Below are 72089 nucleotides of genomic sequence, written 5' to 3'. Positions count from 1 at the left end.
TTTTGTTCACCTTGGCATGAGTTGTTGAGTGTAGACCTTGAAGGTGCCTAGTACTCAATGCGATAACTCTCAGTTATGCCTTAAAATTATCATTTATCAGCATTTCATCAGCTTTTGCCAGATGTTCAGCAAGAATCTTTTCAGAAGGAACAAAACTAACTGTGTTCCATTCCTTAGTCCACTCATTTCCTCTAGAAGTTTCACTCCAAGGTACCGGTGCTTCCTTAACAAACTTCTTGATTAGATCAGTTTTATTAACTGTTTATTGAGGTGCATGTCCTGATGGACCAGCTGCATCATCATTTAGATTGGTAGCAGCTTCACCAGTAGTTTCCTTATTGGCAATATCAGAACTTGTAGATCCTGCAGTATCAGCATCCTCTGATAAAATAGCAGTATGCGAGGCTATAGAGACTTCAACATCATCCTCTAAATTCTGATCTGCAGCCAGGTTCTGATCAACATCCAAAATTGGTGTTGTTGGTGTAGTGAGTTGAATTGGTGGAGCTTCCAAGTACAGAACCTCAGGCACAATCAAGTTATGAATATCAATTTCAGCACTTGTACCTGGTTCTTCAGTATGTACTGGATCAACTATAGGTGACATAGGAGGTGTAGGTATTTTGTCTTGAGCAGTTTTTGGTTGTGCAGAAGGAAGTGATTCAATAACAATTGGTTCTGTTGAGATAAGAGATTCCTGACCCCCTTCCTTAGCTGCTTCCATTACATCCTCTGAATCTGACTCAACTATGTCCCTATGAGCTCTCTGTTTCTTCAATTTCTTCAAAGGTGGAGACACTGTAGGAGCTTTATCATCAGAATTTAACTTTCTAAGCCTTTTGAGGGGTCTAGAACTCCCAGTTACAGTATCTTTCTGAGAAGAGATCTTCTCAGCTTCTACAACAACAGGTTCTGATATGGGAACCTGTTCCTCAGTTGTTTCCTCAAATTAACAGAATTTAATCAAAACATTCATCATAAAATAAAATTAAAAATTAATGAAGTAAAGATTAATAAATTGCAATTAAACATGCACAGTCACATAATTTGGGAAATAAAGAACAAATCTTGCAATTAAAGAAAATTTCATTGATATATCAGATGAGTACATTTCATGAAATTTATCAATTACATGCAAAAATTACAAGATAGTCCTATTCTACGATTCTTAACATCAACAGCTTTAGTCCTAGTCTAAGAAGACCTAACGACTAGCTCCTTCTGCTGCTGACGAAGAGCACTGCAAGACGGATGATCCGTTCTTGCTGACGGAGAGCTTCTCTCCTCTCCTCTTCCAGCCTATCAAGATGGAGATGGTACTCCAGTGAAAAGAACAAGAGTTATGTGTGAACCTCTTGTGGAACTGAGTTCCAAAGCTCTTCAGGAATGGCGGTGACATGCCACTCCTATTGCCATTCATCACAACTCAACTCGATGTTAAAGGTTTCATAGTTCAGGAACAAGTTGAAACAAACCATTTTTGTTGATGAGAATAAAAAGAGAGTGAGTTTGTGAGAAAATGAAAGATGTTTTGGCCGGAATGAATAGTCGGTTTAAATAGCCAATAGAATACCAAGGGATGCGAGGACTGGTTAAAAATTACAAGTAAAAATAATGACCCCTCGACTCCCTAGACTGATGTGTAATAATAACAGTCAGTAAAAGATCTAAAGCCAGAGTTAATGTGCACGGGATATAATAACAATTATTGTGCGCATGCAGTTTTTCAAGACATACACGCTAACCACTAACCCATAATGATTATGACTATTTTATCTCACATAAACCAATATTCTGTAAAAATATAATTGTTCAAGTACTGACCAAAAATAAACCAAGTAAATAAATATTGCCACGTCGGCATCAAAACTTGATTATTATCAGGATTTAAAAGTCATCAGAATATGGCTCCTTAACTCGAAAAGTGAATGGTTATTCCTGTAATTCTTCACACAAATACTGATATGGTTACATCAGAACTTAATTATCAGAACTTCCATCAGAACTTGTCCTCAGAATTTATGCAACTGACACTTAAACTGTTCATCTAAAATAACATTTATCACCACAGTAATTTTCATCATTCATATGGAGTGTATGTGTGTGCATTAAGCTAAATATCAGACAAAGAGTAAAGTCTGATTCACTTCAGTACATCTTAGAAATAAGGCATAACTAAGAACTTTGCTTAAAATCTGTCATTATTCTGAAGTCTACTGTAGAATGAGTTCATGCATGAGTCCACCTCAACTGTTTTGTGCTCATTTTATGCATCTTTTGAAATTCCATTTTACATTGGCTTCTCAGTGTAAGTGAGTCACGACTGCTTATTAGAATTTATGTTGTTATCAGAGTATTTCTCCAGTAATCATAGAGTGTGAAAAGTCACCAAGAATTTTTTTTGCTTTTCTAATGCATATTACTTAATACCAGCAATGCACTTGGGTCTTCCCTTCCATATTTTTACTTTAGATCTCAAAGGAGTACCTGATATTTATTTCTTTTCTTTTTCTTTTTCTTTTTCTTTTTCTTTTGATAAGTGAGGCTTATCATCATTTAGTACATCCATCAGATTTACTAACACCAGAACTTAACAGATAAGAAGCACTATTCTAGTTTTTGACTTAGTAATAAGATACGCAAAGTAAACTTAACTAAGCTCAATATCAGAATTTGCTTGTGTTAAAAGATTTTCACATAAACAATTAATTCATACACGGGATCTTTAATATATTGAAGACTACTAGGTCAGCATCTAGCACAGTTATCCTCATTGGATTGAATAGTCACAGAAACATTCATATCACTATCTGAGTTTAGAATTCACATCAGACAACAATCAGCACTTAAGCAAATTTCAATTTAAGCACAGAATACACAAAGATAGTAATATCTGTAAATACTGATCATAAAGTCTGATGTATCAGAACATAAACTAGGCAGATTTAGAAAAAGAACCTGAAACCATTCCAAGTTCATTTACCAATTTTGTAAAAGTAGCTTCACACAGTGGTTTTATGAAGATATCTGCTAGTTGTTGATCTGTTGGAACAAAATACAATTCCACTGTACCTTCATCCACATGTTCCCTTTTGAAGTGGTACCTAATGCTGATGTGCTTTGTCATTGAGTGTTGAACTAGATTACCTATCATAGCAATAACACTTTGATTATCACAGTAAATAGGGATTTTAGAAAATTCTAACCCATAATCTAGTAACTGATTCTTCATCCAAAGAATCTGTGCACAACAGCTTCCTGCAGCAATGTATTCTGCTTCTGCAGTTGATGTGGAAATTGACTTATGTTTTTTGCTAAACCAAGAAACCAATCTGCCTCCAAGAAATTGGCAGCTTCCACTTGTGCTTTTCCTGTCAATTTTGCATCCTGCAAAATCTGCATCTGAGTAACCTATTAGCTTAAAGTTTGATTCTCTAGGATACCACAATCCCAGATCAGTTGTACCCTTAAGGTACTTGAAAATTCTTTTCACAGCTGTTAAGTGAGGTTCTCTTGGATCTGCTTGAAATCTTGCACAAAGACAGGTAGCATATATGATATCAGGTCTACTTGCAGTTAGATAGAGTAATGAGCCAATCATACCTCTGTAATCAGTAATATCTACTGATTTACCAGTATCCTTATCCAACTTTGTTGCAGTGGTCATATGAGTGGACGCACTTGAACAATCTTGCATTCCAAACTTCTTCAACAAATTTCTGGTGTACTGAGATTGACAAATAAAAGTTCCTTCTTCATTCTACTTGACTTGAAGGCCCAGAAAATAGTTAAGTTCTCCCATCATACTCATTTGATATCTTGACTGCATCATCTTGGCAAACTTCTTACAAAGTCTGTCATTTGTAGAACCAAAAATGACATCATCAACATATATCTGCACCAAAAGTAAGTCCTTTCCATGGTTGAGGTAGAATAAAGTTTTGTCAATGGTCCATCTGCTAAATCCACTTTCCATAAAAAACTGAGCTAAAGTCTCATACCATGCTCTTGGAGCTTGCTTAAGGCCATAAAGTGCTTTATTAAGCCTGTAGACATGATTGGGAAATATGAGATCTACAAAGCCTGGAGGTTGTTCAACATATACTTCCGCTTCCAATTCTCCATTAGGAAAAGCACTTTTTACATCCATTTGAAAGACTTTAAACTTCTTGTGAGCAACATAAGCCAAAAATATTCTTATGGCTTCCAATCTAGCAACTGGTGCAAATGTTTCATCATAATCAATTCCCTCCTGTTGAGAGTATTCTTTTGCAACCAGCCTTGTTTTATTCCTTGTAATTATGCCATTACTGTCAGTTTTGTTTCTGAACACCCACTTTGTACCAACAACAGATCTGTTCTTTGGTCTTGGCACTAGGGTCCAGACTTTATTTCTTTCAAATTCATTTAACTTTTCCTGCATTGCTTGCACCCAATCAGCATCTTGAAGAGCTTCTTCCACTTTCTTTGGTTCAGTCTGAGAAAGAAAGGAATGATAGAGACATTCATTTGATGTAGTTGTTCTAGTTCTGACACCTGCATCAGGATTTCCAATAATTAAGTCAGGTGTATGTGCGTTAGTCCACTTCCTTGCAGATGGAAGGTTATCTCTAGAACTGGATGCTCCCCCATGATCCATGCTGTCTCCATCAACATTTTCTGATGCTCCCCCTGAAATTATGCACTCTGAGTTGGATCCTTCAGAATTTGAGTTTCCAGAACTTGGCTCATCGAGACTTGATGAATCGGAACTTAAAGAGCCTGTTGTAGGTTCTGATGCTTGTTGAAATGTGGTTGGATCTTCAGTATGCTCCCCTGCACAGGTGCATCTTGCTTAGGCGTAGTCACCACAGTTTCAATAACATCAGAGTTTAATCCATCAGAGTTTGCATTATCAGGATTTAGACTGTCAGGATTTACAGAATCAGAATTTAAAACTTCATTTTCGAATCTCAGCTGATCATGATCATTGAAATCTACAAGTCCAGTAATCTTCTTATCATCAAAAGAGACATTGATAGATTCCATGACAACCCTTGTTCTTAAATTGTAGACTTTGAAGGCTTTTGTGGAAAGTGGATATCCAACAAAAATTCCTTCATCAGCTTTTAGATCAAATTTGGATAGTTGTTCGGGATGAGTCTTAAGAACAAAACACTTGCATCCAAATACATGAAAATACTTCAGATTTGGCTTCTTTTTCTTCACTATCTCATATGGTATTTTTCCATGCTTGTTGATAAGTGTTGCATTCTGAGTAAAATAAGCAGTCTGCACAGCTTCAGCCCAAAAATAGGTTGGTAACTTTGCTTCATCAAGTATAGTTCGTGCAGCTTCAATAAGAGTTATATTCTTTCTTTCAACAACTCCATTTTACTGTGGAGTTCCAGGAGCAGAAAATTCCTGCTTTATTCCATGGTCTTTGCAGAACTCTTCCATGATCAAATTCTTGAACTTAGTTCCATTATCACTTCTTATGATCTTCATAGAATTTTTGACCAATTTATCCAGTTGCTTGACATGATCAATCAAGATAGATGCAGTTTCACTTTTTGTGTGCAAGAAATACACCCATGTGTATTTGGTGAACTCATCCACTATGACCATAGCATATTTTTTCTTTGCAATAGACATGACATTCACTGGACCAAATAGATCAACATGTAGTAGGTGATAAGGCTCAAGAATTGATGATTCAGTCTTGCTCTTGAATGAAGATTTTCTTTGTTTTGCCTTCTGACATGAATCACAAAGGCCATCAGGAGCAAATACTGATTTTGGCAGTCCTCTCACAAGATCTTTCTTGACTAGTTCATTTATATTGTTAAAATTTAAATGAGAGAGTTTCTAGTGCCAATTCCAGCTTTCTTCAATTTATGCTCTACTCAACAGACAGATTGCAGAACCATCAGTACTTGTTGAAAGCTTGGCTTCATAAATGTTACCATGCTTGTATCCCTTCAGAACAACTTTGCCTGTAAATTTGCTTACAACTTCACAGCGTTCTTCAAAAAAATCCACATGATAACTTTTATCACAGATTTGACTAACACTCAGCAGATTGTGTTTAAGTCCCGAGACCAGAGCTACTTTTTCAATGATGACATTCCCAAGATTGATATTGCCATATCCCGGAGTTTTTCCCATATTTCCATCTCCATAAGAAACACCTGGGCCAGCTTTCTCCATAAAGTCTGATAGCAGGGCTTTATTTTAAGTCATATGTCCTGAACATCCACTGTCCAGAACTAGGATGTTCTTCCTGTTGCCCTGCAATCACAAAGACCACTAATGATTAGTTTTAAGGACCCGGACTTGCTTGGATCTTTTGGCCTTATTAAGTTTGTTAACATTTGCAGCGGATTTAGCATCAGAGTTTATGTTAACAGTTTTCTTATCAGAATTTGCAATATCAGACTTTGCTCAGAACTTACACTAGAAGGAATAATGCTAACTTTCTTTACAGAAGGTTTTATTTGATAATAATCATAGTACAAACTATGATATTCCTTACAAGTATAAATGGAATGCCATAAACTACCACAATGAAAACAAGGATTTTGTGGCCTATATCTAACAGACTGACTCTTAACTCCTGATTTTAAAGGTAAGGAGTTTATGTTCTTATTCTTCCTACAAAAAGAAGCCAGATTGTTAGAATTTCCAAAGTTATGATATATTTTTCTAGGAGCATTAGGAACAGGCTTATAATTGTTACTTTTGTTCACACCTTCCATTCCATTCCTATTTTTCCTAAGTGGCTTTACCTTGTTTACATTTTTAACCTCTTTCAGCTTATACTTAAGCTGCTTCTTAGTCATTAAGCCTATGTTAACTTCAGTTGGCTTATCCTGTTTAGGTTTGTCAGAAGTTAATTTCTCCTTAACTTCTAATTTCTCAATATCAGTCTTTGCAGTTACAAACTTAACAGGATTTACCTTTAGTTTTTGTTTAACAACTATAAGCTCAGTTTCTACAGTTCCCTCACTGTTCTTATCATCTCCATAACCTAAGCCCTCTTTCCAGTTTCCACTACTAAGAATATCCTGAGTTGCTCTACCAGAGTTAGTCCAAGTCCTGATAATCTCTCTTTCCTTTTGGGTTAAATATCAAAGTGGTCACTCAACTGAATACCATATATCAGTTTCATCATCAAACTTAACGGGGTATCATTTGAATCACTAAAGTCATAATAAATATCAAATGAATACCTCAAAATAGGTGCTCGAGAATTAAAAATTATTTTATGGAGTTTTTATACATGTTTCTTGAATCCTATTACAACCAAATGAAAAGTTATGAATTCCTATTATTTTAGATGATCTAGTGAGATTTTTAAAAATTTATCTACTAATTATTTTTATTTAAATCAAAAAATATAATTATAAAATTAAAAATAAATAGTAGATCAATTTTTAAAAATCTCACTATATTATCAAAAATACTAGAATTCATACATTTTCATTTGGTTATAATAGAATTCAAGAAAAATATATAGAACTCTATAAAAATAATTTTTAATTCCCGAGCACCTATATTGAGGTATCCGTTCAATATTTATTATGACTTTAGTGATTCAAATGATATCCCGATAAATTTAATGATCAAACTGATATATGACCTTCAATTAAGTGACCACTTTGATATTTAACCCATTTCCTTTTCTAACTCAGTTTTTAGAGATTCATTCATTGTTAGCACTTCATCCCTAACATAAAAGGCATCATCTCTATCTTTCTAAGTTTGATGAAACATGACTAACTCTTTTTCTAAATAATCATTCCTCTTTTTATAAGCAAGATTTTCAGAAGTTAATCTTTCACATGTTAAAGTTTGATCTTTATAATTAATGAACATGGTTTTAAGATATCTTCTCAACTCAGTAATATCATCAGTATGAAAGGCATAAGTAGTTTGAGGTATCTTTAAGTCAGCAGTATCAGAAATGCTATCAGCATTTGCCATCAAGGCATAGTTTTCCTCATCCTCAGAATCTGAAGCATCTGACCAGCTTTTCTTCTTTGTGAAAAGAGCCTTGCCTTTGTCACTCTTCCCTTTTCTGCAATCAGGAGATATGTGGCCTTTCTCACCACAGTTGTAGCATTTAACATTTGAGTAATCTCCTCTGTCAGACTTTCCTCCTTTGCCTTCAGATTTTCTGAAACCTTTCTTATCAGAACTTGCACCTATCCTGGAAAACTTCTTTCCTCTCCTGAATTTCCTGTATGCAATCTTTGTGATTTCTTTCACCATAAGAGCACACAGCTTCATCATCTCTTCATCAGGGTCCATCTCAGGTATACTCTCAGTTTCTGAGTCATCATCACTATCAGAACTTGATGACTCAGTATCAGACTTTGTGATGAGAGCTTTTCCCTTACCTTTCTTTGAGGCAACAACTTTGGGACTTTCCTCCTCAGCCACAAAGGCAAATGTCCTTGACTTTCTTCCATTCTTCTTGCTTCTTTGTTCCATCTCAAGTTCATGAGTCTTGAGCATCCCATAAATTTCATCAAGAATTGTTTCATCAAGATTATAGTTGTCTCTTATTATTGTGGCCTTCAAATCCCATCTTTCAGGAAGAGCTAACAGGAATTTAAGATTTGAATCTTCAATATCATACTCTTTGTCAACTAGTGACAAATCATTCAAGAGTTTGACAAATCTGTCATATAAATCAGTTAATGACTCATCAGGCTTTGAGTCAAAGTGCTCATACTCTTGAGTGAGTATTGTCTTCATGTTCTTCCTGATTGAATCAGTTCCCTGACACCTTATTTCCAAAGCATCCCATATCTCTTTTGCAGTCTTGCATTGAATTACCCTGTTTGACATGACATTATCAATGACACTATACAACAAGTGTCTTACCTTTGCATCCTTTGCAATTGATGAGATATCTTCAGCAGTGTAATCACTTTTCTCCTTTGGTACAGACTTTGCTGGCTGATCTGCAACTTCCACAGAGAGTTTGGTTGGCATATGTGGTCCTTCATTAATCCTGTCGAGATATTCTGGATCTGTAGCTTCCAGAAACGTAGCCATCTTCACTTTTCATATGGAATACTCAGACGGTCTCAATATGGGAACTCTAATAGTCTCATATCGACTATGGGTTATGGTTTTTGGAGTTTCTTCAGTTTTGGTGGGTTTGGGTAGAGTTTCTTCTTCAGACATGATTGTTTTTGGATCTTAAAATGTATGTGTGTTAACAGATAGCTCTGATACCACTTGTTAGGTCACACACACTGTAGAAGGGGGTTGAATACAGTGTTTACTACAATCAAATCGAATATAAGAACTCAAGTAACAGAACACAGATTTTATTCAACACAATAAACTCTGTTACAAAGAACTGTTCTCTCTCAGTGATGAACAAATTATCACGAGAGCTGCTAAGGTTACAAAGAATAATGACTTCAATTAAGATAACACATATAGTGTAAACCCCATGTCTGTGTTTATATACTACACAGTTACATGATAGTGTTCTAATTGATATAAAATATAATTCTGATTCCTAAAATATATCAACTAGTTATCTTTTCTTTCAAGTATTCCATTCTTCATAGAATTCCTTCTTAATGCATATTTCTTCTTGCGTTTGTCTTGATCTTCTTTTCTTTCAATCAGCCGTCTGCCTTATCTGAAAGTCTCCTTAAGTCCTGATATTATCTCCTGATAAATATCTTCTGATATCTTAAGTCCTGACTTCAGTATAAGTACTGATTTCCAGTTAAGTACTGATTTGTCCTGTTAAGTAAGATCTGAAAACTTAAAAACAAATCATATTAATCATGACATTATCAAATATATCTAACATATTACTTCGGTTAACCTTTTGTCAAGTCGATATATTAATCAACCGATTAAGTTTGGTTGTTGACTTTAATATCCATATGCTTTGTTCTATTATAAACTACAACAATAAGATGGTAATGTTGTCATGTGCAACTTAAGATACTATTATTATTAAAATATGAATTTATGAATATAACTTATAGGCTGTAGTTTGTAGTTACGGCCAAATCATTTTAATAAATGTAATTATTGGTTTATCGTGTCAATTTTGAAAAATAAAAATCAAATTGGTTAACAATAAAAAATGACATTTTATTATTGTTGAAATCATCATACATGATTTAAGATGTTTAGTTTATAACGAAGATAAAATTCACCCATAAAATATGTATTGATGGATGAGATTAGAATATCAACTAATCGATTGGAAAAGTTTACTACTGAAAGCATTAAATGTGTTATTCTAAAGCTGTATTGTCATTTCAAATAAAAAATAAAATATTTTTATGTCGAACTTGAAAATAATATAATATAATCAAATAATTTTTATGAAACTAAAATAACAACTTGAAAAATCGATAAGAACCCTATTAAACTCGGTAAACTCGTCAATTCATTTAAAAACTCGACAAACTCGAACGTGTTAAAACTCGAGAAGTTCGAAAACTCATTAAAAACTCGAGAAACTCGAAATCTCATTAAAAACTAGATAAAATCGAAAACCGGATTTGCTCAAAAACTCGTGAACAGCTCGACCTCGTCTCGTTTATTTTACTAGTCGAGTTCTAACATAATTTTCATACTCTATTATTTTTAGGTTCAATTCGATTCAATAAAAATAGTCTGAACTCGAATTTGATAAGTAAAAAATGACTCACCCAGACTCGAATTTCCAAAGTTTGACCGAGGCTGATTCTGATTTTTGTGATTTAAATTAAAGCTTCTATGTTTTACTGCAAATGTTGCTCCTATCCCTAAATAAAATATTTAGCAACTCTTATTATTATACTATTCTAGTTTAAATTCCATGCAATGCACGGTTCCCGTTAATATTTAAAAAAAATATTAATCGTGTCATGTTATAATTTTTAAAATATTTTTGTAAATATATAATAATTATAAATTTATAATAAAAATAATAGAATAATTTTAGTAGAATAAGTAGACTATGTCTAGTGATTTAACAATTTAGTAGTTTAGTGGATATATAACACTATTTATTTATTTTTTAATAATAGGTTACGTTGTGGTCGTTGTTTAGTAGGATAAGTAGACTATATCTAGTAGTTTAACAATTTAGTAGTTTAGCGGATATATAACAATATTTATTTATTTTCTTTAATAACCAAAATTAGGTAATAACCGTTTAACCAAATTATACCCCATTACGGTTATTATAGTATAGTATAGATAATTATAAATTTATAATATTTTTGTAAATATATAATAATTATAAATTTATAATAAAAATAATAGAATAACTTTAGTAGAATAAGTAGACTATGTCTAGTGGTTTAACAATTTAGTAGTTTAGAGGATTTATAACACTTTTTATTTATTTTTTTAATAATAGGTTACGTTGTGGTCGTAGTTTAGTAGGATAAGTAGACTATATCTAGTACTTTAACAATATAGTAGTTTAACGGATATATAACACTATTTATTTATTTTCTTCAATAACCAAAATTAGAGAATAACAGTTGAACCAAATTATATCTCATTCTGATTATTATAGTATAGTATAGATAGTATAGATATATATAAATTATCTAATGGTATCTCTTGAACATAGAAGTCGCATCTTGCATACTACTGGTTTTTTAAAAAAACTATCATGATATCAAAAATACTCAAATTGTTATGCCCAAAATTTGGTACACGCAATAGTCGGGTCAAAAGTGGGTCAAATAGATAAAGTTAAGACATTCACACCTATAATGGAGGAAGATTGGGGCGAGCCTTCCAGTCTTAGAAAAATAGAGGTGCGCCCTGGCATAGTACAAGTCAGGAATACCTTAAAGGATGGAGGCACGCCCTGAAACTATATGGAATCAAGGATATACTGAATCAGAGGACGCGCTCTGTATCTACATGAGGCGTGCCCTCTAGTTACCTGAAAGAGGGATTTGACTGATTTCTGAAGGTGGTACCCATCCACAAGTATTAGGGCGCGCCCCGAGTAGAGAAAATAGCTTGATGAGGCTTCAACATAGTTACCTGGACGGATTCTTTGGATGATTCAAGAAGGAAGAAGTTTTATATTACAAACCTATTTTGTGCATATATTCTATTGAAGAACTCCATCCTATAATGCAAACACGGAAGGCGGTGTCCGTGGTCAGAGACCTCCAGGGGTATGCCTGGACAGAAGGCCTCCTCCTTTAGTCAGTGAGTGTCCTCGTTGGGGGTGTGGGGTGGATTATAGTGTGTGCTTTGGGAGCTATATCTCTGTAGTCAACAGGTGTCCTTGTTGGGAGACTTTTGGAGTATCATGTACTTTGCACCCAAAAGTTTGGGATCACTTGTCCTGCAATGTGGTAGGGGCTCCTTATCCACGAGACAAGGATGTGTCCAACATTTAGGGGAGACCACGGCTATACCTGCGTCCACAGACTAGAGAAACAGCTGGTAGTGGAGGGTTATCCTCGGCCGGGGAGATGCCTTATCCGTGAAGTCTTGAAACTGTGGACGAACCTTGAGCCTTTGTGGTTGGGCCTCATCGGCGGACATTCCTTAAGTTAGTATAAGACGGTTTCCAGTAGGTTTCCTACTGGGCATCCCGGCCTCGGGATGAGAAGTCTAAACCTATTAAGTTTATTGTTCCCCAAGAACTACGTTAGCTTAATTCCCTATGAATAGAGTTACGTAGGCAAATTGTAAAGGGTCGGAAGCGAGAGCTTTGAGGAGTCACCACCAACCCTAAGTAATCTCAGCCCCCAATTCATCACAATAACCACACTCCGCTCACTTTTCTGGCAAAGAACTACTATCGTAGATCTTGATTTCGGCGACAAACCTCAAACTTTGTTGATACCAAATTCCTCCGTCAACATAAATATATAAGGGAGGCAAGACTGAAAATCAAGATGATATGTAGAACGGACTGATGCACAGTCTCTGCAAATATAAAACAGTAAGCAACAAAATTATCAGGTCTCATTTCTATGAGCCCCAAGGATATACGAAACATTTTAAACAGGATCAGGCCAAAACAGATTTTAACAAGTCTGGCTTCTTTGCTTGACAATTATGCAGAAACCTATTCATACTCCGAACACGCTTGACATTGGTACAAAATTAAAAGCAAATACAAATCTCGTTTAATTCTAGCTGAAGTCAAGTATTAAAATAACACAGAGCTTATTTAGGGCCAAACAAATAATGAAAGACGAAACATTGACAGAGATCATTTGTCTTGGAAGCAAAAGCAATTTAAATGTATATTAAAAACTACGGACTGATCTGCTTCCTAACAATAATCTACTACTGCCAAGAAGAAACTCCTTATATGATTCTAGAAAACGCAATAAACATCATAGATATGTTGTTCTATAGAACTTAATTTGCTGACTTGTGAGTAAACAATAAGTTTAACAAGAATTATAATTATGATAGTATCAAATATACCACACTGGAGGAGAGATGGGATGTATAAATTTCCCGTTGTAAAAAGGTTCGATAGTGCTACTCTCCATGTTAAATATTCCCATATCATGGCCTCCTCCCATGCAGTTGGATAGTTCCCATGTATCATCTGTGAAGTAGATGCAGTTAGGCTTTATATATTCAGAAGATGGTAGCGACAGACATGTAGCTTTGCCAATGAATAACGCCTCATCTCCCAAGTTATTTGTCTGAGTGCAAGTACATGAAGGAGGTCTACTGCAATCATCAGAATATTCCAGTTCCAACTTCCATACTGAAAAATCGGCTGTACGATATTTTACTATGGAGTGATGAGGTGGTTTAAAGTATTTAAGTTTACAGAAGCGCACAACTAACCAAAGACCAGATCCTGATTCAACCAAATACCTTTGGCCAAATCTAGTACTACGTTCGAGTGCACACGAGGCAATTTTTGTTCCCCTAGCCCGTCCTCCATTATTATAATCATCATCGATATCACAAACAAACACATCCCCCTGACTATTGACAGCATAAAATTTTCCGTTATAGTAAGCAATATCTTGAATGGAGAAGAGAATTTCTATGTTAGTCCACACTTTATCTCCCAATCTAGCAAATCCCAAATAATCACCCTCTCCGTAAATGGTCATTACTAATGGATTAGGCGAATACGTGCCACTGCCAGTCACTAGATTTTTATTTGATTGTATTTTAGAAGACATTGCAACTTTGCGAATAAACATGTCAAAGTCTTTCTCAGGTAAGCTGAAATTATGGCGAGGGAAGGCACCTATAGGCGGAAGTTGAATTTGCTTCCTTGATAAGGGATGCAACAAATTAATTTCCAAATCAATCCCTAGAGTTAACAACCATCCTTTATTTGTTCCTAGAATTAGTTTTCCCGAAGCTTCGGGTAACTCTATATTGCATGTTTTCCCAGTAGCAAGACGATATAGACCACGAGTAGTACCTACTGAATTTTTTCGATAATCATACCAATTAAGTTATGGATCAAAGTCACCCAAACCATCACCACCGTCTTCCTCCAAGCCCTCTTCATATTCGTCGTTAAAATCACAACTAAGTGCACCACCTTCGGCGACTTGTTCAGCAAGAAAGAGAATTGGAGACTCGGGAGGCAGCACTGGCTTTTCATCTTCACTCAGCCCTGATAGAACTGATTTCCATGATTTTGATACAGCTGAAAATCTAACTATATCCTCGCAAGAACTTAACTTATTGGCTATAAGTTCCAGTAACTCACTAGGTAGCTCGTCCCAATTTACATGATCATCCATGGTATAATGCACACAACGTAAACCTCAACTTATAGGCTAGCAATGTTTATAACTTACTTGGAAGAATATGGGAATATATAGCTGATGTGATTTATATACATAAAGAATACATGCAAGTTATTAAACCATCCGATTCCGATTAGATGATAGTTTAGGATTTAAGTTTACATCATCCGCTTCGGGTTAGGTTAAAAATTTATCAACCCTTCAAATATTCAGTTTCTTATCCGCTAACTAACAGGGTCGTATAACTTTGAATTAGACGAGACCGGGTTTATAGGTCAAAGACGAACGAATAAAAAGTGGTCCAGCCACTTTTGAATTAATTAACATATAAATTATATCAAAAAAAATAAATTAGCATATCCATTGGCGTAGTTGGGACAGGCTGATTAAACATAAGTATAATGGTGGTATGGGTTTCAAGAATATAAGAGACTTCAACCTCGCCATGTTGGGTAGACAAGGTTGGAGGCTGTTGCAGTTCGAGAACTCTCTAGTGGGGCGTGTTTTTAAAGCAAAATATTTTCCTCATTGCAGTTTTTTGGAAGCTGAGCTGGGTCATAATCCCAGTTATGTCTGGAGAAGCATTTTAGAGGCTCAGACATTGCTAAAGAGAGGAGCAAGATGGAGGATAGGGGATGGTCATAGTATCTCGGTTATGGGTCAACCTTGGCTCTCAGAGGTGCAAAATCCGTTTATCACTACACAGCACATAGCGTTGCAGGGAGCGAAAGTGCACAGTCTATTCAAAACAGATACTAAAGTATGGGACGAGGAAATTATTGAGGACTTATTTGAGGCTCGCGACAGAAAGGCTATATACGACATAGTGTTGTGCAGGAATCAAGAGGTGGATACTCTGTACTGGTTTCCTGAGCATAATGGGCATTATTCAGTTAAGAGTGCGTATAAATTGCTGCAGACTATTCAGGGCAGGTGGGATGTCAATATGGATGCTAATATATGGAGGAGTCTCTGGAGAGCACAAGTACCTGGGAAAGTGAAAGTCTTTTTATGGAGAACTCTGAATGGTTGTTTACCAACGAAATGCAACTTACAAACCCGTAGGGTTCAGACAGATGATGTATGCCCACTTTGTGGAATAGGAAAGGAGACCACAGACCACTGTTTTATTCACTGTATGTTTGCAAAAAATTGTTGGCATATAGTATGCCCTGAAGCCAACTTTGACAGCTCGATGAACATACACACTTGGTTTCTGTACGTAGTGAAACATCTGACTGGAAAAATGGCAATGATCAGTATGGTTTGTTGGAGTATTTGGAAAGCACGGAATGATGAGATTTGGAATAACAGGAAATCGAGAGCAGGCAATGTAGTGTCTAATGCAATTGCATACCTTTCACAGTGGAAAGACGTTCAAAAGATGGGAAATAATAATCTCCCCAGACCAGGTAACTCAACTGGTAGTTTGGAACGTTGGTCTAAACCGGATATTGGATGTGTTAAGGTCAACTGCGACGCCACTATATTCAACAATTCTAATCAGTTTGGTGTGGGTTGGATAGTGAGGGATGAGAGAGGAAAGCTAGTTCATGCAGCTTGTTTGTCATTTCAAGGTAAGCCAGAGGTCCATTTTGCCGAAGCAGTTGGTATGAGGGAGGCGCTAAGCTGGGTCAAATCTGAGTTGGACAACAACAGGGGTAGTAGTGTGCTCAATCTTCAGCATCAAGTTATAGTGGAAACTGATTGCCAAATTGTTGTGAATGCTATGCTTAAGAAGGAGAAAATCTACTCACCCTATGGTGGCATAGTAGATGAGTGTAAGTGCATTCTGGAGTCTTATAACAATATCGACATTGTATTCGTCAAACGATCTGGGAACAAGGCAGCAGATTGGCTAGCTAGATTGTCGAGTTCAAATCCAGGTTGTATTTTTAGAGGGGAGCATGTTCCTCCGGATCTTTTGTGTATTTTGGAAGATGATTTGAAGTAATGGAAATTTAAATTTGCCTCAAAAAAAAAAAATTAACAAAAATATTATAAATTTTTAACATTAACAAAATTATTAACATATTGATCTATTTTTTTTGGTGTAAAATATTCAAATTAATTTAAATGAGAAAACAAAACCGGGAAGGAGAAATCAAATAACAAAAATCGTGCCTGAGATTTCACGTGTCTTGTGCAAAATTTAAAAAAATGTGCTCCAACTCCTAATAATAAAAACAATAACAAATACGTACAATAATAAAATTAATCAAAAATTATATTTTTAACATAAATATATTTAATTTAAATTAAAAAAATATTACAAGTAATAAAATAATTATAAACAAGAAGATAATCACATAAAACCTAATTTATATGCAAACTTATTTACATCTATATATAAATATTAAATAATTAATTAAAATTTTATATTAAAATTTATATTAATATGTAAATATTACTGTAAATTAAAATACACTAATTACCTGAAACCTGTATTATTTAAAAAATAATATAATGTACAAATTGTTTAAGAAAAACTACTATTCCCCTTCTATTTTATTATCAAAACTAATAGTTTCAAGTACTTATCAAAAAAGTTGATATTTTTTATTCTCCTAGTAATTTTTTCCTAAATGTTTTGTAACTTATTTAATATTTAAGATTAAAATATATTTTTTAGAATTTTGCTCATGATAATAATTTATAATTATTTAATATTCACTATTTTCTAACCTTTCTTCTATTTGTTTATTTATTTTATTAGAAAAGAAAGATATACATTATTTTTATTTTTTCAAACAAAGAAAATATATATATATACACTTGCATCTAAATTATTGTGCCCTCAAAAATTTTAGTGTCATCTAACCCTTGGAATACCATTAGGAACCCTTGGAATACCATTAGGCACTGCTATACAAATAACTAGTCTGAGGTGAGGAATGGGGTTGAGACATATTGGGTAAATCTAAAACTAAAACAAGTGAAAGAGAATGAAAGTTTTTACTAATCAAACATCAACAAAGGGATGAGTTCAATTGTTTCCATTTTCTATTTAATTCCTTTATATTATTAACACAAGCGGATTGGATGTCATGTAATCCTCCATCTGTCTCCACATGAGTTCACCTGTCTCTTTGATGCATGAGGATTTTTGTTAAATATGTATGATGAATGAAAGAAGAACAAAGTATGATTACGCTAAGTAATGTGCTTATATGATGACATAGTCACGAACTTATATGATGGCATGTTCCTGCCTCTGAATTGCATAAACACCCGAAACACAATAATACAATAGTAGGTGACAAGATGGAAAACATTGCATGCTCAATCTCAAAGCTGTACAATCACGCAACTTTTAATTATTATCTTATTATAATTAGAATTTACTTTTATTTGTTTTTACGGTTTATTATCATGTATAAACAATTATAAATGTAACTATAAAAATCGCTTATTGAAATTAAAATCATAAAAGTTTTTATTTTATTTTTCTTTTGAATTCCGGAAACTCTTGTCTAGTCAAGGTTTGCCTTGTGAATTAAAGGATAACTCATGTAAAATTACTTGCGAGAATTAGCGATTATTTCTCTTACGCCTTCGTGCTGCATTTGTAGAGACTGTGTTTGTAGAGATTATATATATAGACTGAAGTTGAAACGAAATCAAAAAAATGGCTTAGCCGTTGTTGCTATATATGTAGGTTAAAAAACCGGCACCAATATTAGGTTAGGCTGTGTGATGATTTAAAAGTCTGAGATTCTATGTTTAGGGTCTCAAATATGTGAGTAAAAGATGGGGTTGTTAGAGTATAACACTTGTAATTTCAGCATATGCCTGGGTGTAGCCTGTGAACATCACATGAACAAAAGAATCCATAATTGTGATGCCACCGTTCATATGGCATACTTCAGTTCGACGCTTCTCGGTTCTTCTAGCAATTTGATAGGATCTACTCAGTCATGAAACTTTTATACTCCTACCCAGGGACGGGGCAAAAGAATCCGCAAATTGGGCCTTAATTTTTTATTATAAACTAGTTTATAGCTGGTGCTTTATACACGGGTATTTCAAAAATTATTTAATAAAATATATAAATAAATTTATAACTAAAATTGAATAATATAATTCTAAAAAATTAAGTTATTTATATAATACTTTCGTTACATAAGTTATTTTTATGTTATATATTTTATGAGATTATTTCTATAAATAGATTTGTCAAAATTTAAAATTACTTCAAATTTGTATTAAAAACTTATCATAAATAATACAATTCATATTTATAATTGTATTGCAAAGTTTCTATAATTAAAATGGGTCATAATAAATATATGAATCTTTTATAAACCTAAGATGGATACCAAACTAAAAAATGGATAGTCCACTGGGTCAAATTAAAATTAAAAACTATATTCGAGCCAAAATATGGATACCAAACCTTAGGAAAGGGTTATCCAGCAATTTATAATATATAGATTTAAAAAGAGATATATTCCGATAATTAAACTAAACTATCAAAATAAATTGTGAACAAGAAGTATATTCTGACAAAAAGATGTTTTTCTCACATATTTTGTAAAAATGTCATTTAAAACATTTTTGATGTCCACTTCATCCAAAAAATTTACCTTCGATTGTTACCAAATCAAGTCCATTTAACTTTGTTGCGATATCCTTCGTAAATATATCAAAATCAATATTAATATATTCATAATCTTTACTAGCACTAGATTTTCAAAATTACACAAAAGACCCTCATTTCTATCTTTTCCATACTTCCAGGTCATGTCCTTTTTGGTCCGATAAAATTTAATTGGACCATCCATATTCACTCACGGGTTAACCCAAATAAAAGTTTACACTACAATTATACAATTACAACTCGGACTATCCATAGCATCCTCTAAACCCGTTTTAAAAACCAGAAAATATGCTAGGAAATACTACGTGATTTTAGCCCATCTGGTAACTACCGAGATCATGTCCTTAATTACACGATCCATCACTTAATTCAAAATTTTGAATTGCCATATCCTCCGGACGAACATAGAAACACAACATTCAACCAACTTTCTTACTTAACTTAATATGTTTCATCTTCTCTTTTATCTACAACAGTTCGGTGTAGTGATTCTTCCCTATTTACAAGAATTCCTAAAAGTTGTTAGATGGACAAATCAGTCATGTCACCATTCATCATATGTGGTTTCTTTTGTAAACAATAGGTTTGTATTAATAATTTTGCCGTATGCGTGTAAGCGGCCATCTCTTGGACCATTATCTCCATCATCAGTACATAATGGTTTGTCTAAACATGTTTTTCATGTGTTTTTAAATTAACCTTCCTAAACGAGTGATGTACCACTTCAATATTAAATTAATAAATTACTTGGGATAGAGGCTATATATCCATGCGGATATATGAATCGGTGCACAATCCAGATCAAAGTTACTTATGTGCTTTGTAGATTGAAAGCACAATTTTTAATGAAAAGTCGTGTTTAAGGTTATAATGGTTCACAGGGGAATTTGTAACCCAAAATGAGAAATTGCTCAGTAGAGTCATAAAACTGTAAGAGAATCGAACGTGCTTTTTGATAAATCAAAAATGAACGACGCTTACAAGTACACAATGTGCAAGTAAACTCTGAGTATTTTTTTTTTTTAAATGTATCCTAGCTACTACGTACGTGCTTGAAAAAACAAGTACGTGTTTACTGTTTAGTAACATGGAATTAATCCTAGAGTAATTAAGAGAATTATTCATGAGTAGAGAATATAAAAATTATACTACCTCCCTCCCACACATTTCTTTAAAGTTTTTTCAAATATTTGACACGTATTTCAAGACAACTATAAAATATACTTCTGTAATTTATTTTTAAAATTTTCTTTTTTTATAAAAGTTTGAATATTATATTTTTATTTAGAAGAAAAAAATATTAAAAAAAATATGCAATTACATTTAATAAGAGTATTAAAGTGCGTGCTGAGCCCCGTCCCCGTAAAAAATTGAGGGGGACAGAGGGATTAAATCATATGACAATCTTTAGCCAAAGAACAAAAACCCTCGAATTATAACTAACTACCATAATGAGTTAATAATAATGTTAACTTATTTACCTTCAAAAGCACAATATAAATAAGTATGCACCGAAGAAAATCAAAACATGAGAAATTAGTTGACATTAGAGCCGGTCAAACAGACGGTTTGGCTCGGCACGAACGTAATTCGGCTCGTCAATTATTCACCTGACTCGCCTCGTGACGGGCCGATTCGATATTCGACACTATTCGAATATCCCCACGAGTCGAGCACGAGCTACATTTTATGTAACCGGAACCGACCCGAAACCGCTCACCAACACTGTCAGACGAATAAACCACAGGCACACGAATAAACCGGCCCGCCTACTACAGAATCTGGCAGATGATATAACATTAAAAACAAAGCACGTGTGTTTGTGGGTTATGAACACTTAAATAAAGATCCTTACACATGTCATAATCTTTGTAAAACTGTCAAGAAAAAAAAAGATACACAGTTGTCCTTTTGAGTTAATGTTTATTCCTTTATTTTAATACATATTAACTAGTCAGAACTGCATCAACATTCAAAGTTTTGTTACACAGAGCTGCATTCATTCCTATATTAAGAAATTACAAAACTACAACTCTCACACGCCACGCTGTCTATTCAAAGTTACACTTCTGCTGCATTTCTGTGTGTGCATGTCTCTTGTTCTTGTAGTTTTGTGCTGCTTTTTATTTAAGTTTATTGCTTATCTAAGTAAATCCAACAGAACTCCTCATGAGTTCAACAAGTAGCTGTTCTTTTCCGGATTGAACTCCTTCTACCGTTATAGCCACTGTTTTATTCCTTTACTCCGTACATTGTAATGTTAATCAGGACCGGCCCCACGGGCAAGCAACTGCAAGTCTGCAACACAATCTATGGCATGGGGCATGCATGGGGCATGCATGGGACATTCATTGTGAAGGGGCAAATTTTTTGAGAAAAACAATATTAAAAAATGAATTGTGATGACCAAAAATTCTCTACGACCTACGGCCTCTCCTTTCGAGGTACTACAGCATGCGGCTTATGAGGCTCATGTTGGCTGCGAAATCCACGTTCCCTCCTCGTCACCTGTTTTTCCTTAGTTACACCTGAAATTCCGGAAAACAACACACGTGTCTGCTAGTTTATCCTCGTCATCTATCCTAATTCTAGCCAAAGATATGAAATCACCGAAGATGATTCATTAGAGACAGAACAAAACAATACATACACATAGCAAACAAAAAGAATCTTCTGATAATAGCTATGATCGGTCCGATTTTATAAGCGGCATTTCTCTGACCATCAACTTGGATATTAAAAAAAATTGTGCTTCTTAATGTGAAGTGTATTAAGTCGAATCTCTATTCTACTATGTTAAAAGAATAACTAAATAAGATGGTTATGTAATATATCGGAAGGAAATACTAATAAATTTTAATCTTAAAGGTCTAATTAAAGATTTTGCTAGTAAAATGCTAGGAAAATGATTTCTTAAGTCGTGAGTAATTATTTATTTTTTTAGGAACCTTCGAACTTGAATTGTTTCCAAACTATTTTGTTTTTCCACTGTAATGCTAACACATGACCTTGTGACTTGAATTTACTTCTTTTATCGTTTGATTAGATATCATGAGTTGAACTTATTTCGATTGGCTGTTGCTTTCTGGTAACAGTGGACACTCTCAATTATTTAAAATTAATATATATTAATATTAAAAAATATTTATAATATTTTAAAATTAAAATAATAAATATTTAATTAGGATAGCAAAGCATACAAGCCGCATAATTTATAGACCGGGATGGATTCAATAAGTACTTGAATAATTTATATTTGAGCTTAAGTTAAATATTATTGAGCCTGAGTTAAAATATTTTACAAATCAAATTCGAGTAATTTATCGTTGATTTTGACTGGTGCACACCCCAGAAGCAAAGAGAGTGAAGACAAAATGTAAAACAAGGTATGTCTCAAAGATACTCCCTCAATTTTTTAATATATGACGTTTGACTTTCTGACACACATGTTTAGGAGGTTTGACCGTATAATTAAAATAATTTTTTTTGAAATTTTTTTTTTGTGAATAAAAGTTTTGATCTCATATTTTTATTCAAAAAAGGAATTTCTTAATAATAATAATTCTAGCTATGTAGTCAACCCTCCTAAATATATATATATATATATATGTGTCAATAAGTCAAACATCATATATTAAAAAACAGAGGAGTAACAGACAAAATGTGGTATAATTCCCGAGAACACAAGAGACTCAACTACGTTTATTTTTTTGTCTGGGAGACTCGTGACTCATCGCAGTCGTGGCTCTTTTCGTGATACGTGGCAAACAACACAATGCTAAGCTGTCACTTTAATAATCAACCAACCAGACTCTGGTTTATTATTCGGTCACGACAATATTTCATGTATTTTACTAAATGAAATGTTAATCAGTTATCCAATACTAATACTGATCCTGTAATAAGTAATAATTAAGTTTAAATTTTTAAAATTGTCTAAACTATGGCTTCTATCATTACATTAGATTAAGAAAACACAATAATTAAGTAAATATTGACAATGAGAAATATTTTGTACTTGAAACTGGATCTCAAAATGTTACATACATATTTTTGTTGATTAGGATATAATTAAATAAACGGGTTATCTAGTATGTGCTCACGAGCACATACTAAATATTAAAATATATAAATTTGAATTGTTTTGAATGTTATAATTATTATAAATGTAGGTGATTACTATTAAAAAATATTACCCATTCAAAATAAGCTAAAATTTAAAAAATTATATTTATTATATGATCATGAACACACCAGAAAAAATAATAAATACTCCATCCGTCCCTAAAAACGTTTTTTATTTGTGTTGTACACGTTTGTCAATATACACTTTTGATTGTTAATATTTTTAAATTCGTATTAGTATTAAATATAAAAATTTCACTGTATTAAAGTACTGATAAATACGAATCCAACGAGATCACTCATGACTATGTTTGATATTATAGATTAGACGTAAATTAGTAATCAATCACTTACCGTGAACAGTACCAAAAGTCAAATTAGACAACGTTTAACGGGACGGAAGGAGTAAGATAGTAACAATCACATCAATTGTAATAGCCTAAATTGATATAGTCCAAATTGAAAGATTATTCATGTGACCCTTAACATCACTCAACAGTCAACAGTAATAAGAAAAACTATTTTAACACCAAGTTGAAACTATTTCAACAGTAATAAGAAAAACTATTCACCTGTAAAAACATTGATACAGATGCGGGGGTGCTAGTAGTAATGACTGAGGTGAAGTAAATGCCCCGTGGAAAACAATTAGGGGTGTAGTAATTAATACTTTCGGTTTTCAAGTTAATTATTAACGGATAAATTGCAGCACGTAGCTAGCTTCTTCTGATCTGTTTTACCGTTAAGGCCAGCACCCCATTACTTTTTAGTCCAAAACTCACATAAGTCACTTGAACAGAAAAGTCGAACTAAAAAATTAATTTGATGCTATAAAGTTTTAGCTCCTATAAATATAAAAAAGAGATAATTTTAACTACACGGTTAAAATAATTTATAATTTTTGTACAAATTATAGAGGCAATATATTAGCTAAAAGTTTGATATTAATTATTATATAGTTGTAAAGTTGATATTATGTGTTACGTAATATTTTTCTTAGAGACTTACACTTATTCTGTACATTTTGATGGAATGGAATGAGGGGAGAATTGAATGAAATTTGAACTATTATTTGGGTAAAGTTAAGGAAAATGTTTAAAACTTTCATTTCTTCTTCCATTCTATTCCAAACTATTTGAACTAGAATTTTAATCCACATGTTTTGAATGAAATTCCCATTTCATTTATGCATCAATTTTCATACAATACTCGTCATAGAAAATTTAGATTACCTTATATTCATTCATAATTTAACTTATATATACTTTTTTTTCATAAAATTTGTATATAATTTTTAATTTTATTCATTGCTCATTCCATTTTTTCCTCATTCCATTCCCACCAAGTGAACACAACCTAAAAGTACTCCAAAGTACTCCAAAGTAATATAATTTGAAATAAAAAAAAATATTAACACCTTGAAAATGTTATCAGAGGGTTTATATAATACCAAAAATGACTATGGACTAAAGATGCACAGAAGGTCCATCGAGCTGGGTTTTGATCGGATCTTAAAAAGCTCGGGTTTTGACCGGGTCGAGTTTTTCAGGCTTTGACTTTGACCTTCACCGGACCAGATCGGGTCGGGCTTTCCGAAAATGTCAGAGCCCGTTTGGGCCCTCGAGGCGGACCTAACCGGGCTTTTTCTCGGACTAGATCGAATCGGGCCGGGTTTTTTTTCTAATTTAAATCGGATCGAGTATTATTAGAGATTACGAATAATACATATGTTAACAATTAGATCATCGTAAAAATGTATTAGTTTACATGAAATATTTTATGAAAACATTACTTCGTTGAAAATATTTAAATTCGGCAAAAAATAAACATGTTTATAGAATAATATGTTTTATCATAAATTATGATAACAATGATATCCAAATATATATAGTGTACTTATTATATCTTTTTTCATTATTTATGCAACGAAGTATATAAATAATATTATTAATCACAAATATGTAAATATATATGTGTTTTAAGTATTATTTATATTTATAATAAATGTGAATTTATAAATATATAAGAAAATATATTAGAATAATCAGATTATAACTGAGTTTTTTCGGATTTTTAATCGGGACAGGCCAAAACCCGGACTTTTAACCGGGCCGGGCTGAGTTTTGCCTAAAAATATAGGGTCCGTCAAGGCCCAAAACCCGGGCCGGGACCAGGCCGGACTTTGAGCGGGCCGGGTTTTGAGCGGATCGGGTCGAGTCATATTTTCGGGCCCGGAATTTTTGTGCACACCTGGGCTTTTATCAATATTGAGAGGATATAATTTTAGAAAGTATTAATTTAAAGGGATTTGATACCATAATTTTTATCATTATAAAGAAAATACCAATTTAGATAATATTAATTTAAAAGAGTTGTATCGTACATTTTTCCAAAAATATCACATTGTTAATAATTTTATTAGAAATTCTAACAAATTTATATAAAAAAATCACTCATGCTTTCTACATTGATATGATCCGACCATGTATATTCCCTGTCGAGTATGAAATGAAATGAGAGGTGAATGGAGAAGATTCTTCATTAGTGTTTGAAAACATTGATTTCATTTCAAATCCGAGATTTCAATTCTAGAATTTGAAATCCAGGATTTCAATTCCAAATCTTTTGTTTGGATATTCAAGAAATTGTAATTCAAGAAATTGTAATTCAAGAAATTGAATTTCAAAATTTTGTTTTAAATTTTTTCTTAAAACTTAAATTTTTTTTAATTTTCTCGGAAAATTGAAATATTTATTTTATTTTATTTATTTCAAGATAAATTTCCGAAATATAATCCCCAAAAGAAAATTTCGAAAAAACTTCTTGATGAAAAGGTTCCCCGTTAAACATTTCCTAGAAATTTTTTCATTCTAGAAAATTTTCCGAATAAACATTTTCATCCAGAAAAATTTCTCGGAAAAAATTTCCGAAGTTTTCGGGAAAAAATTTACTAAAAAAAATTCCGAAAAAAAATCATGAGAATTGATTTCCGGCAAAAATATTTCCGAGATGTTTCTCGGGAAAAAGTTCTCGAGAAAATTTCGCAAAACAAGTTGCTCGGGAAAAAATTGACGAGAAATATTCTCAAGAAAATTTTTCGAGAAAAATTTTTCGAAAAAATTTTCCGGCATAAAATTCTCGGGAAAATTTTCCGGGAAAATCTTCTCGAAAAAAATTTCCGCGTAAAAAATTATCGGGAAAAAGTTCCTGAGAAAAAATTATAGGGAAACAATTCCCGAAAAAGCAATACCGAGAAATATTCTCGGGAAAATTTTCCGAGAAAAATATCTCGAAAAGAATTCCCGGGAGAAAGATTCCCGATAAAATGTTCTCCGGAAAAACTTCTCGAGAAAAAATTGTCGGGAATATTTTTTGAGAAAAGTTTCTCGAAAAAAAAAATCCGGGAAAAATATTCCCGAAAAAATGTTCTTCGGAAAAAACTCCCGTGAATTTTCTCGGGAAAAAATTGCCGAGAAAAATTTTTCGGGAAAAAATTTCCGAGAAAAAATTCTCGGGAAAAAAATTCCCGAGAAAAAGTTATCGGAAAAAAATTCTCGGAAAAAAATTCCTGGATAAAAGTTTATAAAAAGATTCTCGAGAAATAATTTTCGGAGAAAAGTTTCTCAGAGAAAAGTTTTCTGCAAAAAAAAATATTAAAAGAAATTTCAGTAAAAAAATTTCATCAGAAATGACATGAATTTTGTAAGTATTTCAAATTCAAAATTTTAAACTTATTGTGTAATTGGGTTGTATTTGAACAAAATCCATTTCCAAATTTTTGGTATTTGGCGAACAGCAAATTTGATCAAATTTAGGATTTGGAATGAAATCCATGTATCCAAACGGGACATCGACTAATCTATATATCTATATAAAGGAGGGTCACAGGTGTCTGACGTGTCACTTCTAAAAACTCCTATTTTCATATTGTGCTATCTCCCATCTCCTACTTTTTTCTATCATCATCATTATCATGAATCAAATTAATCATAATCATGATTAATTAATTGATCCATTAATCCATTAATTGATGATTAATAATACATACACCTTCCTGCCTCCCGGAATTAAAAGGTAACGCCGGTTACAACTCTTCATTTACCCGCATTTGCCCGCAGGTCGGTATATAAATGGTGCCGCCATGCCAGTGTTTGGTCTTCACCGGGTTATTTCACGGGACAGGCTTATCACGGAGGTAATGTTCTGATTATTACTTCATGTGTTTTTATTCTTATTGTTGTTTATTTATTTGTGAATCTAATCTAATTTATGATGTTGTTCATTTATCAGTTAATTGATGTTGTTGGTCTAATTTATACTCCTGTTCTCCTTTTTTTTATTAGTATATGTTAATTTGTTTATATATGCTTCTTCATTTTAGAGTGTTTGGTCAAGTGTTGTTATATGTTTAATTTGTGCTGCTTTTCTGTTCATATATAGTTTACATATGCTTTTTCGTTTTTGGGGGTTACCCCTATATGGTGATTATACTTTTTCATTTGTTATAAGCCTAAGTTCGTATATGTTAATTTTTTTTATATGCTTCTTCATTTTTGAGTGCCTGATCAAGTGTTGGTATAGGTTTAATCTTTCCTACTTTTTAGTTCATATATAGTTTGACATAAATTGTTGTCATATGCTTTTTCATTTTTAAGGGTTACCCCTGTATAATCACCATTATATTTTGTCATTTGTTACAAGCCTAATTTTGCGCTTGGTTACTTTATACTTTATTTTGTATGGTTAATGGTTAACATCCTTGTAATTGATAATCTTTGTGGTGACATTAGCTATGCTCTGAACTGATGTGGTTTGATTAATGGTTAATGGTTAACATCCTTGTAATTGATAATCTTAGTGGTGACATTAGCTATGTTCTGAACTGATTTGGTTATGGAGTATGGTGATTAAACTTTGTCATTTGTTATAGGCCTAATTTTGCTCTCGGCTACTTTATACTTTATTTTATATGGTTAATGATTAATTTCATTTCATCCTTGTAATTGATAATCTCTGTGGTAACGTTAGCTATGCTCTCAACTAATGTAGTTATGGAGTTTTCTTACCTTTCCAACATTGAGGGTGATGCGGAGGACTGGTTCATTAGAGTTCGCGTTTGCAGGCTATGGGATGCTGTCAACACAAAGGATAACAGTTTGCTTAGCGTGGATATGATATTAGTCGATGAAAAGGTGTTAAATTCTTTCACTAGCCTCATGTTTTTGATCTGTTATTTGTTACATCAGCTTCCCTTTTGATTATAGGAGAATCTTATGCATGCTGCTATCCGTAAGCATTTGGTGTCTCGGTTCAAGCACCGTGTGAGCGAGGGCCTGGTCTATAGCCTCAGAAATGTGAGGATTGCGGTGAATGCCTTGCAATATAGGCCCCTGGCTAGCAATCAAAAGCTGCTTTTCCTGCCAACAACCGAGATTGTCCAGCTAGACGAGGGTGTTATCAGCATCCCCAGGTTCGGCTTTCAGTTTGTTGATTTGCCCAAGCTTCAAGAACGCGCTGACGACGTGACCACTCTCTCGGGTAAATCTCTTGGAATAAGCTTCTATTTTTGTTTTAGCTCTGGATTGAAGTTAAATTTGCTAAAAAATCAATTAGTTTGGTGTTGTCATGGTTTGAGATAAAAGAGTGGTTATTGACATAAATACCAGAATAACTCCTCTCATACCTGAGTAGTATAAGAACAATATAAAATTATATAGATATTACTTGGTGTGGTTCGATTTAACTGTAATGGAATTAAAACCTTTTGCTTATTGTTATTATTGTGATTTGTTGGTACTTAATCTTAAGGCATGCTATATAAGATCAGATTATTTTGCCTGGTATTTACGCTTGCAATCTTACAAGCCACTTATATAAATGTGGCTTGGTTTGGTTCAATTTAAGTTGGCTATGTTTCATATATACACTGAAATTGAAGTTGATGAACCATTGTTTGCTTATTTTAGCCTTATTCCCTGATATGCAAATAATTGCAGAGGTTTTGTATATTTAATATATATATCCCATCCTTTATTGATTATGTTGGGGTATAATAGACCTTTCCTTATAATATTTATAAATGGTTGTACAGGTGTCATTTAAGCTTCAAAATAGCTAATTGTTTAGCCACTTGATGGCTGATATCATTTGTAAAACCTTTTTTCTTTTAGCTGGCCTTTTCTTAGTTTTCCCAGACATCAATTACCCAAACTTTGAATGGAATTGAAACCTTTTTCTTATTGCAGATATTGTGGGCTGCTTCTATGGTTATGACGAAGTTGCAACCTTTTGCTTATTGTTAATATATTGATTTGTTGGTACTTAATCTTGAGGCATGCTATATAAGATCAAATTATTTTGCCTGGTATTTAGGCTTGCAATATAACAAGCCGCTTATATAAATATTGCTTGGTGTGGTTCAATTTAAGTTGGTCAGTGTTTGGTCAAGTGTTCTTATAGGTTTAATTTGTGATGCTTTTCTGTTTTTCTGTTCATATATAGTTTACATATGCTTTTTCGTTTTTGGGGGTTACCCCTATATGGTGATTATACTTTTTCATTTGTTATAAGCCTAAGTTCGTATATTGTGGGCTGCTTCTGTGGTTATGGCGAAGTTGCAACCTTTTGCTTATTGTTAATATATTGATTTGTTGGTACTTGATCTTAAGGCATGCTATATAAGATCAAATTATTTAGCCTGGTATTTAGGCCTGCAATCTTACAGGCCACTTATATAAATGTTGCTTGGTGTGGTTCAATTTAAGTTGGTTATGTTTCATATATACACTGAAATTGAAGTTGATGAAGCACTGTTTGCTTATTTTAGCCTTATTCCCTGATATACAAATAATTGCAGAGGTTTTGTATATTTAATATATATCTCATCCTTTCTTGATTATCAATTATTGTTGTTGATCTAATTTATACTCCTATTCTCCTTTTTTGTTCGTATATGTTAATTTGTTTATATATGCTTCTTCATTATAGTGTTTGGTCAAGTGTTCTTATAGGTTTAATTTGTGATGCTTTTCTGTTTTTCTGTTCATATATAGTTTCCATATGCTTTTTAGTTTTTGGGGGTTACCCCTATATGGTGATTATACTTTTTCATCTGTTATAAGCCTAAGTTCGAATATGTTAATTTTCCTTCTAATATTTATAAATGGTTGTGCTGGTGTCATTTAAGCTTCAAAATAGCTAATTGTTCAACCACTTGATGGTTGATATCATTTGTAAAACCTTTTTTGTTTTACCCAAACTTTGAATGGCATTGAAACCTTTTTGTTGTTGCAGATATTGTTGGCTGCTTCTGTGGTTATGGTGAAGTTGAGGTTGTCGGGGCTGGCTACAAAAAAAGGGATATTAAAATTTTTACAGATTAGTAAGTGGGAAGTACTGACTGAAATTTTGGTTTGGTTATTTGACAATATATTCATGCTGCTATGTTTAACTCCTTACTATTACATTAGCTCTGTCACTAGCACCGTCACTTTGTGGGGGAAACTGGGCGAGACGTTTGACCCCACACTATATATTGGAGAAAGCGCACCCTACGTTATTGTTGTCTCATCTGTTACAGTGAAGACCTTTCAACGTTAGTGTTATGCTCCTTCGTAGTACAAAAACATCTTCAAGCCGTAAACAATATTTCTTTTTATATTTTATATGACATTTTTAGATAGTTCTGCAGTAACTATAATTACCAACTATGTCATGTAGGTGCTCTCACTTTTGCTACAACTAGCGCTAGCAAAATTTATGCTAACCCGGATGTGGAACATGTCTCTTCTATAAGGGAGAGGTTCTCGGCCTTGCCGCCAAGGGTGGTGGCTATAGAGGGTTCCGCTTCTGCCAAGCTACCTCCCGAAGAAGCGATGTTTGTTAATAGGATGACTGTGGAATCCCTGGTTAGGGCTACATGTGATGGTGAACTGAAGGTTTATTCCAACCCCCTGGTGAGATCCCCCAAAATTTAAAAATTACTTCATTTCTTCTCAAACATTTTTGCCCTTAACATGTGGCAGGTTGGTGTTGTGACCTTGAAGGCAAACATAACTGCCATAAATAATCGCTTTGGATGGTACTATATATCGTGCAAGTCGTGCGTGAAGAGGTGCACTCTTCGGGAAGGGATTTTTGTGTGCAATTCTTGCAAGAAGCCAGTTACCCTCCCTCTGGCCATGTAGGTTGAAATGTGTATTATTAGTCAGTCGGCTAGATTCAAATTTTAGAGTTTTGTTTTGGTTATCGCATATAAAGTATAGGCTGAGCATATAAAGTGGGTGTTATGGTTTACAGTGGCCCATGGTTTGTGAGGGATTTTCTAGGTTAGAGTTTTCGTTTCTATTTGCGAGCAAATGTTAGTTACACATAGTTATCTTGGTACATAATTTTATGCACATGCTAAGAATTGCCAGCATTGAATTTGCTTTTCCTTTCAGGTTTTGCGTTAATCTACAAGTGGAAGATCGCACCGGGACTACAACTGTTGTTCTGCTCAATTCTACTGCCGAGCGTTTGCTTGACACCTCAGCCAACAAACTGATTAATAAAATGCCTGCAGGAGATACTTCTGTGCCCCCGGAGCTGGAAGCCCTTGTGGGTAGGGAATTTGTCTACAAGTTGAAATTGAACAAGTATAATTTGGTTGAAGGGCTGCAGGACTATGGTGTATCAACAATTTTCGTCCCAGTGGATGAGCTAGAGATTGCTTATGAAAAGAATGCTAAAGCACAGGTAGACCATCATGTGCTTACATTCTGCCTTAAACCACCCTGTTATATAATACAGACAATGTGTTTCTTATTGTCCTCTGCTGCAGGCTACACCTGATGTTGTGGGCTCTTCAGCTGGATCTGTTCTGGGAGGCGGCAATGACCGGAAGAGGAAGCTATCCCCTGTTGCGGAAGCTGTTGAAGCTGCACCCGGAGGCAATAATGGTGCCTCTTAGGCCAAGCTCCAGTATACTTGCTGCATCAGCATAACATTAAAATAAGTATTGCTTTAGTTTTTCCAATAAATGGTTGCTCACAGATGTTAAATTTCGCCTTGTAGTGGTATGAACTTTTTATAATCCACAGACGCAGACAATAAAACACAATTGGTTTGCTCATTATTTCTTAATTTGAATTGAAATCAAGCTTGACACTTCCCTGAATATTGTGTGGCCCATTTTTACTTGAATATTTTCACATTTGAAACAAGCCCTACATGGATATAAACTTTCCTTAACATTTATTCAGGTTAGGCTTTCAGAAATCAAATGCATTTAGAACATAATCCTTTATTTAGGGTGTATACCAAGTTCATATCACTTAGGGTGAAATGAATTCTACGAGCCCAAATCAATTCTGGGGGCACCTTGGTAGCCTAGCCGTGTGCCTATTTCTTATTAATGCATAATGCAGTAGCAGATGGTTGCTAATGAAAATAATTATTTTCAGCTGGCTATTTTATTGTTCTACATTCCTATTCTCTCTTATCCGCCGATGCAGTGCTAGGGTGCATCTGCAAGTGTCCGGTTACCATTAACTTGCACTTCAATGGTCTACTTAAATAGTAATCTTCTTATCATATATGCGGGGCTCAAGTTCAAGTCATATGTTTGATAAAAGTCCATAATAAAAGGTAATTTCTTGTGTTTAAGTACGTTACTCTGATTTTACAATTCGTGCAGGCTATGCATTTGTTGTAATGTTTCGCTTAGATATAAAGTTAACTTAATTTAAATAATATCATTTTGGGTTCTTTGAATTACTTGAAGATTTGTGTTGGTTGTGATTATGATTTGTAGTATGAAACTGCGACTGATAATATTAATGAATGTCAGTTAGTGAGCTAGAACTTAATTTGTCATCCCAAGAAAAGTAGGTCGGTGAAGGAGTACGGATATTGGTTATTTACCATATTTAAGTAGGCCGTAATTTGTTTAGCTTTTCTTATATTTAAAATGGACTAAATTGTATCATATTAGGTTCCCATTACAAGTATATGATGATGCCTTTATGTTAAGTAAATATGCTTTTGGAGGATGAATACGGGCTTGTATGATTTGAACTTTAACCCGTGTGATTATTTTTTAGAGGGTTATATATCTTTGCAAATGTTGTGCCTGTTTTCCCACTCAGCTGGAAATGTTCTTATCCTTACCTGAGTTTGTGGAATTATAATATTAGGTTGAGATTTTTCACACCTTTGTACAGATCCAGCATTCTTGTAGCTCAGATGCTCAGGGACACTCGGGAAGTTTCATTAGATAGATATAGACTTGGTGGTTTCAGGAGTTTTTGTGTTGTGAAAGGTGCTTATGAATTTCTAGACAATTTACCATTTCTTCCTTCTTATTTTTCTAAACCTGCAATTTCTGAAGATGTTTTTTATTGTCAAATTTTGACTCTCCAAACAATTTACAGCCTTCAGTTTGCGGCACAAATCAGAATGAGATTACTAAACTGCTGTTCCTGGAGACTTTACAAATCAGAATGACAGTAATGAATTGCTTCATTGTTAGCCTCATATCATATCTCTCAGTATATAGTTACATTTTTATGCTTCTTGTCTGTTTACTTGGATACCATTAAAGTATGGATTTCTTCTTAAGACACTAAGTTGCTGCATTTCTTTGATAAAAATAGGCATGTACAAAAATACAACTGCAAACTAAAACCCCCCAAATAATGCACCAAAAAAAACATACCATTGGTTATTGGCAATAGACTATTTTAAAAACTAAAATATAAATAAATTTGAATCAAGGCTCATATTGTTAGATTCAGATTATGTACAATAAAATGTAAATTTTAAAGTTGAAAAAAATAAGATATTTGAATGGAGGCTCCCTATATATTAGAATCAAATTATTTAAGATGTTAGTAAACTTCATTATTGGAATCACATTATTTAAAATATTGGTGGATAATAAATCTGTGTTGCCCTCTGTCATAGAGCATCTCCAACCATAAATACAGACATATATTCATATTATATTTATACTTAATATTATATATGTGTTAATTTTTTTATTTCATATTTATTAATTTAACTTTATGTAATATTAAGTGCCAACTATGATTTTTTTATTAATCAATTTTATTAATTATTTTAATAAAAATTACATATTTATATAAATACTGAGAAATTTAATTTAATCTAATATAATAAAATGTAATATACTTTAAATATAAAATTTTGTTATACATATAAGTATATGTGTTTTAACAAAATATAAGTGTCTTATTATAATTATATAATTATACATTCGATATTTTTCCATTAAAAAAATATTTTATTTTTACTTGTATATATTTAATATTTTAATTTATTTCCATAGATATAAAATAATTTAAAAATATATATAGCATAATATTTTTGAATATAACTAACTAACAAATTTACTTTAAAAATAAATATTGTTGCCCTTCACCTAGGTCATTTGGTTATATAGTTTTACACCAAGATGCTAAATTAGTTGGGGATGGTATTTTAAACTTAAAAATATGAAGTGCAAAAAATTACATTTACATAGTTTAAGTAACTGTAAGCTGATAGACTCTTCCTCTTCCAAGTTCCAGTGCTCACACATTTGTTGACAAAATATTTTGTGTTCTTAATCCTACATCTTAAGGCGGTAATTGCAATAGGTGGACCTGATGGAGCCTTTCTTCCCGACTAACAATAATTATGGCCCTTTGGGTTCTGTGTACGTGCAGGATACATGTTTCCAGCGCTGGGTATCTTCGCTAGCCCGACATGAAAGAATTCTGAAAATTCGTCATAAACGACATATGCTAGCTGACCCCCACAATAGGAGCGTTCACACTACTTTGCTGAGAAAAAGAATAGCCAAACAAGCAAGAATAAGAAGAAAGGTTGTTATCCTGAGTAGAAAGCATCAGACTAGCCAAGGACTGCATTACTTAACAGCACTACGTATTATGCAAGTGTGCTCGCACCTCCTTTCACAAGTAGAGATCTCGCAGCATCGTACTGACCTAGCACCATTGAATGGTATTGTCCTTACTTTAAGCTATATTCATAAACGGGCACACTTCACTGTTCATTATACCCTGGGAAGACTGTTTCCTGACATCACAATTATAATGTCAACATGCTTGTAACATTGACTGGTTATTGGTATAGACCAGTCATTGCGATGCCCATTTGAGGTGCATGTTATCATATCCTCTGCATCGTGCTATTTTAGGTGTTTAAACATAGGGCCACTAGAGATCACCGGCCTGCAAGGTAACTTGGCCTTCTGTTCTTAGAAATGCATATCCAACTAACTTGCATATATCACGCATTTTTGCTGTTGTTAGTGGCTTATATAGCTCAAATAGCTTTGTATAGTGTAAACACAATCAACGACTTATAATCCAGTTATTTGCATCTTGGCACTCAGTACTTTTTACTCACACAATTTTGCAGCTGGCTCATTAGAGAAATACGCGACAATATCTTCACACATAATTCAAAACTAATCAAAATTAGAAAATTGGGCCACTTTAGATGAACTACGTGTAAAATTAACTTGGCCTTCTTTTACATAAAACATGCATATTAATCATTGGTGAACCTGTTTCAAGCGCAGGACCTTCTCTGCCAATGCATCACACACCGGCCAAACGTCCAACACCAGAATCTTCCCAATCTCTATTAGGTATTTTAATGCACGCTTTGAAGCCTAAGGCTCCAGCTATTTATTTTATATTTAAATGATTCTGCTGGTATTTTTACTTCCAGCACAAAGGGCCAAGCAACCAAGGATTCCATGGCTCACATGCTCGGCCAAGTGTGCCCTAAATGGACCACAATCATCCACTGATGCAGGACCGAGCAACACCCCGACAAATTGGGCCGCAGGTACTGGTTAAACCAGGTTTTTTAGTTACATCAGCCTTTCCGCATCAACCATGCACAACAAGCATATCAGCTTCATTTTTTGTTGTTAAAATGTTGTTCACTTCCTGTATGACTATAGTTGAGCGAGCACTCCCGTCATATTTGGGGGCCCCCAAGCACAAGTGCAAACATTGTGGTGCTGCTCTATGGTATGAAGAGAGGATTAAAAGGAGCAGACACACCTCCAACCCACAATTCACCTTTTGTTGTGAAGAAGGCCGCAGTGAAACTACCACTCTTGAAAGATCCACCCCCCTTCCTCAAACATCTGCTTAGCCACGATTCTGGGCAACAGGGTAGCAATTTCAGACGGAATATACGGCCTTACAATTCCATGTTTGCAGTCGCATCAATGGGAGTCCAGGTTGATAAATTAATTAACAATTCAAGGGGGCCTTATGTGTTTCGTGCTGGTGGGCAGATTTACCACAACACAAGTTCATTACTCCCACCAACAGGTAAAAAACCCCTGTTTGCCCAACTCTACATATATGACACTGATCATGAGATAAGTAATAGAATTAGCACACTGCGAAGTCCAGAGAAAGGTCCAGCTATTGACGAGAATGTTGTCCGAGGATTAACACAAATGTTAGACGATCATAACCCTTTGGTGAGATCATACAGAAAAGCAAGAGACATGTTCGAAGCACAGCCGGAGACCACTTTTCATTTGCGGCTTCCTGAGGCCCGTACCAGGGATGGCAGACAGTACAACATCCCAACAGAATCTGAGGTGGGAGGCTTGATAGTGGGTGAACTCACAGAGAAGATATTCAAGCGCGACGTAATTGTGCGCCACCGTACTAAAGGGGTTACCCACATTGACGAGTTGCACCCAAGCTATATGTCCATGGTATATCCCCTAATTCACCCTTATGGAGAAGATGGTTACAGACTTGGTATACCCTTAGCAGATCGAAGCTCGCAAGCATCAAAAAGACAAGCACTGTCAATGTGCCAGTATTATTGTTTCAGGCTCCAGCAAAGAGCCCATGAGGGTCATACCTTACTTTTGGCAGGGAGGTTATTACAGCAATATATAGTCGACGCTTACATGGCAGTTGAACAAGAGAGATTTAGGTGGATTCGGACCCATCAAACCGAACTCAGGACAGAATTATACTCAGGCTTGATGGATGCGGTACATCGTGGAGACTCAGATAGCTCAACGGTAGGAAAATCTGTGGTCTTGCCGTCATCACACACTGGAGGTCCGCGCTACAGGGCTCAGAATTACCAAGATGCAATGGCAATTTGTCGATGGGTAGGATATCCAGATTTGTTCATTACATTCACGTGTAATCCAAAATGGCCAGAGATAAATGACATGATAAGCTTGATGGGGCAAAAAGATGACCGTAATAGAGTTGATATTGTGTGCCGGGTGTTTGAAATAAAACTACAACAACTCATACACTACATCAAAAAGGAACAACCGTTTGGAAAAGTAATGGCATGTGAGTATGCTTTATTTATGCATTGCCTCCATTTTAAAACAACCGTATTTTAGTCTCAAATCCGATTTATTTTTTTATTCTAATAACTTACCCCACCCTCCCAACATTCTTATAGTATCAAAATGTTTATGCAGGTTTATACACCATCGAGTTCCAAAAAAGGGGTCTACCCCATGCACACATTCTGCTTTTCTTGCACACATCAATGAAGAATCCTTCACCAGAATATATTGACACCATAATAAGTGCAGAGATACCAGATATCAATATCGACCATGATGGTTATAACGCGGTCAAGAAATCTATGCTACACGGGCCGTGTGGTCAGGCCAATGCATCCTCTCCTTGTATGCAACATGGAAGATGCACCAAATTCTTCCCTAAGAAATTTAATGACATCACCGCAATTGGAGAAGATGGTTTCCCCATTTATAGGCGCAGGAATACTGGTATTTCTGTGGAAAAAAAAGGCACCCTCCTGGATAATCGTTATGTTATCCCTTATAACAGAAACTTATTGGTCAAATTTGATGCTCATATTAACATCGAGCTCTGCAACAGTGTAAGATCAATAAAATATTTATTCAAATATATTAACAAAGGACCTGATAGAGCAACTGTAGTGGTTGAGACCACGATCGAAAGGGATGAAATTAAAGCGTACCTTGATTGTAGGTAAGTGTTGTATTTTATACAAAACAGAACATAATTGCCTTTTAAAATTTGCGCTCAGAATATGTGTTCTTTATGATCCAGATGCCATTTCAACTTAAATAATTTTATTCTAGGCTCAATATTAAAGTCTAGGCTTCCCCATCCCTATCTTTATTCTTATTCTAATATTTGTTAAACATGTTTAGGCTTGCATTTTATGCTCTAAGCATGTATTCCGTTGACTTAATTATTAAAAGATTGCACGTTAATAGAGCATGCAATTTAGAGCGTTGCACTTAGAATGTGTACAATGTTCATGTTTTTTTGGTCAGGTTGGGTTTTTAGTAAAAACAATTTTACTGGCTAACCAAAGATATATTTAAGTTTGAGTTATTTGGTCTTTAGAAAATCAACGGTATTATTTCTTTATTAATTAGACATTTTTATATGTTTGCATAACTTTTCTGTCTACCTCTATCAGGTACATATCAGCATGTGAGGCTTGCTGGAGAATTTTCCAATTTAACATCAACTATAGGTACCCATCAGTTGAAAGGCTGCCTTTTCACCTGCCTGATGAGCATACTGTTATATTTGACGAAAATAAATGCATTGAGAATGTGTTGAATATGCCCGGAATAGAGAAAACAAAATTCACCGAGTGGTTAAAAACAAACAAGAGGAATGAGGATGCCCGTGGTCTAACTTATGCAGAATTTCCCCAGCACTGGGTTTGGAATTCCAAGGGAAAATTGTGGACCAGGCGGAAAAAAGGGAAGGCAGTTGGTAGAATCTACTTTGCTCACCCGGCAAGTGGAGAACGCTTCTATATGCGCATGCTCCTTAATTTTGTAAAAGGGAGCACATCATTTGAGTGCATAAGAACAGTAGATGGAGTCACATACCCCACTTTTAAGGCTGCATGTTATGCTTTAGGCTTATTGGATGATGACAAAGAATGGATTGATTTTTAACTGAAGCTGCTGTTTGGGCAACAGGAAATGAGCTGCGCAATCTATTTGTCACCATACTCGTCTTTTGCCAAGTTTCTAACGTGCCAGAACTTTGGAAAACTCATTCGGAGATACTCTCAGAAGACATGCTACACTTACAACGAAAAAGGTTTCATGCCCCTAACCTGCACCTAACAAAAGAACAAACTGAGTCTTATGCATTAGCTGAAATTGAGAGTCTCATGCAGAAATTAGGCAGGAGCCTACGAGACATAGATGGGATGTCGCAACCCGATACATCACTCACACAGGATCTAGCAAATAGATTGTTAAACGAGGAATTGGATTATGATCGAGCTGCTTTGAAGATCTTACATGAGAAATCACTCAATGCTTTAAATTATTTCCAAAAGAGTGCATATGATGCAATTCTTCACTCTGTTGAGCATGATGAAGGAAAACTCTTCTTCGTCAGTGGTCACGGTGGAACTGGGAAAACATTCTTATGGGATACAATCGCTTCTAAACTAAGATCAGAATCGTTGATAGTCCTTCCTGTTGCAACTTCAGGGTTGGCATCATTGTTATTGCCCAATGGTCGGACAGCACACTCCAGATTTCGTATCCCACTAGACATAACAGCTGAATCTACATGTGAGATTAAACATGGTACACAACTGGCCAAACTTCTCCAAAAAACTTCTCTGATTATCTGGGATGAGGCACCAATGACACACAAATATTGTTTTGAAGCTCTAGACAAGACACTAAGAGATTTGCTAAGCACAAGGTATGCTGATAGTCGGACCAAGCCCTTTGGAGGCCTTACAATCGTTTGTGGAGGCGATTTTCGCCAGATTTTACCCGTTATCCCTCAGGGTGAGCGTGCAGATATTATTGATGCCTCATTGAACTCATCTTATCTTTGGCCTCACTTCAAAATTTTTGAGCTAAAACAAAATATGAGGCTCCACAGGGTAGGAGTTGATGAAATACAGGCCGAGAAAATAACATCATTTGATAGATGGCTATTACAAATAGGAGATGGTTCGCTATACGACAATCCAGCACAGGAGATGATAAAAATTCCCCCAGAATTATGCAGGCCAACAAGCAAAAATTCAATGGAGGCGATTGTTGCGGAGGTCTACCCTTCCCTGTTGGAGAATTATAAAGATCCTGCATACCTAAAGGAGCGTGCTATATTAACCCCAAAAAATGAAACAGTTTATGAACTAAATGACTTCCTGATGAACATGATACCGGGAGAAGGGAGAACATATTTAAGCTCAGATAGTGTGTGCAAAGCTAGCATTAAGGCTGATGATGATTTGTTATACCCAACTGAATTTTTGAATAGTTTAAGATTCAGTGGCGTCCCAAACCATGATATACGCCTTCAAGAAGGAACCCCTGTCATGCTGCTCAGAAACTTAAATCAATCTGGGGGTCTCTGTAATGGCACGCGCTTAATAGTAACACGTTTGGGTAAATGGTCTATTCGAGCAGACATCATTTCTGGGACAAAAATTGGCCAAAATGTTACTATCCCGCGTATCATTATGTCACCAAAAGAGTCGAAATGGCCGTTCAAACTTAATAGGCGGCAACTACCAGTAGCACCATGTTTCGCTATGACAATCAATAAAAGCCAGGGTCAGTCTTTAAAACGCGTTGGGTTGTATCTTCCTGGACAGGTATTCACCCATGGACAGGTGTATGTGGCCCTGTCAAGAGTCACCGCAATAGAAGGGCTGGTTATAGTAAATTCTGACAATGAGGTGAAGGACCATTCTCTTATTAAAAACATTGTTTACAAGGAGGTCTTCAACAACGTTCAGCCCACCACACGCGACTAAAGTATAACATCATACCCTTCTACTTCTTTTTTAGATCAAAATATATATAACATCCACACCGAAAATGCACAGATGCATGTATATGTTTGCATATCATAAGTTTGTCACCTTAGTTACTACTTGAATTGTAGTTAAGTTATGCACCTTTTTTCCTACTATATAGCATTCAGATTATTCATAACTCTAATATTGAATAATCAGACCGGCTACTGCTCAGGACTTGCCAGCCCTTGCCAAAACAGGTAGTCGATTATTTAGTGTTGAATCATCTTACCCTGTTCTTATACTCTCCTAAGATATAAATCTTCCACATTCATCATGTTGCACGACCCTCTGGAAATTATCATGGTTGTATTTAAATTCAAAATAACAAGATGAAAACAGGCTTACATGTTGCGAACATTCAGCTCTAATATGAACCCTCACCCTTATTCCCAGGTTCCAGGGCGATCTCAAACAATATTAAACTTTAGTCCAGATGTATATTTACTTTCTCACTACAATCAGACACAAACAGTTTATCATTTTAAGCTTAAGTTCTTTCCTATTGTTCCTTGCCGTATTAATGTAGTAACCTTATCATTTTGAATGTTATACAATCTGTATCTATTATTTGTCCATTGTAATCTCTGATCGTCCTGTCATGTTCAATATCCTTTAAGCCACATCTTCACACTTTGTGTAACTAACATCCTTTTGGATCTATTTATGGACTCAGCTTTTATGTTTATATTTAAAGATATATGGTTGGTTACTTGATATGATTTTTCAATTTATTTGCGTCGTTCAACAAAGTAACTATTTTAGCTAATTTCTCAATAGGAACATGTGCATGTATTTATCTGATAATTAAAGTTTTTTAGCATAAACCTCTGTTGTAGTTGTAGTTCTGAACCTTTTGTGTTGTCTTCTGATAATTATCCTGCTGTGTTTTTTTTGCAAGATGCCAATTGCAAGCCATGAACTTTTCTTTTATCTATATTTGGTAGTTCCAAAGTCTTCACACCATTGTTGTATATCGCTTCTTTGTTTTTCCATTTTCAGGCTCCTTACTGTGTGTTTCAGTTATGTGCTTTTACTATGTAGCTCAACATTTTGTTATTACGTTTCAAAATTGAGCTGTAGCTTATTTAGTTCGATTAATTAGTTGGAGTGTAAATCTGTAGAAGTGGCGTGCCTAATTTGATGATATAATAATTGTTGAAGGAGCTTGCTTTTCAAAACTGGATTATAGTATTGAACATATTTAGATTCGGCGTAGGGTTGTGATGAAGCAAAAATATACTGTTTGATGTGTCTGTTAAAAGTAATATAAAAATGCTGCGTTGTTTAATGAATTTCTTTAATGGTCAGGGCGTAAGACCAATTGCGATGTTGTGTGGTCATGCTGCACCAATAGTCGATCTTGACATATGTTTTCCTGCCACTGTTCCTGGAGAAGAGAAAATAGGAGAATTAAGTAATGTGGCGCTCAACTCTAGCTTGGTTGTTGCCTTCTTTGTAACTTTCTCTGTATGCAAGTACCATTCTTAAAATTTATTTTTCATGTTATCACACTAAAAAATGTGGAGTGATGGTTGGTGTCTCAGAGTTGTGTGTCTAAAACTAACACTCTTGCACTGGTATGTAATTGTCGAATACCGTAATTCTCAAAAGGAAGTAGTACTTCTGTTGTACAATGCTCTTCTGTACCTACATTATATGACTTGATTATGTGATGAATGAAACATTAACACAAACCATCATGACAAACCTTCTTTTACTATGGATGCAGCTCAGGTGCTTCTTCTCCGAACAAAAATAGCTCATTTCATAAGTTAAGTACTTTTACTGAAAATTATTGTTTAGTATGTATCTATGATTAAGTATCTGTTTGTTCATTGCTTAATTTTGTAGATTCATTTATTATTTTTCTTGTCTCCTTTCAAGAAATTAGGCAGCATTGTTAAAATAAATTCATGAAGATTTTAATCCTTATGTGACTGTTCGAAATTGTGGGATGCAGCTGGAAGAAAAGTGTCAAGTCTGTCGTGAATATAGTAACCAACTGACTGATACCTATGCTAAAGGTGTCTCGAATTTGAATAATTCACAAGTTGAGGCAGTGTTGAATGCCCTCTGTAAGGTGAAGTGTGACCATATGCCTTCGGTAGAACTTATCTGGGGTCCCCAGGAACAGGCAAAACAAAAAATGATAAGTTTTATAGGAGAAAGTACATGCCAAGATATGGTTACTCTTACCAACTCTCTTAATTCCTTGGAAAAGTTGTTGTTTCACGACAACATGGTTTCTGATTTATTGGAAAGAGTTTTTCTAGATCAAGAATTGGTCAAATATTCTCCAAAGTCTTGTGTGGATATGTCATTGCTGCGCTGCTTAAGAACCAATGCCCTTTCTGTTGGAAGAAGTCTTTGTCGTTCACTTTTGGGCAATATTGTCTCCCTTAGTTAATATTGAGGAAATGCCAGAACTCTTTGATTTGTCAACTTCTTTAGTAGTAGAGAATTATTATATGCCTTCCGTTTATGTACAGTTGTGATTTGATCCGACAATTAGGACACATTATACTTAACTATCTATGTTATGGAGAAACACATCTATTTTGTGATCCCCTCCACACTTACAGTTTTACCTTGGTTATATGCTCACTTTTTCTTTCTTTATTTGTTCTAATTCTAATGAAACTTATGCATTGGGACATCATTAATTTTGTGGTGTAGTCTCTATGCATATTCCTTTGTTCTCTGTATGACAGATATTAAGATGTTGGCAAGCTAGCAATAATTGCTACAAAAACATGAGTTTTGTGTATCTATTTTTTTGATTAAGATGTTGCCCTCCTTGACTGTGAGTGTTGGAAGATTATGTTTTCCACCAAAGTTGTAATTCATTGTATAATCTAACTTGAACTGATTATGCCATGTTAAAAATGAATTTTTTTTGTGCACCTTGACTTTTTAAATTTGTAGGGTGAAAAAGAATCAGAAAAAAGTTCCACTCTGATTTTAAAGGGGGTGAAAATGTATACATAATAAATTAGTAAATAAACTAAGCTCGAAATATAACCTGCAATTAGCCTTAATATATAATAATAAATTTAAATCGGGGTTAATATTAATTTTTAGTTTCACAAATTAAAGGATGTAGCTCTATGCTAATAATTTTTAAAAAAAATTGTAAAAAATAGTTTTAAGTTCTTCTCAAGAGATACAAGATCTTTTATTGCTCCATTTTCAAAATACTAGAAGGTAAATATTTATCCTGCATTTTATTGAAAATGATCCTACACTCCAATAAAAATAATAGATACATGACAAAATAAATATATTGTAAATTGATATTAATTTTCTTCGAATTCTAAACATACTCAATACATATTATTTTATATATGCTCTTTAAATTTTTATAAATATATTTTAAGAACCGCGCGAAGCGCGGTATTTTTACCTAGTTTCTTAAAAATAACATAAATTATTAGGATCCTAATAATTTAAAATATCACAAGGTATAATAATTTCAACAACAGTCCTTATTTTGATTCCTTGCTATTATTATAATTTTAAATTCAAATCCTATTCACATTTAAAAAAAGAAAGAAAGAAAAGGAAGTGATAAAAGAAATGTGAAAAAGGAGGGAATTGGATATTTATTATTAATATGAATAAGATAAGAAATGGGTACGTATTCCTAAGCAAAAGATGATATTAATCTTGTAAGAGAATCAATAGATAAGACGTTGAAGTTGCTGTTAGTCAGCTCTTTCGGTGAAAATTCTACTTGAACACATTATCTTCGGCTAAGCTAAAAATATGGAAGACAAAAAAAAAGTAGAATGATCCCGCACCAAACCGAGAGAAATGTTAAGGGTACCAAATTGTATCCTAGAGTGGGCACTCTCTTGAATCTCTGCATCATTGCAGATACTCCAGTAGTTGCTATTTTTTTTGAGATGCACTTTAGAACTACTAGGGTTGCTAAAAAATAAAACTACACAAAAGCCGTATATCTAGACTTGTGTAGCAATTCAATCTGGCCTAGAGTTGAGGAACATGTACAAATACAAGATCCTGCACACAGTATTAGGTTCACTTGTACTACACCACGAGCACTGTAAACTACTATATTATAGAACAAATTTGATTCATAATTGAAGTACTATGATTAAAACAAGAGTAAATAGAAGCGACAATTTACTACATTCAATAATAACAGAAATTCAAAATACGATGAATAATAACTACTCCCTCTGTCCCTCCCATTTGTTTACACTTTCCTTTTTGGGATGTCCCATCCAATTGTTTACATTTCAAAACTTTCCAAAAATAGTAAAGTTTTTATAGTTTTTAAATTAACTACATTCACTATTTTCCTCCACTATAACCACTTTATACATATAATATTAATCGGTCCCACTACTTTACTCATTTTTTCAACTTTTCTCCACTACTTCATCATTTTTCTTAAACTCCGCGCCCCACCCAAATGTAAAGAGGGAGTATAATTCAGAATCCTTCTTACCCCATTCTACTTGTTCAAACTTGTCGAGTGATACGAGGCTCTCACTGTGCTTGATAATTGCTGTTTTCTCTGTTATGAGCTGCACAAACTTCTTGACATGTCTCTTTTTGTAGGGGTACTTAAAGACGCATCTGCCATCATGATTTCGAGTAAAAATGTGTTCGATACCCAATATACGGGATTGAATTTTTTCTTCCAAGTCACCCTCAACATCAAACATTTTAGTCCAACACACCTTGCCACAAACATTGTCCAACTTAGAGATACTACTAACTGATCCATCTCCGAGAGGTTTAGAGTACATAGCAAGATAATCTTGAAAATCAAAAACAAGGGACCTTGGTGCCGACCTCAGATAATTGGGAAAAGGGAACAATCTCGAAACACCTCATTGTGCAAATCAAATGCCAATAGATCAGTCCGGCTATGAAAATATAAGAGCAAGTCCAAGAGTGTCCTAAATTCATGTCCTAAACTAGAATTTAAGGCATTTTATTTAAATGAGTGCTCCAACAATATCCTAATGGTGCCATAAAACACTAGGACATGAATCAAATGCCTCATTTTTAAGGCATCACTAGGTATGCCCTATTTAATTTATATCAATAAAAAATTCTTTTCCCTCTTTTTTTACATATCTCTTCTCTCTCATCTATTCTTTCCCTCCAAATATAATTCAAATATAATATTATACTAATAATAAGGCACCATTATAAGGCATATTGTTGGAGTTAATATGCAAAATTCATGTCTTAAATCACCAGGACATTATATTTTATTATATTTATAAGGCATCTAGTAGGACATTGTTGGACTTGCTCTAATACCCCAGATTTAGCATGGACATATTTTCTGAAAATCCGAAAACTTCCTAGTGTTTTACAAACCCGAATCTCTTTCCAAGAATCAGCATTAGCTGAATACAACTCCGCTTCTGGTGCATCGATAACATCAGTTTTTCTTTTTCCTTTAAACCCGATTATAAGAAGCTTGTAGTCATCAGAAACAGAATCAAAACCAAACCCTAGATTAACTTGTCGTGCTGATAATAATTTAGTGGGAGCAGGAAGTAACTTCATCCGTCTTATCGAAGGATTCCATAAATATATAACATTACATTCAGAATTAGATAAATGTATTTATCTAACGTGACTTATACCAGTAACATGTGGTGGCAAGTAGAGCTTAGCAAAGCTAATAGGAGTTCCTAGGATATAAATGTATTTATCACCTTCTTTATAGTTTAATCTATAGACTTCTATTTTCCGGATATTGGCACGGTGAGTTTGAATGAAGTGGGTACTTGATATGATAGATCGCCACGATTTGCAAATTGATTTGAATCGGAGGAGTGGTTCTACTGGTACGAAAGAGAGTATTTCGAAAATAATATCATCGTGGAGATAATCAACATACAAACTGATAGTACATATAGCTCCTGGGAGGACTACTCCTAGGCTTTTAATTTTATACAGCTTCTAGGAGGACTACTCCTAAGCCCCAAACTCCATATAGCTCCTGGGAGGGCTACTCCTAAGCTCCTAACTCCACATAGCTCCTAGGAGAACTACTCCTAGTCTCCTAACTACACGCAGCTCTCGGAAGGACTAGGCTCCTAACTACATACAGCTCTTGGAAGGACTAATCCTAGACTCCTAATTCCATACAGCTCCTGGGAGGACTAGTCCTAGACTCCTAACTCCATACAGCTCCTAGAAGGACTGTCCCCAGACTCCTAACTCCATACAGCTCTTGGGAGGACTAGTCTTGGCCTCCCAACTCAGTCTAGTCCTAACACTACCAGTCCTGACTAGTCCAGTCCCGCGACCCCAACCTTGAGTAATCCCAACACGTGAGACGCTGGCCCAAGCACATGATGGGAGTAACTGTCACACATCAATCATGGGAATAATCAAGGCACGTGTCAGACGATCCTCAAAACATTCCTCGGCCAGTCCCGCACTGACACGTGTAAAGCATCCACTCCCGCCAGGTGTCCTCCGCTCCCAGAACCAATGGCTACGATTCAAAGGTACCAACCCCAAAACCCTATCCTTGGGCTATAAATAGCCCAAGAAGGTGAGATTTTGGGGTTAATCATTCTCACATACTGACATATACACACAGCCATCTCTCATTCCTTACTATCTTCATCTTCCCCAAAAGCGAGTTCTTACTCTCACGCCGGAGGCGCCGCGGGACCAAACCCCCCTTCCGGTATTGTTTTGTAGGAGCCCCACAGCAGCTACACCACCACAGCAGCGAAGGATCCAGGCACGACGATGAAGGAGCAGCTCCGCCACCAGGAGTTATCATTTGGCGCTAGAAGGAGGGGCTCTCCATCCTTGGGTCTCGGTGCCCCTGGATTCATCTTCATCAACAAGCTCTTAAAAGAGTCCATTTATTCAACTTGTAAGAACCCAAGCAACCAACCTCTTCCATAAAAGCGAATGTTGTTTAGTTAAGCCACGTTTGTGTGTGCTATTGTTGGTTTTGATTGTTTTAGAACCTCGATTTTACTCTAGTTTGCATATTGCCTTTGTGTTTACTACCACCTTGTTGAGTAGTCCCAGAAGATTGTTTAAAAGTAGTCCCAGAAAGCCATCTTTTACTACTTGTTGTTCTGGGTAGTTTTTACGATTTTCGAAAAGCAACCATAGATCATTATTGTTAGTTGGAAATTTTTGCTTGTTGTTGTTGGTATATTTGAGAAATGGCAAGACCAGGAAAGAATACTTCTGGGAGACCATCTGCTAGCACTCGGGTCCAGGAGCCAGACCACTCCCAGACCCTTGATCCAGGAGCCGACAGAGAAGCGTTCCAGGAGCAACCATTGCAACACTCACCCAGGATGCCAGAAGCCTTATTGAGCTGAACCAATACAAATACACTAATGTCCCGGTGACTGAAGAGCACATGGCCAACCTTACAAGTGATGAACTGGCAGAAGCAATTCGGCTCTACAGGCAGAAGCAAACTCAACTTCAGGAAGAAGCCGAACTTGAAGAAGAACCGGAGGAGTCCGGGGACTCCCAGCAATCTAAAAGATCTGCCTTTGACCGGATTAGAGCTTAGGGAAAGAAAAACAAAAAGGATCAGGGTAATAAGAAAGAAGCAGAAGCTGCTAAGCAGAGAAGGTTGGAAGAGATGCGGGAGGAAATCAGAAAAGAGAAAGAAGCAAAGCTCGAGCTAAAGAAAAGAAGCCACCACTAGTCCGGATAAGATATTAGTCAGGACTAAAACAACCATATTTACTTAGAATTAATTTTCTAAGTAAAAAAGCCACCACTAGTCCGGACCAGATATTAGTCAGGACTAGAGCAACCATATTTACTTAGAATTAATTTTCTAAGTAAAGAAGCCACCACTAGTCCGAACAAGATATTAGTCAGGACTAGAGCAACCATATTTACTTAGAATTAATTTTCTAAGTATATAAGCCACCACTAGTCCGGACAAGATATTAGTCAGGACTAGAGAAACCATATTTACTTAGAATTAATTTTCTAAGTAAAGAAGCCACCATTAGTCCGAACAAGATATTAGTCAGGATTAGAGCAACCATATTTACTTAGAATTAATTTTCTAAGTAAAGAAGCCACCACTAGCCCGGACAAGATATTAGTCAGGACTAGAGCAATCATATTTACTTAGAATTAATTTTCTAAGTAAAGAAGTCACCACTAGTCCGGACAAGATATTAGTCAGGAATAGAGCAACTATATTTACTTAGAATTAATTTTCTAAGTAAAGAAGCCACCACTACTCCGAACAAGATATTAGTCAGGACTAGAGCAACCATATTTACTTAGAATTAATTTTCTAAGTAAAGAAGCCACCACTAGTCCGGACAAGATATTAGTCAGGACTAGAGCAACCATATTTACTTAGAATTAATTTTTTAAGTAAAGAAGCCACCACTAGTCCGAACAAGATATTAGTCAGGACTAGAGCAACCATATTTACTTAGAATTAATTTTCTAAGTAAATAAGCCACCACTAGTCCGAACAAGATATTAGTCAGGACTAGAGCAACCATATTTACTTAGAATTAATTTTCTAAGTAAAGAAGCAACCACTAGTCCGGACAAGATATTAGTCAGGACTAGAGAAACCATATTTACTTAGAATTAATTTTCTAAGTAAAGAAGCCACCACTAGTCCGGACAAGATATTAGTTAGGACTACGGCAACCATATTTACTCAGAATTAATTTTCTAAGTAAAAAAGCCACCACTAGTCCGGACAAGATATTAGTCAGGACTAGAGCAACCATATTTACTTAGAATTTATTTTCTAAGTAAAGAAGCCACCACTAGTCCGGACAAGATATTAGTCAGGACTAGAGCAATCATATTTACTTAGAATTAATTTTCTAAGTAAAGAAGCCACCACTAGTCCGGACAAGATATTAGTCAGGACTAGAGCAACCATATTTACTTAGAATTAATTTTCTAAGTAAAGAAGCCACCACTAGTCCGGACAAGATATTAGTCAGGACTTGAGCAATCATATTTACTTAGAATTAATTTTTTAAGTAAAGAAGCCACCACTAGTCCGGACAAGATATTAGTCAGGATTAGAGCAACCATATTAACTTAAAATTAATTTTCTAAGTAAAGAAGCCACCACTAGTCCGGACAAGATATTAGTCAGGACTAGAGCAACAATATTTACTTAGAATTAATCTCCTAAGTAAAGAAGCCACCACTAGTCCGAACACAATAGTAGTCAGGACTAGAGCAAACATATTTACTTAGAATTATTTTTCTAAGGCAAAAGCAACCACTAGTCCGGACCAATCTTGAACCTGGACTAGAGCAAACATATTTACTTAGAAAAAATTTTTTAAGGCAAAAAGTAATCCTGGTCTGGGGCCATGCTTGAACCTGGACTAGCACAATGATCTTATACTTAGAAATATTTTTCTAAGGCAAAAAACAATCCTAGTCTGGGGCCATGCTTGAACCCGGACTACCACAATGATCTTATACTTAGAAAAAAAAATTCCAAGGCAAAAAGCAAAACATTTCTCTCCCTCAACCCGGATCGGGGCAATAAACAAGCGCATTTTTCTCAAAGCAGACAAATTTTCTCTACTTAGACTTGGGTTGGTCTCTACATACCCAACCCGGATTGGGGGCAATAAAACAACAAGTTTTCCTCTCAAGCCAGCACAACTCTCCATCTTTGAATCCATATGGGTCTTACATAGTCCAGTAATACCATGGGTCCCGCAACACCCTAATCCAGCAACACCCGGGTCCAACAACAACCAGGTCCAAGGACACCAATGTCGAGGAACGCCCGGGTCCAACAACACACGGGTCCAGCAACAACATCTAGGTCCCGCAACACCCCGGGTCCAGCAACACCCGGGTCCAGCAATATCCCGGGTCCCGCAACACCTAGGTCCCGTAACACCCCGGGACCAGCAACACCCGGGTCCAGCAACACCCAAGTCCAACAACACCCGAGTCCAGCAACAACATCTAGGTCCCGCAACACCTAAGTCCCTCAACACCCCAGGTCCAGCAACACCCGGGTCCAACAATACCCCGATCCAGCAATACCCCGGGTCCCGCAACACCCTAATCCAGCAACACCCGGGTCCAACAACAACCAGGTCCAAGGACACCAATGTCGAGGAACGCCTGGGTCCAGCAACACCCGGGTCCAGCAACACCCGGGTCCAGCAATACCCCGGGTCCCGCAACACCCGAGTCCAGCAACACTCGGGTCCAGCAACACCTGGGTCCAACAACACCCCGGTCCAACAATATCCCAGGTCCCGCAACACCCTCGTCCAGCAACATCCGGGTCCAGCAACACCCAGGTCCAAGGACACCGAGGTCGAGGAACGCCCGGGTCCAGCAATAACACCTAGGTCCAAGAACAACACCTAGGTCCAGCAACACCCGGGTCTAACAACAACATCTAGGTCCCGTAACACCCCGGTCCAGCAATACCCCAGGTCCCGCAACACCCTAGTCCAGCAACATCCGGGTCCAGCAATACCCCGGTCCAAGGACACTGAGGTCGAGGAACGCCCAGGTCCAGCAACAACACCTAGGTCCAAGAACAACACCTAGGTCCAGCAACAACATCTTGGTCCCGCAACACCCCGGTCCGGCAATACCTCGGGTCCCGCAACATCCTAGTCCAGCAACATCCGGGTCTAGCAACGCCCGAGTCCAACACACTTGGACTCGACAACAACTGAAATTCTCCAACACAAGTCCGGGTAGTCTATTGCAACGCAATCCAGACTGGGGGGGAAAGAAAATCACAAAATCTTCTAAGGACAGCCAACTTTAGTCCTGATTTGCTGAACTCAGCGCACTCCGGACTGAGGGCCAAGAAAAATTCAACTCCTGCTAAAGACAACCACCTTAGTCCTGATTCGCAGAACTCAACGCAATCCGGACTGGGGGGCAAGAAAAGCTCAACTCCTGCTAAAGACAACCACCTTAGTCCTGATTCGCTGAACTCATCGCAATCCGGACTGGGGGGCAAGAAGAGCTCAACTCCTGCTAAAGACAACCATCTTAGTCCTGATTTGCTGAACTCATCGCAATCCGGACTGGGGGGCAAGAAAAGCTCAACTCCTGCTAAAGACAACCACCTTAGTCCTGATTCGCTGAACTCATCGCAATGCGGACTGGGGGGCAAGAAAAGCGCAACTCCTGCTAAAGACAACCACCTTAGTCCTGATTCGCAGAACTCAACGCAATCCGGACTGCGGCCAAGAAAAGCTCAACTCCTGCTAAAGACAACCATCTTAGTCCTGATTCGCTGAACTCATCGCAATCCGGACTGGGGGGCAAGAAAAGCTCAACTCCTGCTAAAGACAACCACCTTAGTCCTGATTCGCTGAACTCATCGCAATGCGGACCGGGGGGCAAGAAAAGCGCAACTCCTGCTAAAGACAACCACCTTAGTCCTGATTCGCAGAACTCAACGCAATCCGGACTGCGGCCAAGAAAAGCTCAACTCCTGCTAAAGACAACCACCTTAGTCCTGATTCGCAGAACTTAGCACAATCCGGACGGGGGGCAAGAAAAGCTCAACTCCTGCAAAAGATAACCACCTTAGTCCTGATTTTCCGAACTCATCGCAATCCGGACTGGGGGGCAAGAAAAGCTCAACTCCTGCCAAAGACAACCACCTTAGTCCTGATTCGCCGAACTCATGGCAATCCGTACTGGGGGGCAAGAAAAACTCAACTCCTGCCAAAGACAACCACATTAGTCCTGATTTTCCGAACTCATCGAAATCTGGACTGGGGGCAAGAAAAGTTCAACTCCTGCCAAAGACAACCACCTTAGTCCTGATTTTCCGAACTCATCGAAATCCGGACTGGGGGCAAGAAAAGCTCAACTCCTGCCAAAGACAACCACCTTAGTCCTGATTTGACGAACTCAGCGCAATCCAGACTGGGGGCAAGAAAAGCTCAACTCCTTACAACGCCAACAACCTTAGTCCTGATTCGCCGAACTCAGCACAATCCGGACTGGGAGCAAGAAAAGCTCAACTCCTGACAAGGACAACCACCTTAAGCCTGATTCGCCGAACTCAGCACAATCCGGATTGGGGGCCAAGAAAAGCTCAACTCCTGACAAGGACAACTACCTTAGTCCTGATTTGCCGAACTCAGCGCAATCCGGACTGGGGAGCAAAAAATAAAAGCTCAACTCCTGCCAAAGACAACCACCTCAGTCCTGATACGCCGAACTCACCGTAATCCGGACTTGGGGGGCAAGAAAACCTCAAATTCTTCTAACAAAACAGTCAAAAGCTCATGTTCTATAAAAAAACCCAAATTCACTCCCCCATCCAGAAAATCTGCATAAGGGAGTGGGGGGGCACATGATAGTACATATAGCTCCTGGGAGGACTACTCCTAGGCTTTTAATTCTATACAGCTCCTAGGAGGACTACTCCTAAGCTCCAAACTCCATATAGCTCCTGAGAGAGCTACTCCTAGGCTCCTAACTCCACATAGCTCCTGGGAGGACTACTCCTAGGCTCCTAACTACACGCAGCTCCCGGAAGGACTAGGCTCCCAACTACATACAGCTCCTGGAAGGACTAGTCCTAGACTCCTAATTCCATACAGCTTCTGGGAGGACTAGTCCTAGAATCCTAACTCCATACAGCTCCTAGAAGGACTGGCCCCAGACTCCTAACTCCATACAACTCGTGGGAGGACTAGTCCTGGCCTCCCAACTCAGTCTAGTCCTAACACTACCAATCCTGACTAGTCCAGTCCCGCGACCCCAACCTTGAGTAATCCCAGCACGTGAGACGCTGACCCAAGCACATGATGGGAGTAACTGTCACACATTAATCATGGGAATAATCAAGGCACGTGTCAGAGGATCCTCAAAACATTCCTCGGCCAGTCCCGTACTGACACATGTAAAGCATCCACTCCCGCCAGGTGTCCTCCGCTCCCAGAACCAATGGCTACGATTCAAAGGTACCAACCCCAAAACCCTATCCTTGGGCTATAAATAGCCCAAGAAGGTGAAGATTTGGGGTTAATCATTCTTCCACTCATATACACACACAGCCACCTTACATTCATATTCATCTCTATCTTCCCAAAAAGCTAGTTCTTACTCTCACGCCGGAGGCGCCGCGGGACTCCAACCCCCCTTCCGGTGTTGTTTTGTAGGAACCCAACCACAACTACACCTCTACAGCGGAGAAGGATCCAGGATGTCGTCGAAGGAGCAGCCCCGCCACCAGGAGTTATCACAAACTTGTCTGCGCCACGTTGAAAGGGTGAAACAAAGAAAATGTCGAATTATGAAACGGTGTCAAACTTTCTCAAACCCTAAACGTCCTCAAACCCTAATTAATAGTCTAATTCCTGCCCAAAGCTTCGATATATGGTAAATATGGAAAATGCCTTAGACAGTTAAACCCCAAAAATTATTATAATTTTTTCTTCATTATAAATAAATTATAATCACTTTTCCGATTATGACATGGGATCCCGACTTTCTTTATTATGATATGTGATCACGCGTGCATACATATGTATTCACAATTCAAATTTTGACATTTTTACGTTACCTCATTTTGTAATTCTTTTTGATTTTTTTTTGAATTACTTAACATTACACAGAAAATATTATTTATGTAATTTATGTAGGCATCTGTTCCAAAATAACTTTTTGAGTTTCGTGAAAAATCTTTGATTCCATTATAGAATCTTATCGTAAAATTTTATACTATTAGGAATTCTAATATATTGGCATTTTTGACTTTTTGAGAAAAGTACAAAAAATCGTTAATAAAAATGTAATGACAGGATCCGCTGAATACATATTTCGACGATTAGGTTTTACGATTCAATGAGGTCTGGCGGCGCAACTTGTTGCCTTTATCTCGCACATCTGTAACTTTGATTGCTTGATTTTTTTATATAATGAAATATGTTTATTATCAAAAAAATGAATATAAAATAATAATTAAATTTGAATATTATAAAAAATTTAACATTTAAAATTTGAGAAATAAAATGATTTTAAAATTAATTCTACTGTAAAATATTTTTAAATAAGTGTGATTCTACTGCATATTGCATAACCACTTTGAAATAGTTCATTAAATTTTTATAAATTCGCTTTTTAATTTAATAATTAAAATTTATAATTATATATGATATAAAATCAAATAAATATGTACATTATATAAGTTGGTCATGGTTGTAAAAATCGGAAATCGGTACTAATCCGTAGAGATACCGATTAGAGATTAATTGGTAATTCGGGAATTAATCAAAAAGATTAATCGGAGTGAAAATCAGATATATATTTTATTTTTATTTTATTTAAATAATACAAATAATATAATTAGTAAGACAAGATGACATGTTAGCAAATTGCATAGGTTTGGGCTGAAATAATATGGCACATGGGCTTGTATTCAAGTGGTCCAATTCGTTTGATATTCTATAGCCTAACTATGTACCCATTCAAAATCAAAACCCTCGTCTTCTATCCTGTAAAACTTTCTCCCCGTCGTTTCATCAATTTTCTGCCGCCTTCCACCGCCTTCATCATTTGCTTCATCTTATTCGATCAAAACACCTCATCATTCAAAACTTTATAACATAAACTTCGGATATATGTTTGAAAGCGACCCGATTAAACGATTTTGACCTGATTTCAATCTGAGTTTGACCCGACTTTTCAAAAAACATTTTTTCGGCCGGTTTCGACGAATTCAATCGGTGACCCGCCGATTAACGATTAACCGACCAATTAATCGTCGAAATCGTCGATTTTTATAACACTGATGTTGGTACATATATTGGTTCTCTGCCGAACTCTCGAGTTCTCTCTGTACCCTTTATATTAAAATATTAAAATTGATTCATTAAGTTTGGTCTCGCTTAATTGTGTTATTAGATAAACTAGCATGACAACCCGTGCCACGTACAAGTCATTTTCTAGAGTTTTTTTTGCGTATCATGTATTTATAAAATTCATGATTCTTTTCAAATTGATAGGTATTGTACAACGATTAACGTATATCAAATATAAGTTGATTGTTTATCAATATGTAGAATTTTCATATAAAATATTACGAACGTACACAATGTTTCTAATATAGCTTATTAAGCAAATTATATATTTTCTTATTTGTGTGTTGTAATTAATATTTACTGAATGAATAGAAACAGGGTAGTCACCGTACCTTTAAAATAAAATCATTCAATTCGATAAAGTTTTATGAATATTAGTTGAACTTATAAACACTTTTATAATATTGAACAATACTTTTTTCCTTCATATAGTGTAAAATGGATTGAAGCAAATGGTACAATTTATATGGATTTAACATTTATTCAAATAATTTTAAATATAAAAATAATTAAAAATATTTGTACATTGTTTTACGCAATTAATATTATATACGTAAATTAATATTGCTTATCTAAAATAATTATTTTTAAGAGCTAGTTTTTTTAAAAGTAAAAAATAAAAAACTAAATCGATTTAGTATATCGTCGTAGTTTTAACAACTCGTATCAAATTTGGAATATTTTTAAAATTAGATCAAGTCCCAAAAATGATAATGCACTACCGGTCAAGTTAGTACTCTTGATAGATATAATCAATTTATTTGATTCTATAAAAACCTCAAACATATTAATTTTTATTAGTATAAGATATTAAAAAGATTTCGCCATATTGGTAAGATGTTCTCTGTCGAGTTTATAATTAAATTTACTAAACCTAGAATGTGTCGATCTATCTTCGGCCGAGTCGTGTAGTCAAATTTCAAGTATACTTTTAAAGGTAAGTCAAATTCTTTTTTAAAATTCGAAATAAACAAAAATACAATAACTCCTTATAATTCGAACCTATCTAAATATGTTATACACATATAGATTATTTATATATAAGTGATTACCTTTTCAATATTTTTCTAAAAAAACTTGTATATGTACATTTTTTTATATTTGATTTTTTTTAAAAATATAGGAGACATATTTTTAAACTAAAGAAATGATTAATAAATAAGGTAATGATTTATTTATGTACTATGCTTAACCTTATATCTTAAATTTAATTTTTTAAAGTTAAGTTCAAGTTATGAACTATCTTTGAAGTTCAATAAAAAGTGCCCGCGAATGTTGGCTCTGTTGGTTAAATAGGAGATAATTATCCTCTTGGTCACATGTTCGAATCGCACGGGAGGAGAATTTATGATTATGCCTCATGAACCAGAGCATGTCGCTTAAGTGTGGTTTATCTTGGTTCACGTATTTTGCAGGCTATTGTGTGCGGCTACGAGTTACCTACGATAAAAAAAAGTTAAATAAAATGTTCATGTCATTATTTAACACACTTACATATTATGTGTATGATGAAAAACAGTTGTGATAATATGGTGTAGTGGTATGGGGATGTATAGGTGAATGAGAAGACTCGAGTTCAAATCCCATAAACAACATTTTAAAAGTCTATTAGACCTAATACGCGAGGCCAATGAAAGGAGTCTCGGGAGATGCTAAAGTCAAGTTGGTCAGTCACAACAAAGTGAAAGAAAATGGAGTCACAGGCATATGTCGCATTCATAGTAAATGATTACTTGGCTTTATTAGATGATTATCTGAAATGATTATTATGTGAATTACAGGTATATTTATATGATATTATGAGTTTTACGAGTTAACATGTACCTATACAAGTGTCTTTATAGAATGCGAAATACTAGATTATCGCTTTAGAAATATGTAAATTTTACTAGAGTATATTATATGATGATATATGTTCACTGGGTTGCGACTCATTAAAATCGCTCATGTTTTCAGGTTAAGTTGCATGGTCGGCCAGCTGGATCTTCAGAGTCTCTCCTCAGCATTTGCCCATATATATAATATGGTTGTGTTTTTATTTCCGCTATTAATATTTAATGTTGAGTTATCGTGTTGTATTGTCTGGTTGTTCACCTGATTGGTTAGTTTTGATTGAACTTATTTATATTTGTAGTAGTTGTTCACCTGATCGGTTAGGACATGTTGAACTTGTGTTTCTTTTTAAAAGTTAGATTTGTTGATTTGCTGTTAAATGGATTGGGATGGATTTGGATTGCAGGTGGATAGTCCGATTTACTAATACTACATGCCGAAATTTTCTAAAATTCCTCTGTATCAAAGTCTATATTATATAATAAATTCCAATAGTTGTAAGCATGTTTTGACTGCTAATTGTTATGTGTATAGTGAGAGTTACATTTTTTAAAGTTTTCAGCTTCCGCATTACAAAAGAATTTGAAAAGGTCAATATATACTCTTATTAAAAGAATATTTTTATTCTGGGTTTTATTATTCCTTAAAATGATTTTGAGAAAATGACATGTACACAAGGATATTCGCTTATTCTATCATAAGGGTGTCACATTTTAGTTGGTATCAGAGCAGGGATATGACCTCTAAGGAATGTTGGGATACATATGCATACTAGTATATATAGTTGAATACAACATACATGTGTCTACACAATTATCCATATATATATTTGCATGACAATGATCATTTTGTATAAAGAAGATAAGGAGGAGCAGCTGGCCAAAGTCATAGTCATATTGTATTACATGTGTCAAGCATTCATTTGCATAACATGACATATATATATAGTGATGAAAGAGAAGGTGCAAAGCTATTCAGTGATTACAATGTGATAATGCATAAAGAATGGAAGATGCATCTTTTACTGGTCCAGAAAATTGAAGTGCTTGAGGTATTTTTTTAATAATTTATCTTTTCTCTTTGAATAGTTATATTGAGATGGTGTGTTAGCCAAAATGCATGTTATAATAAAGTTGGTAATGGTTTTAATATTTTGATGGTTAGCATGTATCTAGCGATAATGACATATAAGTTAGGATTATAATAAGATACAAAACCCTGATTTCTGTATGACGTGGTTAACATATGATTTATTCCCATAACTGTAATCAAATTAGTATATACAAAAGTGGCGACAAGAAATTTTGCCAATGTTTTGGTTGATTGTAATATATTCTTATATATTTTTATGATTGCAATTTTTGCAAAGAGGGCGAATACACATAATTTGTTATCTAGGTACAAGGTTATAGATATGTACTTCTTGATTTTAATAAATTGATGTAGTTTGGGTGTGTAAACAGTATATACTGAGATATAAGTTGGTTGTAGATCGAAAATGTTGAGTACGAAAACAAGAAGTATTTGACAAGAGGCAAGATTGCTAGTATTTGCTTTGGAATCTGGGTAATGAATGTATAAGCTAATATGAGTTTGATATCAGTAACATCGACGTTATAGAATTTAAATAATACAATCAGGATATAATTGGTCATTTGTTTAAAGAGACTGATTGTAGAATGGTAATGGGTGACGATCGTCAAATTATGAAAAATTGATCAGAGTGCATAGGGTTTGTGTGAATTTGATAATAGTCGTGATTGTAATTTTTAAATAAGTAGGTAATGAGCAGTTGTGCAATTGTCTCAAGTTACTTTATAAAATGAAAGGTTACTTGATGTTGAATTTGTTGGTTATGATAATCCAGAGTTGTCAAAAAGGATACGTTCTTAGAATATAGTAGCAGTTGTGAATTGGTTATGCAGAACAAGTTTTGCAGAAGCCGAATGATATGGTCAAACATGTTGTGAAAATGAAGTTTCTCTGATTTTTGAAGTTAATTTCTAAACTGGTACGTGCTATGAACTCATCCGGTCATTAAGAACTAACTTGGTATATTGTTATGGACTACTCTCAACTATCAAAACCAAATAAGAACTGTTATAAACTAACATGGACTTATATAAGATTCCTTGAATTGTTATGAACAAACTTGAACTATTATAAATAGATATGAACAGTATTGGGTGTTACTAGAGCAATGAACTATTTTACCGATATATCTTAAACAGAGGTATTGTCTTATGAATGGATTGTTTTGTTAATTTGGAATTGTTTGCTAACTAAATTATTATGCTGATCGGATGGGATATGAACCAATATGGGTTAAGTTGGAATTTCTTATTCGAGATGGAATATGTTGGTTATTGCATGACCTGAACATGCTATAGAGAATTATTGAAATAAGAATCGTGAAAGACTTTCCCGTGAAAGAGAATGTTATCTGTTATTTAATGCTTTAGGATTGAAATATGTTTCCATGTTAGTATAATACGAAGGTGTCGTTCCGATCCTACACATGTTTTAAAAGGTCCAGGAATAGAGATCTATGAAATACAAGTTATGTAGAAGAACCAGTAGAAATTATAGGTCATAAGATGAAACAAATAAGGAATCGGGAGATGCCACTTGTTAAAATATTGTGGAGGAATCACTCTAGAGAAGAAGCAACTTGGGAAACAGAAGAGAACATGAAATGAGAGTATCCCTACCTATTCAACAATACATGTATCTAAATTTCGTGGATAAAATTTTTATTAGGAGGGGAGAGTTGTCACATCTCGGTCCAAGAAGCACACACGAGCATGCATTTAATATTCAAGAATAAGCCATTTATATTTTATTAAAGACTGCAAATGTTACTTGTTATTGTCAATATTTAGTAGGTAAAATATATGGTTAAATGTGAAGAATATTATATATAAGCACTTGATGATTAGCTGTTATGTGTTAGCTTCATAATTAAGCAATAATGATCTGTATTTTTGTGTTATTAAAATATGAATATTAAATAAATAAATATATGATATGATTCTGCCAGCTATGTGTTGTATTAATATTAATTATGTGTGACTCAGTTGCAGTTGAGAATTATTTATCATATTAATCGCTGAGTCGTATTAATTTATTTCTGTTTTTAAATGTGATTTTTATTGAAGATTTATTTTCATAAATACTGATGTTATCTTTAAAATTATTTTTATGGCTTTATAATCTCAATAATTATTTATAGAAATTTATAAAATTTAGAGAATAATATTTCGTCAATCATTTATCCCCAAGTAATTTTCTGATTGTATTTAGGAGCGGGTCCAAAGTTAAATTCAAAAGTGCTTCAAAAATTATGGAATTTATATTTTACTAGTTTTTAAATATTCCGAGAATTTTAAAATTTGTTTTGGTGATTTTTTCGGGTTATTTTTACCAGCAAATTAGTTCGTTAAATTGCAAAGCGCGGAACAGAAACCAGATTCTCGGGGTACGTATTCATTTGTTTTATACGTGGCTTGTTTTCCTTCGGGTGATGGCCAAAAATACCTTTTTTTTAGAAAATATAACAGGAATACCTGTTTTTGAAAGATATGGCCAAAAATACATTTCTAATACGCATTTCAAAAATGGGTAAGGCTATTACGCATTTGACAAATGAGTATTATTTAAAAAAACAAAAAAAAACAAAAAAAAAAGTAAAATCATGATACGCAATCCTGACATGCGTATCATGCTTTGCAAAGTCATGATACGCATCTCACGAATGCGTATCCAAAATTATTATTTTTTTATTTTTTTTTACACAAGTTACCCATTTCTAAAATGCGTATTAGTAATACCCAATTTTAAAATGCGTATTAGGTAGGTATTTTTGGCCAAACATTTCAAACATTTCAAAAAATGGTATTCTTGTCACAAAGTTTAAAAAATAGGTATTTTTGTCATTTTTTCTTTTCCTTCCTCACTAGAAACGTGGCAGGAGATGGTGGTTTTAAACAAAAAAGAAAAAAAAAGACACGGTTGGGGGAATCTTTATCTCTCTCATCGATGGATTTCTCTCATCTCTGGGCTCTCTTCTCTTTTCTTTGGTCTTATGGTGCTTCCCTAATTCTCCTGTCCTCTCTCCGCCGCTGTGTTTCCAATCCTGTTTTCCGGCCACTTTCAGGTCGCCGTATAATCCTTATTCCGATTGCTTTGATCCGAAACTTGATGCCTTGTTTCAGTTCTTGTCTTTGATATGTATATACACACGCATACGTATAACGACTCGTGTGTTTTTGAATTATATAAATATGTGATTATTACGGAAATTATTAAATAAAATATGTGTATTGGTTTTGACCGCTCTGTGTTGGTTGATTATTATATAGGTGTAATTTATAATATACCCGGTTGTGCGTGTGATTAATTATGGAGTCGTATTGGATCGTTTTCATTGTCAAAAGTGGATTTGGTGCAAATTTATTTGCATAAATATTGGGAATATTTCAAAAATTATTTTTATAATTTTATAATTACAATAATTATTTTTAGGATTTTATAAAATTAAGAAATCAATATTTTATTAATTATTTATCTTTAAATGATTTTCTGAATGCTTTTATTTGTAAAATCCATATTTAATTCAAAATTTTTCAAAAAATATGAAACTCATATTTATTTAAGTTTGGAATATTCTGAGAATTTTAAAATTATTTTGGAAATTTTCGGGATTAATTTCGCGCGCTCGTTGTTTCGCTTCATTGATAAAAGCTGATATAAAGTGCATTTTAAAAATCATTTTAAAATTTCAAAATTTATGTTTTTATTAACTTCGGGATATTTATAATATTTTAAGATTATTTTCATGATTTTCTGAATCTGTTTTAAGTACACCTCGGTTCGTTAAATGAGAAATACGGGTATAAATTACGTTTCAGAAATTATTTTAAAATTACGAAATTTATATTTTTATAAACTCCGAGATACTTATGATATTTTAAAAAAAATATTTTCGTAATTTTCGGGGGCTGTTTTATTCGCACCTCGTTTCGTTAAATTCGAATTGCAGGGCAAAAAGAGACCTTTAAATCTTCGTAATTATCGCAAAAATTACGTGTCTATTTATTTGACATGTGTCCTGAATCACAGATACGTGGCAGCTTCTTAAATTTCAATCGAATTCATCAGAATTATTACAACAAAAACATTTGATTTGGGGTAAAAATCAATCTCTGCTCTCTCTCTAAAATCCTTTCTCTGCTCCCCACTTCTTCTCTCCCCGTTTTCTTCTTCTTGCCTCTTGTGCTCTGGTTGCCGTCGTCTCTGTTATTCCGGCCCGTCGCCGCCGACTTCGGCTTGGTGGTTGTCTTGTAGGGGGTAGTACACGAGGTATGGAGCAAAAATTGAGGCAACCCGTTTTGTTAATTTCTTTTCATAATTTGTCCCTATGGATTTATGAAATTGCAGTCGCGTTCATTCGGGGTCGTCCGGAAGTGAATCAGAGTTGAAACGAATGGAACTCGGTTTCCGAATAATCCTCGTAGGGGGTACACGAGGTTTGGAGCAAAAATTGAGGCGGCCTGTTTTTCGGATATCTTTTCATAATTTCCCCCTATGGATTTATGAAATTGCATTCGCGTTCATTTGGGGTCGTCCGGAAGTGAATCTTAGCTGAAACGAATGAAACTCGGTTGCCGAATAATATAAGATTACCTATCCAAGAACCACCATATGTTTATTCTTGTTTCACTGGACATTCGGCTGTGAGTGTATCTCTTTACTTTCCCTACATCCTGTTTTATACCCCTAGTTTAGAACTTGTCCTATGAAGCGATTGTACCTACGAGGATGGATTCGAGAGCTACAGTAAATGGTGAGCGCTTGAGTTATAAATAGAGGTGAGACGAATTTTAGAAAGGAGATTTAAGTGTTTCAGAGGATAGCTGTTATCAGGTTAAAAGAAGCCCTTAGTGACTAAGCCACCCGTGAATAAGTATGGGATGAACTAGATGAATTTTGAAGGAGTAAGAGAGAAAAGTATAAACCTGGGATTTTGTGGAATTAAATGATGATGATGATAAATGCGATATGTAAAGTAGTAATGTGATGTGATACGAGCAAACTTTGTTCTATGAAATAGACTTATTGACTATTGGATAGCCTATTTTACTTAACTACTGTAATGAGAATGTCGGGAGTATTACCAGTATGGAAGCTTTGATGTGAAGCTACGAATAAGATATCATGCAACGACAATTGAAGTTTTCGTCGATTAAGGAAGGCAAATGGACCCGATAAAGGAGAAAAGGTAGATTGGAGTGAATGAATTTTTATGTAATTATTTCTTTAATATGGTATCTTGTTATAGGTCGGAAGGACAACAACCAACTCATATAGTAAGGACAACCAGGGTTGTGATTTTCCAAACTTTTAAACAAGTTTTCGAAAAAGATTTCCCTTTATAAATTTCTAAAAGCCTTTTCGAATAAAATAATTTTTTTTAAACATTGGTTGTCAAGTTACTACTTGAGTTTCTTGTTTGTTAAAAAAAAATCTGGATTGCCTGGAAGGATACTTACTTCAGACTTAGTATTGCTAATTTTGAGAACGAAGTAACCTATGATTATGAAGAAGTTGATTATTCCTAACAGTAAAGTGCAAGTATTGTTTGATAAAATTTACAACAGAATCAGCGTACGGAGTAACTATACATTCAATTACTAGGACTATCAGAGTTCGAAGAATTCATTGATTTTACAAAAGCCGGAGCGTGATTGTAGAAGATTGGAAAGATTTCCAGACCTCTCTAAAAGCAGAATATTATTAACAAAAGGACCATTATGTCGAATGGTACGTGGTTATTCTAAATTAAAAGAGGAATCTCGAAGTTACCTGGTAGAACCGCCATTATGATCGAATTATTAAAGTATTATACGTGTAAGTGCGATGTTAAAGACGCAAGACTTAACAAGTAAGAATTCATTATAATGCTTGATTTGCGAAGATATTTCAGCGGACTTTCTAAAGTTGTTATATGATGCAATTGTGATATGATCGAATAAACTTGAAAGATGAATATAAGTGAAATGTGGATGGTGACCAATGGTATCGTTCTAGTTTTCAATATTACAGCGTATATTCCTTCTCAATTCCTAAAAATGTATGAACTTCTTTCCTCAAATAAACTCTTTTCTATGATATCGAAAAGAAGGATATTCCATTCCTTTCAAATTTATTTGCTTCCCTCAAGTCTTGATTTCTGATTGGGACAAACAGTGTTATGGTGAGACACTTTGTCGGGATGACGAAGAGTCGGGTGGGACGCCACCTAATCATGTGTTGTATGCCTTATGGTATGAAAGACTGGACATCTTAAGTACCAATGTGGTTGTCTCATTCATATTCAAATCCTTGTTTCTTCTTTCTTTTCAACTCTAATTTTGTTGGATTTTGAATCCTTCTAGTCGTTTCGTTGTACTGTCGTTCTATGGAAGAGGTTTTCAAACAGAAATCAACGTATCCTGAATTAAGCGGACGAAGTTCCATCTACGTCTTATGCATGGGAAGGAAATAAGGGCACCTGGCGAGGATTGCAAAGCACTAGTCTCAGTGAAGAATCCACTAAGAATCAAGGGAATCTACTCCAATAAGAATACGTTTTTTAGAACGAGAATATGTGATTTTCCTGTGAAATATGTTATTCAGAATACGGACGTGATGATATGGATGATCAGGGTGAATACCTTATGCGTTAAAATATTAAAAGATGTGGAAGAAACTTAATTGTTTGTCTCTCAAGGTTTTGTTGATTACATAAATTACCCTGTTGACTTGATAAGATTGTGAATAAAAGACTAGCAAGTCAAGAATGTGTAATGGCTAAATAAGTGGGTACCAATGGGGGAAATTGAATTTTATGGCAATAAGTTGCGAAGAATTGATATTAGGAAAGATGAGAGGATTTGATATTATTCTAAGAAATGGATTAATATTAAAGTGTGATGCCCAGACAGACCGTCGTGATGAAAAGATAGTTCCAAGAACGCCAAATGAGTAGGTGGTGAGGTTTAGAAGATGAAAGAAGGTAGAGAATTTGTTAAGGATGACTTAAGCTAAGAGATTACGGTGACTAAGAGGTAAGTACTATGGTGATTATGAGATAAATAAAATTCAGAAGCAAATAAAATTTGAAAATTTTATAGCAATTAAGGAATTTCAAGATATGTTCCCGATGAGTTATCGATATTCCTCCAGATAAAGAAGTAAAGCTCACGATTGACTTAGCACCTGAAACGAAGCCAGTGACCAGGGCCTTGCACAAAATGGCACCAGTTAGAATGAGGAAGTTAGCAAAGCGGATGCAAGAAATGCTAGAAGAAGAAATAATTAAACCCAGTGTATTCCATGAAGTGCACCAGTACTATTTGTTAATAAGAAAATGGAAGTATGAGATTATGCGTCGACTAAAGCCAGCTCAACAAGTTTACTATTTAGAGTAAGTATCTGTTACCTCGAACTACTGATTTGTTGATCAAACAGAAGAAGCAAAGTATTTTCTAAAATTGATTAAAGATCTGGGTGTTACCAATTAGAGATTGAACTTATGGACATAATCTTTAAGGAATATCTGGATGAGTTGTAATTATGTTACTTAAAGTCAACGGAGGACCGCGAGAAGCATTTAATGACAACCGAGGAATCAGAGAAGGAAGAAGTTGTATGTAAAGTTTGCAAGGTGAAATTTTTGATGATAGAAAGCATAAGTAATCAGTGAGGAGTAGACCAAGGGAGATCCAGTAGAAATTAAAGTTACCATGAATAAAAAAAAAGCCAAAAGTATCAACAAAAGTAAGAAGTTTCACTACGGACCGGTTATTACTAAAAATTTGTGCAAGATTTCTTGAAAAGTTGCAATACCTTTGGCAAAGCTAATCAGGAAAAACAAGAAGTTTATATGAAATGGAGAAGAGTGAAGAAAGTTTTGTGAAGTTAAATGAAAGAATGGCTACAACACTTTCTTTATCACTTTGAAGGTATTAAGGAGATTTGGTAGTTTATAGTGATGCTTCTAATAAGGGAGTAGGATGTGTGTTGATGCAGTATAATAGAGTTATTGTATATGCATCCAGACAACCGAAACCTTATGAGCAGAAGTATCCTACCCATAATTTGGGATTAACAGTAATAATATTCGTTTTGAAAGATTTGGAAAACATGATATGTATGGAGAAAGGTGTAAGATCTATACGGCCCATAAGAGGTTGAAGTATGTATTCACGAGGAAAAGCAAGGATAGAGGAACGCAATAACGGACATAAAAACTATACCGGAAGAATTTTCTATGGAATTTTAGAAGTTGGAATTGGGAGTCAGAGTTTATAATCCAAACAGGAGCAAGGATAAATAGTATGACCTTTCAGTCGAAGTTGTTAAGAGAAAGATAAGGAGATGTCAAAAGAAGATAACGGATCACGATGTTAGCAGTAGTGAAAGGAAATTTATGCGCCCAGGAGAACGATCATGATATCCCCAGGTTCTCTTCCAGCACTTGGAAGTTACAAGTAGAAGAATTAAGAAATGAGATACCACAGGGAATTCATAATATAAAGTATATACTCTATTGAAGTGATGCCAAAATACATGGAAATAAAAAAAAACAACGATAACCAGGTATAAGAAGGATATTTCAAAATGGATTAGAAAGTGTTGGACACGTCAAAGAATTAAGGTGAATTATTGGAGGCTTAATTGATAAGGCAGATCAAGGAGTGGTTTTACCAGAAGTGAATCATAAAGTATACCAGTGAGGTTGTTGAAGAAAAGGAATAAAATTATGACATTGTGTACTGATTATCGGAAGTTTAACAAAACAACGAATAAGAATAAGTGACCCCTACAAAGAATTGATTACTTACGAGACCTAATTCAAGAAGTGTGTTATGTCTCAAGGATTAACTTAACATCTGACCTGAGAAAATATCAGAGATAATGATTAAAGTAAGTTCAGAGCATTGCAAACTCTGATGATATTATGTGAAATGACAAGTGTATCAGGTGGCTATAAGGAATTAAGGAACATGGTGTATAAGGAGTATTTGGATAAGCAAACGGTATTTATTGATAACATCCTCAGCTACTCAAGGAATAAGAGAGTTTGCGTGGGATGCCCAAGAATTTTTCTCCAAAGATCAGAAGAAAAGCAACTATGCGCTGAGTCTTCAAGAATAAAATTTTGACCGAGGTTAACAAAAGATTCTGAATTAATCCATTAACTACTACCTAAACAAAGCTGTATGGTAACAGATGCCTTATGTTGACAGAAAGGATTGGATGTAAATAAGACCACCGAGGAGTTAGTAAACGAATTGGAAAGAGTAAGAGATGTTTAAATATTTGGAAACCAGGTTGAAAACGAGTACCGCCTATCATCTTTGAATAGAAAGTCAAGGTACAAAAGTGATTCAGGAAAGGTAAAATATGTTGAGAGGTGGAGTTTTAAGGAAACACTGGAATGATCATTTATTAGCGATGTTAACTTTGGAATGCCACTTTACCAAGCTTCATGTGAATGCAAGTATAGGTCCCCATTTCTATTAAAATAAAGTGAGAGAAAGAAAGTTGTCAAATTCTAAGTTAGATCAGCACACCAAGAGCGTAATGATATTGATTGAAGCAGCTCGGAGTGGACAAAGGAAGAAGGCGAAATTATATTGAGAAAGAATATGAATATAGAAATAGGACCAGTAGTGTTAGTAAAAGTGTCGTCCTATAAGAAACTGGATAAGTCTAAGTAGAAGGGACAGGTTAAGTCCTAAAATTAGTGAACCATTCGAGGTATGGATAAATACATATAAAGTTGTTCGTGAATGATATGACCGTCACACCAGTGTGTATACCTAAGGTATTTTACTTGTCAATATTAAAGTGATAAGTATTGGGTTTGAATTAAGTAATTGATCAGGAGCCAATGGGGCTCTTGTCCAAGTTGTTCTGCATATAGTGATCAATCCAAATTCTTGATCGTTAAAGGCAAGTCCTTGGAAATGAGTGCATACCTATTCTGAGTACGTTTGAACCCTCGAGTAGAAGGGTCTACTTAGAAATTTGAGTCAGGTATGCTTGACAAGTATCCTCACTTAATTAGTTAGACCAGATTCTGAGGACAGAATCCTTTTAAGGGGGAAATGATATAACGACTCGTGTGTTTTTGAATTATTTAAATATGTGATTATTACGGAAATTATTAAATAAAATATGTGTATTGGTTTTGACCGCTCTGTGTTGGTTGATTATTATCTAGGTGTAATTTATAATATACCGGGTTGTTCGTGTGATTAATTATGGAGTCGTATTGGATCGTTTTCATTGTCAAAAGTGGATTTGGTGCAAATTTATTTGCATAAATATTGGGAATGTTTTAAAAATTATTTTTATAATTTTATAATTACAATAATTATTTTTAGGATTTTATAAAATTAAGAAATCAATATTTTATTAATTATTTATCTTTAAATGATTTTCTGAATGCTTTTATTTGTAAAATCCATATTTAATTCTAAAATTCTTCAAAAATTATGAAACTCATATTTATTTAAGTTTGGAATATTTCGAGAATTTTATAATTATTTTGGAAATTTTCGGGATTAATTTCGCGCGCTCGTTGTTTCGCTTCATTGATAAAAGCGGATATAAAGTGCATTTTAAAAATCATTTTAAAATTTCAAAATTCATGTTTTTATTAACTTAGGGATATTTGTAATATTTTAAGATTATTTTCATGATTTTCTGAATCTGTTTTAAGTGCACCTCGGTTCGTTAAATGAGAAATACGAGTATAAATTGCGTTTCAGAAATTATTTTAAAATTACGAAATTTATTTTTTTATAAACTCCGGGATACTTATGATATTTTAAAAAAATATTTTTGTAATTTTCGGGGGCTGTTTTATTCGCACCTCGTTTCGTTAAATTCGAATGTCAGGGCAAAAAAAGACCTTTAAATCTTCGTAATTATCGCAAAAATTACGTGTCTATTTATTTGACACATGTCCTGAATCACAGATACGTGGCAGCTTCTTAAATTTCAATCGAATTCATCAGAATTATTACAACAAAAAAAATTGATTTGGGGTAAAAATCAATCTCTACTCTCTCTCTAAAATCCTTTCTCTGTTCCCCACTTCTTCTCTACCCGTTTTCTTCTTCTTGCCTCTTGTGCTCTGGTTGCCGTCGTCTCTGTTATTCCGGCCCGTCGCCGCCGACTTCGGCTTGGTGGCTGTCTTGGTGGTTTTGCTGCGTATATATATATATATACACATACTTGTGAGTGTATGTATATGTGATTCGTGGGTTTGAGTTTTGTTGGTTACTGCTGTTATACGTTTCTGCCATCCTTTTCTTCATCTCCGGCCGCCGCCGTGGTTTCTCCGGCGAGGTGGTCGGCGTGCGTGTGACGCATGTGCGTGTGTCCAGTTGTGTTGCTGTTGTGTTAATTGATGCATTTGGTTCGCTGTTTCCATGCACTCGAGGCTGCCATTTTATGAATTTAATTTATTAATTGTTGTAATATTCGTATGAATTCATGTGATTATGCGAATTATGGATTTCGATTATTCCGAATTTTAATCGGCGAAATTCGCGTCGGAAACCCGAAGTAACGGGTACCCGCAAATTTTACCGCCGTCGGCGATGAGCCTCGGCGAGCCGATGGTGGACTGTGATGTTTATTCTGAGTCCTAAAAATTTCAAAATATTAATTTAGTTTGAGAAATAATTATCCGATATTTAGAGTTTGTATTGAGACTTGGATTTTGTGTTGAAACTTAGATTGCGTGTTTAATTGTGATTGGGTTATGAATTTGAGTTGACTGGAGTTGTGATTGTTGTATTGTTGATTGGTTTGACGTCGAATTGTTTCGACGGGTAGTCCGATAAACAAAAGAGACGCTGCCCGATTTCCAGGAAATTTACCTACGAAAATACGGGAGCGTATCCGACGATTATCGGGACGTCGAATGGTTACATAGATATATATGTGTTCTATATAGAACTTGATTGCACGTTGTGATGAAATAATTTGCTAAAATCCATAACCCTGATTTTGTGAAATTACAAGTATACGTATTTTCGGAAAGCAAACACCAAATCGATTTCTCGAGAATGTGAACCCTGACTGTTGGGTGTGTTGTTATATTATAATAATCCATATAATTACGAATCGGGTTTGAATATCATTGGGTAAAAATTAGTATCGAGGATGTGTCAAGCATACCTAGATGTCTAACATAGGGTATTTCGACCCTTTAGGTTATAATCGGGAACCTGAAAGTGAGCGATAGACTAGAGATGACCTAGTACTCAATCGACGAGCTCAGTAGAGTTTCAACCAGAAAGACCTGAGTGTCAAAGTCGAATCCAATGGGATCCAGTAATTGGACGTTAAAGCCTGAGCGACAGAGTCGGCTCAGAGTTGATCAGTAATAGTTATAAAGCCTTCTAAGGCAAGTATTTCTGAACTTTTCTTCAAGATATATTACCAATGTTTTCGAACTGTTTTATAACATATTGCTATCATTAAACATAACTCCTGTTTTATAATGCATATGCTTCAAACTATTTACCCTTAAACCCTGATTCTTTCTTGATCTTGAGCTGTAAGCCTTATTCTTTGCAAACCGTACTTTGTTGATCCTCAAATATCAAATCACACCAATATGATACTACTCCCCAGAGGTATAACTACTGAACACCAAACACTGAAACAAAAATTGTTTGAAAACACAGAAACTTTTATACTGCAACCATTCTTTAAAACCTCAAAGAACTATACCTTGAAAAACCATTATTTGTCTAATACCTGATCTTTTTACAGGTTGAAAACCGTTTCTCGTACATACCTTGATATACCCTTATGACACTCAGGAAACGCATTACGCTTTTGTATAAATGCTTTATCAATGCGGATTATGATCTTGCTTATTGAATTACATCATTTATTACACTGAATTGTTTTAGGATTGGATAGTTTTCTTATATGAACCAGATTCGTGGTCGAATTAGGCCAATGTGTGCCTTGGATCCAGTAATTAGAGCAGTGTTGTGT

General features: G+C 35.0%; 4 protein-coding genes across 9 annotated transcripts; 3 read left to right on the top strand and 1 right to left on the bottom strand.

Moving 5' to 3' along the window:
* Positions 1 to 13418: 13418 nt before the first annotated feature.
* On the bottom strand, positions 13419 to 14726 carry LOC141715158 (putative F-box protein At5g55150). The gene is made up of 2 exons (XM_074518639.1): positions 14450 to 14726; positions 13419 to 14401 (listed from the first exon to the last, which is right to left on the bottom strand). Exons 1-2 carry the CDS (start codon positions 14724 to 14726, stop codon positions 13419 to 13421), a joined length of 1260 nt encoding a protein of 419 aa, XP_074374740.1.
* Positions 14727 to 27476: 12750 nt separating this feature from the next.
* On the top strand, positions 27477 to 33963 carry LOC141711125 (replication protein A 70 kDa DNA-binding subunit B-like). Its single transcript, XM_074513559.1, has 11 exons — positions 27477 to 27652; positions 28507 to 28649; positions 28722 to 28995; positions 30751 to 30838; positions 30927 to 31051; positions 31177 to 31394; positions 31482 to 31639; positions 31899 to 32193; positions 32279 to 33084; positions 33660 to 33757; positions 33870 to 33963. The coding sequence occupies exons 2-9, from the start codon at positions 28509 to 28511 to the stop codon at positions 32405 to 32407; spliced, it is 1428 nt and encodes a 475-aa protein (XP_074369660.1). The 5' UTR covers positions 27477 to 27652; positions 28507 to 28508; the 3' UTR covers positions 32408 to 33084; positions 33660 to 33757; positions 33870 to 33963.
* A 2625-nt stretch (positions 33964 to 36588) lies between these two features.
* LOC141711124 (uncharacterized) lies at positions 36589 to 43937 on the top strand. Of its 6 annotated transcripts, XM_074513557.1 has the most exons (7): positions 36589 to 37817; positions 37952 to 38492; positions 38953 to 41284; positions 41485 to 41525; positions 42637 to 42742; positions 43058 to 43099; positions 43289 to 43937. In XM_074513557.1, exons 1-3 carry the CDS (start codon positions 36692 to 36694, stop codon positions 39443 to 39445), a joined length of 2160 nt encoding a protein of 719 aa, XP_074369658.1. In that variant the 5' UTR covers positions 36589 to 36691; the 3' UTR covers positions 39446 to 41284; positions 41485 to 41525; positions 42637 to 42742; positions 43058 to 43099; positions 43289 to 43937. The 6 variants fall into 6 exon arrangements, with proteins under 6 accessions (XP_074369658.1, XP_074369656.1, XP_074369657.1 ...); XM_074513555.1 differs by having other exon boundaries at positions 43058 to 43937; XM_074513556.1 differs by lacking the exon at positions 41485 to 41525 and having other exon boundaries at positions 43058 to 43937.
* LOC141715157 (uncharacterized) lies at positions 39571 to 43735 on the top strand. The gene is made up of 3 exons (XM_074518638.1): positions 39571 to 41247; positions 42637 to 42795; positions 43289 to 43735. The coding sequence occupies exons 1-3, from the start codon at positions 39571 to 39573 to the stop codon at positions 43733 to 43735; spliced, it is 2283 nt and encodes a 760-aa protein (XP_074374739.1).
* Positions 43938 to 72089: the final 28152 nt, after the last annotated feature.

This window comes from Apium graveolens, chromosome 3 (assembly GCF_009905375.1).
Source record: "Apium graveolens cultivar Ventura chromosome 3, ASM990537v1, whole genome shotgun sequence".
Taxonomy (NCBI): domain Eukaryota; kingdom Viridiplantae; phylum Streptophyta; class Magnoliopsida; order Apiales; family Apiaceae; genus Apium; species Apium graveolens.
This window is presented reverse-complemented; position numbering and strand designations above follow the sequence as displayed.

Excerpts from the sequence above, each read along its gene's own strand:
- LOC141715158 (XM_074518639.1), bottom strand. The coding sequence starts at position 14,726 with ATGGATGATCATGTAAATTGGGACGAGCTACCTAGTGAGTTACTGGAA. Across the intron at positions 14,402-14,449 it reads AGACGGTGGTGATGGTTTGG|TAGGTACTACTCGTGGTCTA; the intron begins GTGACTTTGATC and ends GAAAAAATTCAG.
- LOC141711125 (XM_074513559.1), top strand. The coding sequence starts at position 28,509 with ATGGAGTTTTCTTACCTTTCCAACATTGAGGGTGATGCGGAGGACTGG. Across the intron at positions 28,996-30,750 it reads CGACGTGACCACTCTCTCGG|ATATTGTTGGCTGCTTCTGT; the intron begins GTAAATCTCTTG and ends TTGTTGTTGCAG. Across the intron at positions 31,640-31,898 it reads GTTACCCTCCCTCTGGCCAT|GTTTTGCGTTAATCTACAAG; the intron begins GTAGGTTGAAAT and ends TTTTCCTTTCAG.
- LOC141715157 (XM_074518638.1), top strand. The coding sequence starts at position 39,571 with ATGCTACACTTACAACGAAAAAGGTTTCATGCCCCTAACCTGCACCTA. Across the intron at positions 41,248-42,636 it reads AAAACATTGTTTACAAGGAG|GGCGTAAGACCAATTGCGAT; the intron begins GTCTTCAACAAC and ends TTTAATGGTCAG. Across the intron at positions 42,796-43,288 it reads CCTTCTTTGTAACTTTCTCT|CTGGAAGAAAAGTGTCAAGT; the intron begins GTATGCAAGTAC and ends TGTGGGATGCAG.
- LOC141711124 (XM_074513558.1), top strand. The coding sequence starts at position 36,692 with ATGTTTGCAGTCGCATCAATGGGAGTCCAGGTTGATAAATTAATTAAC. Across the intron at positions 37,818-37,951 it reads GTTTGGAAAAGTAATGGCAT|GTTTATACACCATCGAGTTC; the intron begins GTGAGTATGCTT and ends ATGTTTATGCAG. Across the intron at positions 38,493-38,952 it reads AAAGCGTACCTTGATTGTAG|GTACATATCAGCATGTGAGG; the intron begins GTAAGTGTTGTA and ends TACCTCTATCAG.